This window comes from Thalassophryne amazonica, unplaced genomic scaffold (genome assembly GCF_902500255.1).
Source record: "Thalassophryne amazonica unplaced genomic scaffold, fThaAma1.1, whole genome shotgun sequence".
NCBI lineage: Eukaryota > Metazoa > Chordata > Actinopteri > Batrachoidiformes > Batrachoididae > Thalassophryne > Thalassophryne amazonica.
Genome location: NW_022986237.1, coordinates 421,471 through 492,309, shown reverse-complemented (window position 1 = coordinate 492,309; position 70,839 = coordinate 421,471). Strand labels below are relative to the sequence as shown.

Genomic DNA, 70,839 nt, shown 5'->3' with positions numbered 1-70,839 from the left:
GAGCCTGTTTGGTGGTCTCCGACGTAGGCGTGGGCCTGGTTGGTGGTCACTGACGTAGCCACGAGCCTGTTTGGTGGTCACTGACGTAGGCGTGGGCCTGGTTGGTGGTCTCCGACGTAGCCACGAGCCTGTTTGGTGGTCACTGACGTAGGCGTGGGCCTGGTTGGCAGTCTCCGACATAGCCGCGAGCCTGTTTGGTGGTCTCCGACGTAGGCGTGGGCCTGGTTGGTGGTCACTGACGTAGGCGTGGGCCTGGTTGGTGGTCACTGACATAGGCGTGGGCCTGGTTGGCAGTCTCCGACATAGCCGCGAGCCTGTTTGGTGGTCTCCGACGTAGGCGTGGGCCTGGTTGGTGGTCACTGACGTAGCCACGAGCCTGTTTGGTGGTCACTGACGTAGGTGTGGGCCTGGTTGGTGGTCTCCGACGTAGCCACGAGCCTGTTTGGTGGTCACTGACGTAGGCGTGGGCCTGGTTGGTGGTCACTGACGTAGGCGTGGGCCTGGTTGGCAGTCTCCGACATAGCCGCGAGCCTGTATGGTGATCTCCAACGTAGGCGTGGGCCTGGTTGGTGGTCACTGACGTAGCCACGAGCCTGTTTGGTGGCCACTGACGTAGGCGTGGGCCTGGTTGGTGGTCACTGACATAGGCGTGGGCCTGGTTGGTGGTCACTGACATAGGCGTGGGCCTGGTTGGCAGTCTCCGACATAGCCGCGAACCTGTTTGGTGGTCTCTGACGTAGGCGTGGGCCTGGTTGGCAGCCTCCAATGTAGCCGCAGGCTGTGACGAACTGGTTCCACTCAGAATACGGTGGAATTTCCCTACTGTGAGCTCAAATGCTATAACTTTCGACTCAAATGGTGCGACTGTCTGCATAAACGCTAACCATTTGCTCTGCTGCTCTCACTCACTCTCACTCGCTGCCTCCTCATGCACACCAGTAACCCCCTCATGCACATGTTAGTGTTGTGGACTTGCCTCAGGTCCTGCTGACCTCAGGATGTCCTGTCTGATGCACCAGTGACTAGAAGCCGTATCTGTTTGAGACCTACCTATTCTGGAATTGGACACACAGAGAGTCTAAATCTAAGCGGTGGGTCACCCCTCTGAGTCTGGTCTGCTTGAGGTTTCTTCCTCAGTATCATCAGAGGGGGGTTTTCCTTACCACTGTCACATGTGTTCTTGTTCAGGGGGTTGGTGAGGTTCAACCTGATTCATGCGAAGCGCCTCAAGGCAGCGTTGTGATTTGGTACTTTATAAATAAAATAAATTTAATTTAATTTAATTGAAATTGAATCAGTGATGAAAGGCAACATCCACCCTTTGACATGAATCCACATTATGTATCAATCGCCTCAAGTTCAAAGGCAGACTTAGGATTAAAGGAATCAGGATCAAAGCTCAGTGATCAAAGGCCAGATGTGCCCTTTGAGGTGGATCCACACTATGTAAAAAAACAGCTCTTTCTTGACCCAAAGTCTATGTCTCGTCTACGTGCATTGTCCTTCCAGGTCTGGCTGTGGCCTATGTGCATGATGACTCGGAGAACATGGAGGACAGTTTCACCCTTCAGATGACCGATGGCAAACACCAGCTCCGCCAACACGTGGCGGTGAAAGTTCTGCCCGTGAACGACGAGCAGCCTCGTGTCATCAGGTCAGAGGAACTCTGGAACATCAGCCGCTAACTCGGTTCCAGAGAGTCGTAAGTTGTTATCTCTATGCTTCAGGAACAACGGCGTGGAGGTAGAGCCAGGAGAAATCCGCCTGATCTCCAGCGCCGTGCTCTTTGCACAGGATGCCGATACGGCACCGGCAGAGCTCCTCTACGTGTTTGAGCACGTTCCCACCCAAGGTCTGCTGCAGGTCAAGGTCGGTACAAACTGAACCACATTAGCAACAGCGACTGCCCAAACCCATGCTAACGCTAAGTGTCCCATCTCAGGGAGGCCAGAACTGGGTCTCACTGACGGCGGAAGCAAACTGCTCCCAGGACATGGTGGACCTGAACCTGCTGCGCTATGTGCACACAGACGTGCACAGTATTAAGACACAGGATGTCTTTGTTTTCCACCTGCTGGACGGGAAAAACCGATCACCTGCGCAGCACTTCCACATCGCCATCAAAGAGCTGGACAGAGGTACAGAGTTCTGTCCTTACACCCGGTGCATGCTGGGACAGGCTGCAGCAGTGGGAGCTTTGACCCTTGCTGACCTGATTGTTTTCAGGGAGCATCGGCGTCTTCGTGAAGTCAGTGAAGGTGAGTCGCGGCGATCGAGTGATTCTCACCACAGAGGTGCTACTGGCCACAGATGGCACAGATGAGCCCGAGGACCTCCTCTACGTGGTCACCGACCCGCCTGCTCACGGACACCTGGAGTACATCCACCACCCCGGACAGCACATTTCCACCTTCAGCCAGATGGACATCGCCGCCAGCCTTGTGGGTTACGTGCACAGCAACCGAGCAGACGCACCGACAGACAGCTTTCAGTGAGTCCCAAAGGTTTTCCCGAAGTCTGCAGGGGGTTTGTTTTCACACATTTCATTGGCTATTCTTGTCATGGTTACGATGTGTCGCAGGTTTATCGTCAGTAACGGTCAGACGAGTCGAAATGGAAGCTTTGTGGTTGCCGTGGAAATGGTGGATCGTATGCTTCCATCTCTGTCCCACAACAAAGGCCTGACGCTCCCTCGGGGCTCATCCATGATCCTCGGCCCCAAGCACCTGGCCCTGTCCGATCCAGACACCCCGCCCACTGACCTGGTCTTTGTCCTGATCCAGCCACCGCAGTATGGCAGGCTGGTTGTGGGCGAGTCCACTCTGACCGCTGGCTCCAATTTCACCCAGAGAAACATCCAGGAACTGGAGGTAACGTATAACCACAACGGAGGCCCATCGCAGATCGACCGATTCACCTTTACGGCCTCTGACAGCACAAGGCGGGGTTTCCTGCTGGATGGGCGGTTACACACAGATCCCGCCTTCTTCATTATTCAGGCACGTGATCCATTTCATATGCTGACTTTCTGAACAAAGAATTCTATTTCGGTATCACACATGAAGGCGCTGTGTTGCCGTAGTGTTGCGGTTGTTCCCTACCGCCGGACGGGCCGGGCAGCACAAAGTGTGCATGAAAGTGAAAATGTCAGGAGACTCTTCCATTTCTGACCGCTACTCACCGGCTGTGTGTGATTTCAGGTCAAACCACTGGACAGGTCATCTCCTGTGGTGGTGAAGCTCCACCCCCTTTGGAGGGCGGAGCTTTTAGACGACGGCCGATACGCCATCTTCCTGTCATCTCATGAGCTGAAGGCTCAAGATGAACACAGCAGAGAAGAAGAGCTGATGTTCTACATCATTCGCCCGCCGTACTTTGGTTACCTGGAAAACACGAGCACAAGTAGGAAATCTGTGTGTCGGCCCGCCGTGATAATTACAATATCGCAACAGTGAAGCAGGTGATGTGAAGATAACACACTCTGCTAAATGTCTGCCTCTTTGCTTGTAGTGGAATTTGTGCCACAGTGTTTTTCTCAGATGGACCTGAACAGGAGAACCGTTGCGTACATCATCGATGTGACCACAGAGTCTCTAGGAGACAGCCTGGAGTTCAGAGTGTCCGATCCGTTAGGGAACACTGGGCCGGTCCACCTGTAAGCACTCTTAAAGCACCTCAGTCCACTTTGAGAAAACCCCGTTGGGCGCTGACCACTGTTGACCCGGTCCTTGCAGATTGGACCTGAGCTGGTCCCGGGTGGAGCTGTCCAGGTCCGAGTACTCGGTGTGCGAGCAGCAGGGAAGCATCTCTCTGGACATTGTTCGAAAGGGGAACATCGCCAAGTCCTCATACATCACGATAAAGGTCTGAATACTGTTTCATGGGTTTGGATCACAGTAGCTACACCTCATAGCCTTGTGCTGCTTCATGCTAGCATTTTAACGCACAGTTTCATAGCAAATTTCAAATTGTGTCAGTCTTTCCCCTGACGTCTGGGCGTGGTGTAATTTTCAGCATTTATATCAACTTTTGACTGTCTTTAAGGTGACGCAAGCAAATGATGTCCAAAATAATCTGTCCTTCTCACTTATTTACTAACCTAATCTGCCTGAAGCAACTGTGCTACTTAGCCTAGCCTATTAAATACAGTCACCCTTCACGCTAGCTGGGCTAGTTAGCATATAAGTACAGAAGTGTTCGTATATTTAAAGTCATAATTTGCGTGATTGTTCATCTTTGTTTACGTGTCTTTAGGTTAAGGAGGAGAGCGCAACGGCGGGAAGAGATTTCACCTTCAGTCCTTCTCCACTTATTCAGTTTGATCCAGGTATGCGCTCAGGAACCCAGGAGCCTTTGTCGGGACGACTCCAGTCACCTGGCCGCGGTTTTCAATCTGTGGTGTGCATTTTCAGGCGCACGGAAGCAGAGCTGGACAGTGGCGATAATTAAGGACCAGCTGGAGGAGGCGGACGAGGTCTTCGAGGTGATGCTGACCTCGCCTGATGGAACCGTCATCGGCAGAAACCAGAAAGCTTGGGTCATCATCCAGGACGCCGAACGAGGTTAGACCAGAATCCTGCAGAGTGTCAAATAAACTCCAACAGAGTGTTTTTTATAATCAATCAATCAATTTCAATCAATCAATTTTATTTATATAGCGCCAAATCACAACAAACAGTTGCCCCAAAGCGCTTTATATTGTAAGGCAAGGCCATACAATAATTACGTAAAACCCCAACGGTCAAAACGACCCCCTGTGAGCAAGCACTTGGCTACAGTGGGAAGGAAAAACTCCCTTTTAACAGGAAGAGACCTCCAGCAGAACCAGGCTCAGGGAGGGGCAGTCTTCTGCTGGGACTGGTTGGGGCTGAGGGAGAGAACCAGGAAAAAGACATGCTGTGGAGGGGAGCAGAGATCGATCACTAATGATTAAATGCAGAGTGGTGCATACAGAGCAAAAAGAGAAAGAAACAGTGCATCATGGGAACCCCCCAGCAGTCTACGTCTATAGCAGCATAACTAAGGGATGGTTCAGGGTCACCTGATCCAGCCCTAACTATAAGCTTTAGCAAAAAGGAAAGTTTTAAGCCTAATCTTAAAAGTAGAGAGGGTGTCTGTCTCCCTGATCTGAATTGGGAGCTGGTTCCACAGGAGAGGAGCCTGAAAGCTGAAGGCTCTGCCTCCCATTCTACTCTTACAAACCCTAGGAACTACAAGTAAGCCTGCAGTCTGAGAGCGAAGCGCTCTATTGGGGTGATATGGTACTACGAGGTCCCTAAGATAAGATGGGACCTGATTATTCAAAACCTTATAAGTAAGAAGAAGAATTTTAAATTCTATTCTAGAATTAACAGGAAGCCAATGAAGAGAGGCCAATATGGGTGAGATACTGGATAAGTAAGATACTAGATAAGAACTGTAGGAACACATTCTCATACTTAAGCGAGACTCCAGTTAGGGCACTATGTGTTTTTGCCACAAGGTGGTGCTAGACTGTGTGTTTAGTATAATAATTTTGATGAACCAAGTAACGAATCTAATTTTACTTAGTTTTTAAAAGGTCAAGGTCACATCCTTGCCTGAAGGTCGAGTGCTCAGTGCTGACAGTGAAGCGGTTCTGCCACAAGTGGGTGCACTTCTAATCAGGTCTGCATAACAAAAACAAGTAAAGGGACAGAGGTTCAGGTCTTCACTTTGTGACTCCACCCTCTGTGCTGCCTCCTGAAGGAAATCCCCTGGTGGGTGTGGCTAAATGGTGCACAGGCACTAACCCGGCCTGGACGGTCCTCACAGCGCTATCAGGGTCTGCAGCGTTCTGGATCAGGCAGAAACATTGACCTGTGTGTCTGTTACAAACTGTAAACTGCAGGGCCGTGCAGGCAGGACCAGGGCCAGAACCAGGGCCAGGGCCAGAACCAGGAAGCTCCTGCTCAGCATGGATTGATTCTTGTGGAAAAGCTGCCGCAGGGATCCGGATCCGTCATCTGGCGCCGCGGTGACGAACCTGGAAGCAAAAAGAAGCTCAGAGTTCTCGCTGGCCCAAATGCCGTCAGTATTCCAAATTCTGTGTCCCCCACCAGGGAATTCTGGGTCGTGATCGCTCCTCTTCTATGTTTTAGGTCACACCTGTCTCGATCCTGAGGAATGGGACGGACGTGGTTTACATGGTGAGCAACAGGCATCCATAACGGCTCCTTAGAACTCGTCTGAAAAAGCCGCTTGTTTGTTTGTTTATTGGTTTTTGTTTCAGTACCACAGCGTCACGCACATGCGGGTGGAAGACGACACGTCCCCATCCAGGAAAAGCAGGAAGGCCAAAGTCCACATGGTCAGCAGGGGGACAAAGCCAAAGTCAAAAGACCCGATTCAGAGCCGAGCAGAGCCGGACAGAGGACACGTGAGTCTCTGCTGGGAAGGGGCGGGGGGGCCTTTGTCAGTTCATTCCCAGCTGCTGGGCGGGGGTGCCCCCTACAGGTAGGGAGGTATAATGAGTGATGTTGTTGACAGGTGCCCTTTGGCCCGGCGGTGGCTAAGCGTTGTGGACCAGATCTGAAGGGTTTGCTCCATTTGAACCACATCGGCGGCGGGCTGCTTCAGTGTGACGGGTTCTCCTGGCAGCCCTGGTCACCCTCTCAGTGGGTGCGTGGCCACACCTCCTTTTCTGTGAATGTCAAACTTTGTTTTTGAGCTGACGTCGCCTTGTTGTCTCCTGACAGATGCTGGCTGCTCAAGTGTGTCCTCGTGGGTGGAGCTTCCACAGCGGACGCTGTCACGTGTTCAGTGCCGAGCACAGAGCCACGTGGATCGGCGCCAGCCGGGCTTGCAGAGAGCGGTATGCATCCTGAGCCCACAAGCCGCCGTCACAAACCTGAACCTTTAAATGGGAACTCTGTGGTTCTCTGCTTTCAGACATAATGCTGCGCTGACCGATGTGCTGTCCAAAGTCCACATGGACTGGCTCTGGGACTTCTCCGGAAGGAAACCCTTCTGGATTGGTGAGTTTCCCAATGTGGCATGGACGGGGACTCACTCACGGGGCTGGAGGGCTGGAGGTTATGTGTTACTCTTTGTGTTTGTTTGTTTGTCCATCTCAGTTTCCAAGGTTATACTTGTTGATTTCTGCAGTGATTGCCTCATTTTTCCTTTCATCTCTATAATTCTGTCTTTGTGATGTGACAAAGCTCTGTGTGGACTCTTTGTATTTGTTGCTGAAAACTGTCAGGTTACTAATTCCGGATTAGGATTATGGCCTGGTTGTTAATCAAGGATTAGGATAATGGTCAGGTTGTTAATCCAGTGGTAAGATTATAATCAAATTGTTAATACAGGGTTAGGATTACGGTCAGGTTGTTAATAAATTATTAGGATTATGGTCATATTGTTAATACAGGGTTAGGATTACGGTCAGGTTGTTAATACATTATTAGGATTATGGTCATATTGTTAATACAGGGTTAGGATTACGGTCAGGTTGTTAATACATTATTAGGATTATGGTCATATTGTTAATACAGGGTTAGGATTAAGGTCATATTGTTAATACAGGGTTAGGATTACGGTCAGGTTGTTAATACATTATTAGGTTTATGGTCAAATTATTAATACAGGGTTAGGATTACGGTCAGGTTGTTAATACATTATTAGGATTATGGTCATATTGTTAATACAGGGTTAGGATTAAGGTCATATTGTTAATACAGGGTTAGGATTACGGTCAGGTTGTTAATACATTATTAGGTTTATGGTCAAATTATTAATACAGGGTTAGGATTACGGTCAGGTTGTTAATACATTATTAGGATTATGGTCATATTGTTAATACAGGGTTAGGATTACGGTCAGGTTGTTAATACATTATTAGGATTATGGTCATATTGTTAATACAGGGTTAGGATTAAGGTCATATTGTTAATACAGGGTTAGAATTACGGTCAGGTTGTTAATACATTATTAGGTTTATGGTCATATTGTTAATACAGGGTTAGGATTAAGGTCATATTGTTAATTAGGGTTAGGATTACGGTCAGGTTGTTAATACATTATTAGGTTTATGGTCATATTGTTAATACAGGGTTAGGATTAAGGTCATATTGTTAATACAGGGTTAGGATTACGGTCAGGTTGTGAATACATTATTAGGTTTATGATCAAATTGTTAATACAGGGTTACGATTATGGTCAGGTTGTTAATACATTATTAGGATTATGGTCATATTGTTAATACAGGGTTAGGATTACGGTCAGGTTGTTAATACATTATTAGGATTATGGTCATATTGTTAATACAGGGTTAGGATTAAGGTCATATTGTTAATACAGGGTTAGGATTACGGTCAGGTTGTTAATACATTATTAGGATTATGGTCATATTGTTAATCCAGGGTTAGGATTAAGGTCAGGTTGTGAATCGAGTTTTAGGTTTATGGTCAAATTGTTAATACGGGGTTAGGGTTAAAGTTAAATTATTAATTTAGTATTAGGATTACGTGTTGTGTGTTGGGGGGTGTGGCTGGACATTTTGGTGTTCTTTTCTTTTCTTTGCTCTCCAGGTGGCATGAAAACTGATTTGTCTGTGGAGAAGGTGCTGGCTGAAGAGTTCTTCACCCTCATCAACATCATGTGTAGCACCTGTGACTGGTGCTCACATGCAACCTTAAAGACTTTCAGCTGAAGCAGATAATTGGATGGCGTTCTGCATTTAAGTCATGTGTGATTCAAGCAGAACTGCCGGAAACTCGACCTTGTGATGTCCGTTTGTGAGACGCTGAGGACCGCGCCTGGGTTTGACACATCGAGCCCGTGAAGCAAGGAAGGGTGAGGGACACATGCTGTCAGCACACATCAGAGGTGATTAAGTGTTTGACTAATTGTTGATAGTAACTTGGTATTTTGTTACGCAGTATATTTGAATTGTGATGAGAATGGTGCAGCTTGCTTCTCACTGCTGAGACGTGCGGACAAGTGATCCTCCACCTGTTGTGAGAAACTGCTCATTTGCATAAAGCTTAAAATACAGACCTGTATGTGTTGCTGATAGTGTGTGTCTTTTGAAGGATATTAGTTGTAACTGCTGACTTACCTCACCTCTTCTATCCTTCGCAGAGAGTCGGTTTGTCGTGTCCACCGGGGGGTGGTTGGCGGTAATAGTGGGTCCAGGAGCGCCGGGCTTCGATCCTTTTGGGCGCTGGAGAGCGTGCCAGCCTTCACTCCACCAGAAGGACGCTATTTCAGTTTTTACACTTTATTATGCACCAGCGGGTGATATAAATAAATTGTTTTTTGTTATTGGAACCGCTTTCTGGTTATTTTTAGCGCTGGGTTCCGTCTGACGCAGGTCCACTCCTCAACTCGCGTCGAAACATAACATTACGGTCAGGTTGTTAATGCATATTAGCATTATGGTCATTTTATTACTCCAGAGTAATATTTAGGCCGCAGCACAAAGAAGTGACAAAATCTGCAGGGGCAAAAAACAAACAGACGTGTGAAGGTTTGCTGGTTGAGTTGATGGTGAGTTCACTGACACTGGGAGATCTGAACTTTCCTGACAGAGACAGAAAACAGTGCTTCTGTCCGCTCTGGTTGTGGGAAACGGTCACTGATCTGCTTGCCACAGGCTTATGATGGGGTTCGTGAAACTTTGACTGAGTCATTGGATCATTTAGGACGAAGCACTGTTTTATTTGTCGTGACTCGTGACTGAATGCTTCTTTCTCTAAGGCCTGAATGACAGGGAGGGCCGAGGATGCTGGGAGTGGGTCGGCGGTGAGCCGCTCACTTACACCAACTGGAGGAAGACGTCACCCCGCTCCAAAGGGAAGATGAGCTGGAAGTGCGTCCTGGTGTGGAAAAGAGCAAAGTGGCAGATCAGAGACTGCAGGACGAGCAGAGCGCACCGCTACGTGTGTGCCACCAACATCCCGGAGTGAAGCTGTGAACAGTGCTTCATTTGATCCAAGGATTAAAGGCAAGGATCAAAGGACAAACCACAAGAGGGGCTTTGTTCACTCTAATGAAGCACTGTGTCGTTACCATGTCTGAAACCATAAGTGACACTTTGTGCGCTCTGATGAAGCACTGTGTCGTTACCATGTCTGAAACCACAAGTGACACTTTGTGCGCTCTGATGAAGCACTGTGTCGTTACCATGTCTGAAACCACAAGTGACACTTTGTGCGCTCTGATGAAGCACTGTGTCGTTACCATGTCTGAAACCACAAGTGACACTTTGTGCGCTCTGATGAAGCACTGTGTTGTTACCATGTCTGAAACCACAAGTGACACTTTGTGCGCTCTGATGAAGCACTGTGTCGTTACCATGTCTGAAACCATAAGTGACGCTTTGCTTGCTTTACTGAAGCATTGTGTTGTTATTGTTTAAAACCACAAGTGACACTCTGTTCATTCTAATGAAGCACCATGCTCACGTGCGTCAGCCTTTCAGTCAAATCACTGTTTTTCTTTAGTTAAAATACTTATTGTGTTTTCTCTAATGGGGCTGAGTTTCGGTGTTAGAGTGGTTTGTCCATTAACCCGATTGGCCGCTGGTTTGATCTCTGATCACTCCTGAATACTGAAACCTTCTTGAACCTTTTGGGGTTATCGGGCGCACTCCATCCTTTTTGCTTGTGTTTTCAGTTGGTCAGTTTCGATTCATTTCGAGGATTTGGTACTCAGTTTCTTTTTGTGTTATGCTTCTGCCACCTTCTGACTCCCACTGTAGTTTGTTTACCATCTATTCACTGCCTCCAGTTTTTACAATGTTCTGGTTTCTCTCCCTGTCTTTGCCATTGTTCTGGTTTGTCCCTGTGTCACACCTGTTTGTTTTTCAGTGTGGATCTGTCAGAGGTTCAGTTGGTACAGTGTTCTGGTTTCTCTCAGTGGGCAGTGTGGTTCTGTTTTTTCTTTGTGTCACAGCTGTATGGTTTCATCACCCAGCTGAGTCTCATTTGCTAATCACACACCTGTTTGTTTTTCAGTGTGGATCTGTCAGAGGTTCAGTTGGTACAGTGTTCTGGTTTCTCTCAGTGGGCAGTGTGGTTCTGTTTTTTCTTTGTGTCACAGCTGTATGGTTTCATCACCCAGCTGAGTCTCATTTGCTAATCACACACCTGTTTGTTTTTCAGTGTGGATCTGTCAGAGGTTCAGTTGGTACAGTGTTCTGGTTTCTCTCAGTGGGCAGTGTGGTTCTGTTTTTTCTTTGTGTCACAGCTGTATAGTTTCATCACCCAGCTGAGTCTCATTTGCTAATCACACACCTGTTTGTTTTTCAGTGTGGATCTGTCAGAGGTTCAGTTGGTACAGTGTTCTGGTTTCTCTCAGTGGGCAGTGTGGTTCTGTTTTTTCTTTGTGTCACAGCTGTATAGTTTCATCACCCAGCTGAGTCTCATTTGCTAATCACACACCTGTTTGTTTTTCAGTGTGGATCTGTCAGAGGTTCAGTTGGTACAGTGTTCTGGTTTCTCTCAGTGGGCAGTGTGGTTCTGTTTTTTCTTTGTGTCACAGCTGTATAGTTTCATCACCCAGCTGAGTCTCATTTGCTAATCACACACCTGTTTGTTTTTCAGTGTGGATCTGTCAGAGGTTCAGTTGGTACAGTGTTCTGGTTTCTCTCAGTGGGCAGTGTGGTTCTGTTTTTTCTTTGTGTCACAGCTGTATAGTTTCATCACCCAGCTGAGTCTCATTTGCTAATCACACACCTGTTTGTTTTTCAGTGTGGATCTGTCAGAGGTTCAGTTGGTACAGTGTTCTGGTTTCTCTCAGTGGGCAGTGTGGTTCTGTTTTTTCTTTGTGTCACAGCTGTATGGTTTCATCACTCACCTGTCTCTGTTTGCCTTCATCACCATTCTGCCTGTATTTGTTTAGTTTAGTTTTTTTATTTCATTGTATGAAAACATTTGTTGTTTTGTTGTTAAGTAATTTTGCACATTGGTTCAAATCCATAATACAGAATATAAAAATGATAATAAATGCAGCGACCATATTCTACTGGACAGAGGACGAACTGTTGTCTTTTTTGTTGGAATTTTACACTCACCATCTTGGAAACTAACTAAGATAGTACAACTAGATATCATAATCAGGATCTGGGTAAGGCCATGGTCAAGGTTCCGGTCGGGGTTATGGTAAGGGTCAAGGTTGGGGTTATGATCAGGGTTTGGGTCAGGGTCAATAAGGTAACATGCACTAAAGAAAAAAAAGCACCAAACCAGAATGCTTCCAGCAACTCCGCGCACGTGCACTGTTGCGCTGGATGAACCCTGTATTATAAGCCTCACTAATAAATGTTATTTTAGCGAAATCTTCCTGTTTGGTGTCACAAAGATCAAACACAAAGTAAACACACAGTTTGATGTGTACACATGGTGGGCGTGACCCTGCAGGACAAACCCCACCCCCTTCAAGTTGGGACTCTGCAGACAAGCTCAGTGTGAAGCTTTTATTTTGAAGTTGGGCGCTTGTTGTCATGGCGACCTGATTGAAAATCACACAGTGAGTGTTTGTTTGCCAGGAATGAGATTATCTGCATCATGTGACCATCAAAGCGCCTTCTGCTCTCAGCTTGGTGAGTCCACGTCTTTGTCCAACTTTGAACTTTTTTCTTCGCAGTGTCTTCACGTCATGTGACTCCGTCATGTGATCATCTGTGTTTGTCCCCAGAAGAGTGGGGAAAGGATCAAACCCTCCGAGTGCGGCTGAAGAGCTGCTCCTGCTTCTCCAGTCACTGTGGGGGAGTCCTGGTGGCTTCCCTCACTTCACTTCTCTCAGTGGGTTGTCTTTAATCTGACTGCACAGTTTGCTTTTCTGTTTCTTCTGTCCTCCTGTGCTACTGTCACAGCTAAGGACCAAGGACGCACCAGCAGAGAGACCTTAACATTGGGGACGTTTGGATGGACCGGCTGTCTTCCTGGATGTCTTCTCAGCTGGAAAAGTGATGACTGAGTTTAATTTTTTTCACTCTGAACCCTGATACACTTTTTAAAATGTAAACATATTTTCATGTTTGTTTGTTTGTTTTTGTGTTTATCGTAGCAGTTAGCGCGTATCTTCAGGTTAAAGGCACACCCACGGGAAGTGCTGCGATTATGTCACGGCACTGGACAGGCTGAGGTCACGAGGTCACGCTGCCATCATGGATCCAGAGGAAAGCGGCGCCTGCTGGCTCTCCTTTGCCCACCAGAACCTGTCAGAGATCCCGTCCGAGAGGATCCTGATGCACGGGCGCACACTGCAGCTGCTGGACCTGAGCCACAACCTGCTGGATGAGTATCCTTCAAACCTTGTGGACACGCAGACCGAGACCATGCCCTCCCAGCTGTTCTCCTTCATTCAGGTTTACTGGAACCCGGTTCTCCTTGGTTCACTGGAAAAGCTCAGCACTCTGGTTCTGGACTCCAACAGCTACACATCTCACGTGAAGTTTCCCTACATGCCAAGCATCACCGCTTTGTCCGTCAACAAGAACCGGATCACCAATCTGCCTGTTTTTGTGCAGGAGGTCCAACAGAGGTTCCCCAACATCAAGTGAGACATCACAAGAGTCTCATTCCGGATCCTGCACCTAAACAAGTCTCTGTGTTTGTGCACGTCCGGACCCTGCACCTAACAGAGTCTCTGTGTTTGTGCACGTCTGGACCCTGCACCTAACAGAGTCTCTGTGTTTGTGCACGTCCAGATCCTGCACCTAAACAAGTCTCTGTGTTTGTGCACGTCCAGATCCTGCACCTAACAGAGTCTGTGTGTTTGTGCACGTCCAGATCCTGCACCTAACAGAGTTTCTGTGTCTGTGCACGTCTGGACCCTGCACCTAACAGAGTCTCTGTGTTTGTGCACGTCCAGATCCTGCACCTAAACAAGTCTCTGTGTCTGTGCACGTCCGGACCCTGCACCTAACAGAGTCTCTGTGTTTGTGCACGTCCAGATCCTGCACCTAAACAAGTCTCTGTGTCTGTGCACGTCCGGACCCTGCACCTAACAGAGTTTCTGTGTTTGTGCACGTCCAGATCCTGCACCTAACAGAGTCTCTGTGTTTGTGCACGTCCAGATCCTGCACCTAACAGAGTCTCTGTGTTTGTGCACGTCCGGATCCTGCACCTAACAGAGTTTCTGTGTCTGTGCACGTCTGGACCCTGCACCTAACAGAGTTTCTGTGTTTGTGCACGTCCAGATCCTGCACCTAAACAAGTCTCTGTGTCTGTGCACGTCCGGACCCTGCACCTAACAGAGTCTCTGTGTTTGTGCACGTCTGGACCCTGCACCTAACCGAGTCTCTGTGTTTGTGCACGTCCGGACCCTGCACCTAACCGAGTCTCTGTGTTTGTGCATGTGCAGGATCCTGCACCTAACAGAGTTTCTGTGTTTGTGCACGTCCGGACCCTGCACCTAACCGAGTCTCTGTGTTTGTGCACGTCCGGACCCTGCACCTAAACAAGTCTCTGTGTCTGTGCACGTCTGGACCCTGCACCTAACGGAGTCTCTGTGTTTGTGCACGTCCAGATCCTGCACCTAAACAAGTCTCTGTGTCTGTGCACGTCCGGACCCTGCACCTAACAGAGTTTCTGTTTGTGCACGTCCGGATCCTGCACCTAACAGAGTCTCTGTGTTTGTGCACGTCCGGACCCTGCACCTAACCAAGTCTCTGTGTTTGTGCACGTCCGGACCCTGCACCTAACGGAGTCTCTGTGTTTGTGCACGTCCAGATCCTGCACCTAAACAAGTCTCTGTGTCTGTGCACGTCCGGACCCTGCACCTAACAGAGTTTCTGTTTGTGCACGTCCGGATCCTGCACCTAACAGAGTCTCTGTGTTTGTGCACGTCCGGACCCTGCACCTAACCAAGTCTCTGTGTCTGTGCACGTCCGGACCCTGCACCTAACAGAGTTTCTGTGTTTGTGCACGTCCGGACCCTGCACCTAACAGAGTTTCTGTGTTTGTGCACGTCCAGACCCTGCACCTAACAGAGTTTCTGTGTTTGTGCACGTCCGGACCCTGCACCTAACAGAGTTTCTGTGTTTGTCCACGTCCGGACCCTGCACCTAACAGAGTTTCTGTGTTTGTGCACGTCCGGACCCTGCACCTAACAGAGTTTCTGTGTTTGTGCACGTCCGGACCCTGCACCTAACCGAGTCTCTGTGTTTGTGCACGTCCGGACCCTGCACCTAAACAAGTCTCTGTGTCTGTGCACGTCCGGACCCTGCACCTAACGGAGTCTCTGTGTTTGTGCACGTCCAGATCCTGCACCTAAACAAGTCTCTGTGTCTGTGCACGTCCGGACCCTGCACCTAACAGAGTTTCTGTTTGTGCACGTCCGGATCCTGCACCTAACAGAGTCTCTGTGTTTGTGCACGTCCGGACCCTGCACCTAACCAAGTCTCTGTGTTTGTGCACGTCCGGACCCTGCACCTAACAGAGTTTCTGTGTTTGTGCACGTCCGGACCCTGCACCTAACAGAGTTTCTGTGTTTGTGCACGTCCGGACCCTGCACCTAACAGAGTTTCTGTGTTTGTGCACGTCCGGACCCTGCACCTAACAGAGTTTCTGTGTTTGTGCACGTCCGGACCCTGCACCTAACAGAGTTTCTGTGTTTGTCCACGTCCGGACCCTGCACCTAACAGAGTTTCTGTGTTTGTCCACGTCCGGACCCTGCACCTAACAGAGTTTCTGTGTTTGTGCACGTCCGGACCCTGCACCTAACCGAGTCTCTGTGTTTGTGCACGTCGGGACCCTGCACCTAACAGAGTTTCTGTGTTTGTGCACGTCCGGACACTGCACCTAACAGAGTTTCTGTGTTTGTGCACGTCCGGACCCTGCACCTAACAGAGTTTCTGTGTTTGTGCACGTCCGGACCCTGCACCTAACCGAGTCTCTGTGTTTGTGCACGTCCGGACCCTGCACCTAACAGAGTTTCTGTGTTTGTGCACGTCTGGACCCTGCACCTAACCGAGTCTCTGTGTTTGTGCACGTCCGGACACTGCACCTAACAGAGTTTCTGTGTTTGTGCACGTCCGGACCCTGCACCTAACAGAGTTTCTGTGTTTGTGCACGTCCGGACCCTGCACCTAAACGAATCTCCGTGTTTGTGCATGTGCAGGATCCTGCACCTAAACGAATCTCCGTGTTTGTGCATGTGCAGGATCCTGCACCTAAACGAATCTCTGTGTTTGTGCATGTGCAGGATCCTCAGCATGATGAACAATGAAGCAGCACCGAGTTATTTCAACGGGGGAACGCTGACTCAGCATAAAGACTACAGGTGAGCGACTTCAGACAACATTCCAAACTGCTCAGGGTACTTGAACCTGTCTACGTGTGCCTCCATCTCATGCTGAGACATTTTCATCTCATAGTCTCATAGTCTCTGCATTTGTTGTTAATGTTCTGTTTTGCCTTCCAGACAGTATGTCATCAGTCAAATCCCTGGCCTGCAGATCCTGGATGACACCGAGGTCCTGGAAGAGGAGTGGGTCAAAGCCAGAAAGACCTACCGGCTGCACCGACACAGTCGAAAGAAGACGGAGGCATCATCGGCAAAGAAAGGCACAAAGTCGAGTCATGTGGCAGTGAAGCACAATGCACCCAGATCCAGGGCTGAAGACTGAAGCGTTCTGATCTGGACCCTGGCCCATGTCTTCAGACTAATGTGTTCCACGGCTTTTACAGCTTTGCTGTTTGTGCAAGTTTTGTCGTTTTCTTGTTGATTCCAGCAGTGTTTGCCACAAGAATACCCATGTTGGTGCAGGACACGGCTGTGCCCGCTGCCACAAGGAGGCACCGTAGTGAAACGATAGCCCGTGGCAGACGTTCTGTCAATTTCACAAATGTTGCTCGTCTGAGGGTTATGTTTATTTTATTTCTTTGTGTGTGCAGTTGCCACCCGTCGACAGAATGTGAAGAGAAGATCTTAGGGCCCTGTCCCACTGGCGTTTAGGAGGATTTGCGTATGGATTGTGCACAAAATCGGCCCATATTCGCCAAACATCCGCAATATCCGTGTAACATGCCTGTATGAGTCGGCCGTCATCCGAACATGCCCGTGATCATCCGCAGAGGCACGCATATCTGCAGCCAGGATTTTTGAGCTGCTCAAAAATCCGGATGCGGATGACATCCGCCTTACATTCTCCATACATACTCAATTCATACACAATACATACTCACTCTATGCGCTGTATATCTGCCGTTAACCGCTGATATCCGCAACTGACGGGGATTTGCGGCTTGGCAGCGGACCGGGACAGTGTGTAAAACAGATATATATTGTGCCCATCATGTGCACATCACAAACTAAAATATGTTGTAGCGACTGCATACATACTGGCCACGAATAAAGCGTTTTTATTACACCTGCTTTGCAGCTGATTTGAGGACAATCTGTGAATGCATAACAAACATGTCACGTAAACCCAAAGTACTATATGTGACAGAAAGCGACATACCTGCCAGTCAGTGCCGGTCCGGCTGTGTAGATCCACAAAGACGTAGCTGCTGCAATCCAGGACTTTTATTTAACACCAACAAAAGGAAGAGTTGCTGTTTAGCCACAACTCACTCAAAAAAAAGAGAAGCAAAACAAAACAAAACACGTCTCACACCCGGAGCGGCTTCCCCCCTCCTGCTCCCCAAACTCATGAACAGTTAACCCTTGAATGACAACATGAACATTAACTCTGTGATCAACTTGTCCAAGTCCAGCAAATGCTCCAGAGGCTGTATTGTTGGTGTGAATAGTGATGCCGAAAGGAGTGAGTGCCCTTCTTTTATGACCGCAATGCAGATGCCGTGCACGCGCAACACGTGCGCGATGCATTCATAATACACCTGTAATACTGCCGCGATAATCTCAATGTGTCAGATCAGTTTCCTGAATACATGTGTTATATAACCGTGATTGTTCATCATATATTCGCTATATATTATTAATATATCCGCCCGCGATTTGTATACTCAATTCATGCGCAATTAATCCTCTCCCCAGTGAGACCGGGCCCTTAGGAAGTGTTAAATCTGAGCACAGCCAAATGTGCCCATTTCACCCTGTGATCTGGCCACGTATCGCCCCCTGGTGGTAGAAATGTAAAATGGCAGCTGTTTGTTACCTATTGTCCTTAGCTCATTGCTTCCTAAACTATTGCATTTATCATTGTTCACCTGCAGAACTCCCCACTCCCACGTGTGTGTTCATTTTTTTTTATTACATCTTCCACTAATTTGCACACTTTGGTAACTTTGGCTCTGTCTAAAACGCTTCATTCCTGACCTGCTGTGACATCACACTGCAATCAATGTTGAATAAATTTATTACAGTGAGAAGGACTGTTGATCTATTTTATTCTGTGTGCGGGCGCCCCCTACTGTTCACAAACACTTACTCCGGAAGATACTGGCTTTTCCCCTTTTTCTTTCTTTCTTTCTTTCTTTCTTTTTCTTTCTTTCTTTCTTTCTTTTTCTTTCTTTCGCCGTATCCTCTTTTAGACGTGAGGATGTTTCCTCCGCTCCTACAGGGGGCGGTAGCGAGCTCCAGGTAAAAGGTGCTGCGGTGACGTCACATCGTGCTGTTAGCCTGTTAGCTTGCCTCCGTTTCTGCTGCTCGCAGGTAAACTTCTTTGTTTTTAACCTTTACGGCAGCGTGACGTCAGCTAACTCACTCCGTGACGCGCGATTAAACGTCAGCAGTAGACTGCTTGGCCGCATGAATTAACTTTAATCATCATATTTATAAAGGTTTTCTCTTAATGCTGATTCACTCTGACGTTTTATGACGTCAGTGTTGTCATGCTGGCTGACGTCAGGAGGACAGTGAAGCTGTACATTTTGAAGTTATCATAATTTATAATATTGTTTGTAGCTTTTAAAACGTGTGAAGGATATTAATTTCTTAAAGTTTTTAAGTCAGCTTGTCTTCTCGGCATATGCTAACGGGACGACACATTATATTAAAAAACACAGTGCGTCTGAATATAACTATTTGGTGTCTTTTTTTTGAGTGTCCTGTTTCTTTAATTGGAGAGGAGCTGCTGGATGTCCCGCCCTGTGGGCGTGTCATCACGCTGGCTCCTTCAGCGCTCTGACCCATAATGCAGTGCAGTGTTTGCTGTGACATACTTTAGTCCGAGTTGTTTGTCTTTTCTGCGAGTATCTGAGCAAAAAGGCGGCAAACAGACGTTACGGAGTGTTTGTGGTTTGATTTTCAGTCGGTGTGGTGATGGCGAGCTGAACAAAGAAAATGTCGGTTTCTGTTTGACGGCTGATATTTATTACGTGTTATTACATGATGCAGAAGTCTTCAGCATCCTGACTCCGACGGCCCAGCTACCCTTATCAATAAAAACTTAAAAAACGCTCGTCTGCAGCAGAGAGCCGAGTTCCACGTGGATGGTTTTAGTTGGCACAGGGTCACGCGACCCGTGCGCCCCCTAACCTTTCTATAATATAGCTCAATGACTCTGTGTATGGCTCCCTGGGTGTTTGTGCAAGGTGATTATCTAGACCAGGTGGTGGACCAGGATGAAGTGCTGGTTCTTGTCAGTTATGCTTTCACCTGGATGCACCGTGGTGTTGTGCCACCGTGCCATGCCTTACTGTGATTTTTGGCTGTCTGCACATTTCCTGTTTAAAGTTTGGTCAGTTGGTTAAAATCTACTCTACTGCCCCCTGTGGGTCAAGTAAACAGGTGGGCCTTTGTCTTATCAGAGTTTTGTCTATTTTGCTGTCCAGCCTGAAGTTAGAACATGATCTCTTTCTTCTTTTAGATTTGGACTGAAGATCACAGCAGGATGGCTGCGACTGTGAATAATCCTTTCCAGAACCTCACTGAGCCTCTGGACCCAGAGAACCCAGCTCAGCAGTTCTACAGTCTTCTCAAGCTGGGGGATCCCAGATACGGTGAGCTCCGGGTTTTACCCAGTGTGAACGTGAAAGCTGATCTCTAACGGCTGCTTGTGTCATCAGACCATCTGCCATTCTCCATCCGGGTCCTGCTGGAGTCTGCTGTCAGGAACTGCGATGGGTTTCTGGTGAAACCCACCGACGTGGAAAACATTTTAAACTGGAAACAGACCCAGACTCAGACCGTGGAGGTACCGTTCAAGCCGGCCCGGATCATTCTTCAGGACTTCACGTATGTCAACTGGTTATTACACAGTTATTACATCATTCCAGATTTCATGCGTGTCTCCTGGTTATTACACAGTTATTACGTCCTTCGGGATTTCATGCATGATGCCTGGTTAGTACACAGTTATTACATCTTTTGAGACTTCATGTGTGTTGCCTGATTATTACGTAGTCATTACATCCTTCTGGACTTTAGCGTGTCACCTGGTTATTACACATTTATTACGTCCTTCGGGATTTCACGTGTCACCTGGTTATTGCACAGTTATTACGTCCTTCTGGACTTCACACCTGTCACCTTGTTATTATGCAGTTACTACGTCCTTCGAGACTTCACATGTGTCACCTGGTTATCACGCATTTATTACGTCCTTAGGACGTCACATGTGTCACCTGGTTGTTATGCAGTTATTATGTCCTTCAGGACTTCACACGTCACGTGGTTATTACGTTGTTTTATGTCCTTCTGGACTTCACGTCACCTGGTTTTTGCGCAGTTATTACATCCTTCGGGACTTCACACATCACCTGGGTATTACAGTTATTGCGTCCTTCAGGACTTCACGCATGTCGCCTGCTTATTACAGAGTTATTACGTCCTAAGGGACTTTGAGCATGTCGTCTGGTTATTACACAGTTATTACATCCTTCAAGACTTCATCTGTGTCACCTGATTATTACACAATCATTACGTAGTTCTGGACTTTAGCATGTCACCTGGTTATTGCACAGTTATTAAGTTCCTGTGGGATTTCACGTGTCACCTGGTTATTACGCAGTTATTATGTCCTTCGGACTTCACACGTGTCACCTGGTTATTGCGCAGTTATTAACTCCTTGGGGACTTCACACATGTCACCTGGTTGTTACGCAGTTATTACGTCCTTCAGGACTTCACACATGTCACCTGGTTATTGCACTGTTTTATGTCCTTTCTGGACTTTGGCGTGTCACCGGGTTATTACCCGGTTATTACACAGTTATTACATGCTTCAGGACTTCACACGTCACCTGGTGATTACACAGTTATTACGGCTTTCAGGAATTCACACGTCGCCTGGTTATTACGTCCTTTGGGAATTCATGCGCATCTCCTGGTTATTATGCAGTTATTACATCCTTCTGGAATTCATGTGTGTCACCTGGTTATTAGGCAGTTATTACATCCTTAGGGAATTCATGCGTGTCTGCTGGTTATTACACAGTTATTACATCCTTTGGGACTTCACACGTGTCACCTGGTTATTACACAGTTATTATGTCCTTCGGGACTTCGCACCTGTCACCTGGTTATTACACAGTTATTACATCCTTTAGGGACTTCACACATGTCGCCTGGTTATTACACAGTTATTACATTCTTGGGGACGTCACTCGTGTCACCTGGTTGTTACGCAGTTATTATGTCCTTCGGATCTTTAGCGTGTTGCCTGGTTATTACGCAGTTCATCAATTCATCAATCATCATCAATTTTATTTATATAGCGCCAAATCACAACAGACAGTTGCCCCAAGGCGCTTTATATTGTAAGGCAAGGCCATACAATAATTACGTAAAAACCCCAACGGTCAAAACGACCCCCTGTGAGCAAGCACTTGGCGACAGTGGGAAGGAAAAACTCCCTTTTAACAGGAAGAAATCTCCAGCAGAACCAGGCTCAGGGAGGGGCAGTCTTCTGCTGGGACTGGACGCAGTTACTACATCCTTCGGGCTTTCACATGTGTTGCCTGGTTATTACGCAGTTACTAAGTCCTACAGGCCTTCACATGCATTGCCTGGTTATTAGGCAGTTATTACATTCTTCAGTACTTCACGCAAAATGCCTGGTTATTGGACAGTTATTACGTCTTTCGGGTCTTTAGCGTGGCGCCTGGTTATTATGCAGTTACTATGTCCATTGGGTCATTAGTGCCTTGCCTGGTTATTGCACATTTATTACACAGCAGAGTGAACATGCTTTAAACTTGAGTTTGCATGATGATTAGTAGTGGTTGTGGCAAGGCATGCTGCTGTGCATGCTGTGACCTGGCTCTCTGAACTCTACATGCAGTGGCGTGCCGGCTGTGGTGGACTTTGCTGCCATGCGTGATGCTGTGATGAAGCTCGGCGGCGACCCAGAGAAGATCAACCCTGTTTGTCCTGCCGACCTCGTCATTGACCATTCCATCCAGGTGGACTTCAACAGAAAGTAAGACCAACTTCCTCCGCAGATCCTGACAGGACTGAGGTCTTCTCACGGTGTTGAGGGGCTGAGCAGGATTCTTTGAAGCCCGTTGTTATTTTTTTATCATTGATCAGTCTGTCTGTTTGTCTGTCTAAGGTCTGACAGTCTTCAGAAAAACCAGGACCTGGAATTTGAACGTAACAGAGAGCGCTTCCAGTTCTTAAAGGTATTACCGATGTCCGGCGTGCTGCTTGCTCTGCACTGGTTCCTTGAGCTCTTCTGTGTGTGGACATATCTGTGCTTCTGGCTTCCAGTGGGGCTCCAAGGCCTTCAGGAACATGAGAATCATTCCCCCTGGATCAGGGATAGTCCATCAGGTCAACTTGGAGTATCTCGCCCGGGTGGTCTTTAACGACAAAGGGTTCTATTACCCTGACAGCCTGGTCGGCACGGACTCCCACACCACCATGATCGATGGACTTGGCGTTCTGGGATGGGGTGAGCCATGCTAGCTCTTTAACTTGCCACATTGAAAGGCCTGTCTGCCACCTGCTGGGTGGTTAGCGGGTGCTGTGTTGATGATGGATTAGGAGCAGGTGTTGTGAACAGTCACAGAGATGTACAAACCCTGTGGGACCTTCAGGTGTGGGCGGCATCGAGGCGGAAGCAGTGATGCTGGGTCAGCCAATCAGCATGGTGCTGCCCGAGGTGGTGGGATACAAAGTCCACGGGACCCCGGACACACTGATCACCTCCACAGACATCGTCCTCACTGTCACCAAGGTAATGCTGGAACAAGTCTGTGAATATTGTCCATCAGACCTGAGCCTGTCTGACCTCTGACCTGTGCCTGGGCTTCAGCACCTGCGTCAGGTGGGCGTTGTGGGGAAGTTTGTGGAGTTCTTTGGGCCAGGTATGGCTCAGCTGTCCATTGCTGACCGAGCCACCATTGCCAACATGTGTCCAGAATACGGCGCCACAGCGGCATTCTTCCCTGTGGATGATGTCAGCGTCCAGTACCTGGAGCAGACCGGTGCGCGGCTTCATGCCAGTTTTGTACTTCCTTTTCGTGGACCTCATTTTGATATCACTGACATTTCTTTATTTATTTTAGGTCGAGAAGCAGAAAAGTTGGCCTACATTAGAAAGTACCTGAAGGCAGTGGCCATGTACCGAGACTACACCGACTCCTCTCAGGACCCGGACTTCACCCAGGTCCGTCTGAACAGTTTCAAAGGGTTTTGGATGTGCAGCATTTTAAAACGGGTCTCGATAGTCTGACCGTCTATGCTGTGGGCCTGTTTCAAAAATAAAGCGCTCCTGCTGCCTTCACATGAGCAGGCTTTTACTGTGAAAGACGTGCAGGAAGTTGAGGGTCAGTTCGTGGGTTAGTTCATTGTGATGATGGGGGACTGTGGGAGTTTGTCAGGAACTGAGCGTCCAGTTGGGCATCTTTATTTCCTCTCAGGTTGTTGAACTTGATCTGAGCACAGTGGTTCCGTGCTGCAGTGGGCCCAAAAGACCCCAAGACAGAATTCCGGTCTCGGACATGAAAAAGGACTTTGAGATGTGCTTGGGAGCAAAGGTAGGTCTGAGCTGGACTTGGTAGTTTCTAAGGAACTGTGGAAGAAGTTACCTCCTGATTTCTCACCCAGCACCTTTTAAATCAAAGCTCAAGACTTATTTATTTATACTGCCTTTTAACACCAGGTGGTTCTCTGGTGCATTTTCTTTTTAATTCTGTTGTACGTTTGTTTTATTTTAGTGAATTTTTGTTTCTTGATTTTACTGTGAAGCATTTTAGACACCGTCTGGCTGCTGTTAAGGGCAATATCAATAAATGTGGATTGATTGATTAATTGATAATGAAGGCAGCAACGGGAAACGCTCCGTGATCTTTGGTGAACTGTCTTCTGCGTGCGTGATGTTTCAGCAAGGCTTTAAGGGTTTCCAGGTGGCTCCTGAACGCCACGCCGCCGCCGTCCCCTTCCAGTTCAGCGGAACAGAGTATAGCTTGAGCCACGGCTCTGTGGTTATCGCTGCCATCACCAGCTGCACCAACACCAGCAATCCCTCTGTCATGCTCGGAGCCGGTGAGAAACCACATTAGAGCTCCTCCTTATGGCGGGTGAGGAGTGGCAGTGTGAGCTCACACGCAGTTAACGAACAGACCGCATCCTCTCACAGGACTCCTGGCGAAAAAGGCGGTAAAGCTCGGCCTGAATGTGAAGCCGTACATAAAGACCAGTTTGTCGCCGGGCAGCGGTGTAGTCACCTACTACTTGAAAGAGAGCGGCGTGATGGATGACCTGTCGCAGCTCGGGTAAGCAACACCAAAGTTGACAGCTCCATTTGTGGCCGGTTCCCCCGCCCTCAAAGCTCTCACTGCCATCTGAACCTTCAGCGGAGGGTTTGAGATCAGCACATGTTTATTTGTCCTGACACTTTGCAGTATTTAAACACCTCACAAAAACCACCTGCAGGCGGGTGTGTGTGTGTGTTAAGGTCATTGTCGTATGATGATAACTTTGTCTTTCCTGTCAGCTTTGAGGTTGTTGGCTATGGTTGCATGACCTGTATAGGAAACAGTGGACCCCTTCCTGAACCCGTGGTCCAGGCCATAACCCAGGTAACTGCAGGCTTCACTCACCTGATGATCAGCCACACTTTATTCCCACAGCGGCACCATATTTTCTGGACTATAAGTCGTACCCGAATATAAGTCCCACCTGTCAAAAAATGCAACGTGAAAAGGAAAAACAAAAGTTGCACTGCTGTATGGGTTTGCATTTAGTCTATGAGTCGCACGAGTATGTGAGTCGCATTGGTCTGTGAGTCGCATTTAGTCTATGAGTCCCATTAGTCTGTGAGTCAGATTAGACTGTGAGTCTCATTTAGTCTGTGAATCGCATTAGTCTGTGAGTCAGATTAGACCGTGAGTCTCATTTAGTCTGTGAATCGCATTAGTCTGTGAGTCACAATAGACTGTGAGTTACATTTGTTTGTGAGTCACATTAGACGGAGCTGCATTAGTCTGCAAGTCGCAGTAGTCTGTGAGTCACATTTGCCTGTGAGTCGCATTAGACTGAGTTGCATTAGTCTGTGAATTGCATTAGTCTGTGAGTCACATTAGAATGTGAGTCTCATTAGACTGAGTTGCATTTGCCTGTGAGTCGCATTAGACTGAGTTGCATTAGTCTGTGAATCGCATTAGACTGTGAGTCACATTTGCCTGTGAGTCGCATTAGACTTAGTTGCATTAGTCTGTGAGTCACATTAGACTGTGAGTCACATTTGCCTGTGAGTCGCATTAGACTGAGTTGCATTAGTCTGTGAATCGTAGTAGTCTGTGAGTCACATTAGTCTGTGAGTCAGATTAGACTGAGTCTCATTTAGTCTGTGAATCGCCTTAGTCTGAGTCACATTTGTGAGTCACATTAGACTGAGTTGCATTAGTCTGTGAGTCACATTAGACTGTGAGTCACATTTGTGAGTCGCTTTAGACTGAGTTGCATTAGTCTGTGAGTCACATTTGTCTGTGAGTCATATTAGACTGAGCTGCATTAGTCTGCGAGTCGCAGTAGTCTGTGAGTCACATTAGACTGAGTTGCATTAGTCTGCGAGTCGCAGTAGTCTGTGAGTCACATTAGACTGAGTCGCGGTAGTCTGAGTCGCATTAGTCTGTGAGTTGCATGAGTATGTGAGTCGCATTTAGTCTATGAGTCCCATTAGTCTATGAGTCAGATTAGACTGTGAGTCGCATTAGTCTGTGAGTCAGATTAGACCATGAGTCTCATTTAGTCTGTGAATCGCATTAGTCTGAGTCACATTTGCCTGTGAGTCGCATTAGTCTGTGAATCGTAGTAGTCTGTGAGTCACATTAGTCTGTGAGTCAGATTAGACTGAGTCTCATTTAGTCTGTGAATCGCCTTAGTCTGAGTCACATTTGTGAGTCACATTAGACTGAGTTGCATTAGTCTGTGAGTCACATTTGTGAGTCGCTTTAGACTGAGTTGCATTAGTCTGTGAATCGAATTAGTCTGTGAGTCACATTTGTCTGTGAGTCATATTAGACTGAGCTGCATTAGTCTGCGAGTCGCAGTAGTCTGAGTCACATTAGACTGAGTTGCATTAGTCTGTGAGTCGCAGTAGTCTGTGAGTCACATTAGACTGAGTCGCGGTAGTCTGAGTCGCATTAGTCTGTGAGTCGCATGAGTATGTGAGTCGCATTGGTCTGTGAGTCGCATTTAGTCTATGAGTCCCATTAGTCTATGAGTCAGATTAGACTGAGTCGCATTAGTCTGTGAGTCAGATTAGACCGTGAGTCTCATTTAGTCTGTGAATCGCATTAGTCTGTGAGTCACATTAGACTGAGTCACATTTGTCTGTGAGTTGCTTTAGACTGAGTAGCATTAGTCTGTGAATCGCATTAGTCTGTGAGTCACATTAGACTGTGAGTCTCATTAGACTGAGTTGCATTAGTCTGTGAGTCGCAGTCGTCTGTGAGTCACATTAGTCTGAGAGTCAGATTAGACTGTGAGTCTCATTTAGTCTGTGAATCGCCTTAGTCTGTGAGTCACATTAGACTGTGAGTCACATTTGTCTGAGTCACATTAGACTGAGTTGCATTAGTTGTGAGTCACATTAGACTGTGTCACGTTTGTCTGTGAGTCTCATTAGACTGAGTTGCATTAGTCTGTGAATCGTAGTAGTCTGTGAGTCACATTAGTCTGTGAGTCAGATTAGACTGAGTCTCATTTAGTCTGTGAATCACCTTAGTCTGAGTCACATTTGTGAGTCACATTAGACTGAGTTGCATTAGTTTGTGAGTCACATTAGACTGAGTCACATTTGTGAGTCGCTTTAGACTGAGTTGCATTAGTCTGTGAATCGCATTAGTCTGTGAGTCACATTTGTCTGTGAGTCATATTAGACTGAGCTGCATTAGTCTGCGAGTCACATTAGACTGAGTTGCATTAGTCTGCGAGTCGCAGTAGTCTGTGAGTCACATTAGACTGAGTCGCGGTAGTCTGAGTCGCATTAGTCTGTGAGTCGCATGAGTATGTGAGTCGCATTGGTCTGTGAGTCGCATTTAGTCTGTGAGTCCCATTAGTCTATGAGTCAGATTAGACTGTGAGTCGCATTAATCTGTGAGTCAGATTAGACCGTGAGTCTCATTTAGTCTGTGAATCGCATTAGTCTGTGAGTCACATTAGACTGAGTCGCAGTAGTCTGAGTCGCATTGGTCTGTGAGTCGCATTTAGTCCCTGAGTCCCATTAGTCTGTGAGTCAGATTAGACCGTGAGTCTCATTTAGTCTGTGAATCGCATTAGTCTGTGAGTCACATTAGACTGTGTGTCACATTTGTCTGTGAGTCGCATTGTACTGAGCTGCATTAGTCTGTGAATCACATTAGACTGTGAGTCACATTAGACTGAGTCACATTTGTCTGTGAATCGCATTAGTCTGAATCGCATTAGTCTGTGAGTCACATTAGACTGTGAGTCACATTTGCCTGTGAGTCGCATTAGACTGTGAGTCGCATGAGACTGTGAGTCGCATTTGCCTGTGAGTCGCATTAGACTGAGTTGCATTAGTCTGTGAGTCACATTAGACTGAGTTGCATTAGTCTGTGAGTCACATTAGACTGTGAGTCACATTTGCCTGTGAGTCGCATTAGACTGTGAATTGCAGTAGTCTGTGAGTCACATTAGTCTGTGAGTCAGATTAGACTGAGTCTCATTTAGTCTGTGAATCACCTTAGTCTGAGTCACATTTGTGAGTCACAGACTGAGTTGCATTAGTCTGTGAGTCACATTTGTCTTTGAGTCGCTTTAGACTGAGTTGCATTAGTCTGTAAATCGCATTAGTCTGTGAGTCACATTTGTCTGTGAGTCATATTAGACTGAGCTGCATTAGTCTGCGAATCGCAATAGTCTGAGTCACATTAGACTGAGTTGCATTAGTCTGCGAGTCGCAGTAGTCTGTGAGTCACATTAGACTGAGTCGCTGTAGTCTGAGTCGCATTACTCTGCGAGTCGCAGTAGTCTGTGAGTCGCAGTAGTCTGTGAGTCACATTAGACTGAATCGCAGTAGTCTGAGTCGCATTAGTCTGTGAGTCGTGTTGGTCTGTGAGTTGCAGTAGACTGTGAGTCAGATTAGACTGAGTCACTTTTGACTGAGTTGCATTAGTCTGAGTTGCATTAGTCTGTGAGTCGTGTTGGTCTGTGAGTTGCATTAGAGTGAGAGTCACATTAGACTGAGTCGGATATGTCTGTGAGTCGCATTAGTCTGAGAGCTGCATTAGACTGTGAGTCAGATTAGACTGAGTCGCATTAGTCTGAGTCGCATTAGTCTGTGAATCGCATTAGTCTGTGAGTCACATTTGTCTGTGAGTCATATTAGACTGAGCTGCATTAGTCTGCGAGTCACATTAGACTGAGTTGCATTAGTCTGCAAGTCGCAGTAGTCTGTGAGTCACATTAGACTGAGTCGCGGTAGTCTGAGTCGCATTAGTCTGTGAGTCGCATGAGTATGTGAGTCGCATTGGTCTGTGAGTCGCATTTAGTCTGAGTCCCATTAGTCTATGAGTCAGATTAGACTGTGAGTCGCATTAATCTGTGAGTCAGATTAGACCGTGAGTCTCATTTAGTCTGTGAATCGCATTAGTCTGTGAGTCACATTAGACTGAGTCGCAGTAGTCTGAGTCGCATTGGTCTGTGAGTCGCATTTAGTCCCTGAGTCCCATTAGTCTGTGAGTCAGATTAGACCGTGAGTCTCATTTAGTCTGTGAATCGCATTAGTCTGTGAGTCACATTAGACTGTGTGTCACATTTGTCTGTGAGTCGCATTGTACTGAGCTGCATTAGTCTGTGAATCACATTAGACTGTGAGTCACATTAGACTGAGTCACATTTGTCTGTGAATCGCATTAGTCTGAATCGCATTAGTCTGTGAGTCACATTAGACTGTGAGTCACATTTGCCTGTGAGTCGCATTAGACTGTGAGTCGCATGAGACTGTGAGTCGCATTTGCCTGTGAGTCGCATTAGACTGAGTTGCATTAGTCTGTGAGTCACATTAGACTGAGTTGCATTAGTCTGTGAGTCACATTAGACTGTGAGTCACATTTGCCTGTGAGTCGCATTAGACTGTGAATTGCAGTAGTCTGTGAGTCACATTAGTCTGTGAGTCAGATTAGACTGAGTCTCATTTAGTCTGTGAATCACCTTAGTCTGAGTCACATTTGTGAGTCACAGACTGAGTTGCATTAGTCTGTGAGTCACATTTGTCTTTGAGTCGCTTTAGACTGAGTTGCATTAGTCTGTAAATCGCATTAGTCTGTGAGTCACATTTGTCTGTGAGTCATATTAGACTGAGCTGCATTAGTCTGCGAATCGCAATAGTCTGAGTCACATTAGACTGAGTTGCATTAGTCTGCGAGTCGCAGTAGTCTGTGAGTCACATTAGACTGAGTCGCTGTAGTCTGAGTCGCATTACTCTGCGAGTCGCAGTAGTCTGTGAGTCGCAGTAGTCTGTGAGTCACATTAGACTGAATCGCAGTAGTCTGAGTCGCATTAGTCTGTGAGTCGTGTTGGTCTGTGAGTTGCAGTAGACTGTGAGTCAGATTAGACTGAGTCACTTTTGACTGAGTTGCAATTAGTCTGAGTTGCATTAGTCTGTGAGTCGTGTTGGTCTGTGAGTTGCATTAGAGTGAGAGTCACATTAGACTGAGTCGGATATGTCTGTGAGTCGCATTAGTCTGAGAGCTGCATTAGACTGTGAGTCAGATTAGTCTGTGAGTCGCATTTAGTCCCTGAGTCCCATTAGTCTGTGAGTCAGATTAGACCGTGAGTCTCATTTAGTCTGTGAATCGCATTAGTCTGTGAGTCACATTAGACTGTGTGTCACATTTGTCTGTGAGTCGCATTGTACTGAGCTGCATTAGTCTGTGAATCACATTAGACTGTGAGTCACATTAGACTGAGTCACATTTGTCTGTGAATCGCATTAGTCTGAATCGCATTAGTCTGTGAGTCACATTAGACTGTGAGTCACATTTGCCTGTGAGTCGCATTAGACTGTGAGTCGCATGAGACTGTGAGTCGCATTTGCCTGTGAGTCGCATTAGACTGAGTTGCATTAGTCTGTGAGTCACATTAGACTGAGTTGCATTAGTCTGTGAGTCACATTAGACTGTGAGTCACATTTGCCTGTGAGTCGCATTAGACTGTGAATTGCAGTAGTCTGTGAATCACCTTAGTCTGAGTCACATTTGTGAGTCACAGACTGAGTTGCATTAGTCTGTGAGTCACATTTGTCTTTGAGTCGCTTTAGACTGAGTTGCATTAGTCTGTAAATCGCATTAGTCTGTGAGTCACATTTGTCTGTGAGTCATATTAGACTGAGCTGCATTAGTCTGCGAATCGCAATAGTCTGAGTCACATTAGACTGAGTTGCATTAGTCTGCGAGTCGCAGTAGTCTGTGAGTCACATTAGACTGAGTCGCTGTAGTCTGAGTCGCATTACTCTGCGAGTCGCAGTAGTCTGTGAGTCGCAGTAGTCTGTGAGTCACATTAGACTGAATCGCAGTAGTCTGAGTCGCATTAGTCTGTGAGTCGTGTTGGTCTGTGAGTTGCAGTAGACTGTGAGTCAGATTAGACTGAGTCACTTTTGACTGAGTTGCAATTAGTCTGAGTTGCATTAGTCTGTGAGTCGTGTTGGTCTGTGAGTTGCATTAGAGTGAGAGTCACATTAGACTGAGTCGGATATGTCTGTGAGTCGCATTAGTCTGAGAGCTGCATTAGACTGTGAGTCAGATTAGTCTGTGAGTCGCATTTAGTCCCTGAGTCCCATTAGTCTGTGAGTCAGATTAGACCGTGAGTCTCATTTAGTCTGTGAATCGCATTAGTCTGTGAGTCACATTAGACTGTGTGTCACATTTGTCTGTGAGTCGCATTGTACTGAGCTGCATTAGTCTGTGAATCACATTAGACTGTGAGTCACATTAGACTGAGTCACATTTGTCTGTGAATCGCATTAGTCTGAATCGCATTAGTCTGTGAGTCACATTAGACTGTGAGTCACATTTGCCTGTGAGTCGCATTAGACTGTGAGTCGCATGAGACTGTGAGTCGCATTTGCCTGTGAGTCGCATTAGACTGAGTTGCATTAGTCTGTGAGTCACATTAGACTGAGTTGCATTAGTCTGTGAGTCACATTAGACTGTGAGTCACATTTGCCTGTGAGTCGCATTAGACTGTGAATTGCAGTAGTCTGTGAGTCACATTAGTCTGTGAGTCAGATTAGACTGAGTCTCATTTAGTCTGTGAATCACCTTAGTCTGAGTCACATTTGTGAGTCACAGACTGAGTTGCATTAGTCTGTGAGTCACATTTGTCTTTGAGTCGCTTTAGACTGAGTTGCATTAGTCTGTAAATCGCATTAGTCTGTGAGTCACATTTGTCTGTGAGTCATATTAGACTGAGCTGCATTAGTCTGCGAATCGCAATAGTCTGAGTCACATTAGACTGAGTTGCATTAGTCTGCGAGTCGCAGTAGTCTGTGAGTCACATTAGACTGAGTCGCTGTAGTCTGAGTCGCATTACTCTGCGAGTCGCAGTAGTCTGTGAGTCGCAGTAGTCTGTGAGTCACATTAGACTGAATCGCAGTAGTCTGAGTCGCATTAGTCTGTGAGTCGTGTTGGTCTGTGAGTTGCAGTAGACTGTGAGTCAGATTAGACTGAGTCACTTTTGACTGAGTTGCAATTAGTCTGAGTTGCATTAGTCTGTGAGTCGTGTTGGTCTGTGAGTTGCATTAGAGTGAGAGTCACATTAGACTGAGTCGGATATGTCTGTGAGTCGCATTAGTCTGAGAGCTGCATTAGACTGTGAGTCAGATTAGACTGTGAGTCGCATTAGACTGAGTTGCATTAGTCTGTGACTCGCATTAGACTGAGTCGCATTAGTCTGTGTGTCAGATTAGACTGAGTCGCATTAGTCTGTGAGTCACATGAGACTGAGTCAGATTATACTGTGAGTCGCATTAGTCTGTGAGTCACATTAGACCGTGAGTCAGATTACAGTGAGTCGCATTAGTCTGTGAGTTGCATTAGTCTGTGAGTCGCATTAGTCTGTGAGTCACTTTACACTATGAGTCAGATTACACTGAGTCGCATTAGTCTGTGAATCGCATGAGACTGAATCGCATTAGTCTGTGAGTTGCATGAGACTGAGTCGCATGAGACTGTGAGTCGCATGAGACTGAGTCGCATTAGTCTGTGAGTTGCATGAGACTGAGTCGCATTAGACTGTGAGTCGCATTAGACTGTGAGTCGCATGAGACTGTGAGTCGCATTAGTCTGAGTCGCATGAGACTGAGTCGCATTAGTCTGTGAGTCGCATGAGACTGAGTCGCATTAGACTGTGAGTCGCATGAGACTGTGAGTCGTGTTAGACTGTGAGTCATGTTAGACTGTGAGTCGCATGAGACTGTGAGTCGCATTAGTCTGTGAGTCACATGTGAGTCATGTTAGACTGTGAGTCGCATTAGTCTGTGAGTCGCATGAGACTGAGTCGCATGAGACTGAGTCGCATTAGTCTGAGTCGCATTAGACTGTGAGTCACGTTAGACTGAGTCACGTTAGACTGAGTCGCGTTAGACTGAGTCGCATTAGTCTGTGAGTCGCATTAGACTGAGTCGCGTTAGACTGAGTCGCGTTAGACTGAGTTGCATTAGTCTGTGAGTTGCATTAATCTGAGTCGCGTTAGACTGAGTCGCATTAGTCTGTGAGATGCGTTAGACTGAGTCACATTAGTCTGTGAGTCGCGTTAGACTGACTCGCATTAGACTGTGAGTCACATTAGTCTGCAAGTCGCATTAGTCTGTGAGTCGCATTAGACTGAGACGCATTAGACTGAGTAGCATTAGTCTGAGTCGCATTAGTCTGAGTCGCATTAGACTGTGAGTCGCATTAGTCTGAGTCACGTTAGACTGAGTCACATTAGTCTGAGTCGCGTTAGACTGAGTCGCATTAGTCCTTGAGTCGCGTTAGACTGAGTTGCATTAGTCTGTGAGTCTCATTAGTCTATGAGTTGCATTAGTCCTTGAGTTGCGTTAGACTGAGTTGCATTAGTCTGTGAGTCGTGTTAGACTGAGTCGCATTAGTCTGTGAGTTGTGTAAGACTGTGAGTCGCATTAGTCTGAGTCGCGTTAGACTGAGTCGCATTAGTCTGTGAGTCTCATTAGTCTGTGAGTTGCATTAGTCTGAGAGTCGCGTTACACTGAGTCGCATTAGTCTGTGAGTCGCGTTACACTGAGTTGCATTAGTCTGTGAGTCGCATTAGTCTGTGAGTTGCGTAGAACTGAGTCGCATTAGTCTGCGAGTCCTGTTACACTGAGTCGCATTAGTCTGTGAGTCGCGTTACACTGTGAGCTGCAGTAGAGTGTAAATTGCACCAGTGTATAAGTCGCACCTGTTTAAAAGAATGCATAGTGAAGAAGGTTTAAAAAAAAATCTATAAATCGCAGGAGCTCTCAAACTGGTTCAAAACAGTGGCAGCTTGTCCTCCGGTAAGTACGGTGGTTTTTGTGGATCTGGAGTCATTGAGTCTCTATTTGTGAAGGGGTTACTGTACAATGTACACATCCCATTTAGGTGGGTTGATGTTTTTTCGGGATCGGACTGTCGAGACGTGCACCTCGTCTGCTGGTTCTATGGGCCAGATAACCAGTCAGTGCTCTGAAGTCTTTCTCTGGGCTTGTTTCAGGGAGACCTGGTTGCAGCAGGCGTCCTGTCTGGGAACAGGAACTTTGAAGGCAGAGTCCACCCGAACACCAGAGCCAACTACCTGGCTTCTCCGCCGCTGGTCATTGCCTACGCAATCGCAGGAACAGTGAGGATCGACTTCCAGACCGAGCCCATCGGTGAGGATGGATTTTGTTTTTTTATCACAAGAGGAATTAAACAGAAAATGAAGCGGACACATGGCACGTTTATCCATGATCCAAACTGTGCTGAGTGGAAGAAAGTGTGTCTTTCGTCACAATGTCCACAGATACACAGCTGGAATGGGAAGACCCAGGCCTGGTTCCTGCTGGCCCTGTTCAGTCAAATCATAAGTTAAATAGAACCATGTCAGTAGCGTGTTTCAGGATATATCCCAGGAGAGTCAGAAAGCTTCAGCAGACCAGAGTCAGAGGGGCGACCCACAGCTTAGACCAAACTAATGGTAACAGAAATCAAATAAACACAATACAAGCAGACAATCATCAGACATTCAAAGCAGGAAGAGTTGATGATGGTGTCGTCCAACAGCAGTTGTCCAGAAAACCTTTCAAGTAGTGGAGATCTTCCTCCTCCATTTTCAGTCAAGCTGCATCCTCAGAGGCCCAGTGGAAGGGTCCTTGTATCCATCGCATCCATCCACGAAAGAGTCCGACAGCCGATCCTCCACCAGAGAGAGAGAGAGAGCAGAATCAATCAGTCGGAACCACCAGGTCTCAGAACTCTGTCTCAGCGGTAAAACAACAGGATCACAGCCAGGATGCTGATGTTGACACCGGCACCAAGCTTCACCAACAGAGCCAGAATTTAGATATGAGGAGACCGAGTCCTGCTCCATTATTAGTAACAACATTAAGATGGAGCTCAGTACAACACTAATATGTTAGTCATGCAAACGGGAGAACAGGTGAGTCTTTAATCGGGACTCAAATGTCTCCAGAGACTGTTTAACCTCAGCAGACAGACAGGACAGGAGCACAGGAACAGAACGCTCTGTGACCTGCTGACTTCTTTTTAACACACACAGTAATCCTGCATCCTGAGAACACAGAGCATGGGCCGGTACGTAAGGTTTAACCATGTCAGCCAGAGAGGGAGGGGCTAGTCCATGAAGGATTTAAAATCTGACCTCACAGGGATGAGAGGCTAAAATCGGGTTATGTGGTCAGACTTTCTGCTCCTAGTCAGAACTCAGAACTCAGCAGAATTTTAAACCAATTGGAAACCTCTGATGCTGGACTGCTGTAAGACAGAGAACAGGACATTACAATAATCCAGTCTAGAAGAGACAAAGGCATGGACCAGTGTCTCTGCATCAGCCATAGACAGGACGGGATGAATCCCTGGAAATTACAGCGGTGATAGAAAGTCTTACCCCCAATCTCAATTCTCTTTTGTACCCCTTCCCCTACGCCTACCCCTTTAAAACAAGGGGTGAGCTGAAGGGGTATGCCTCTAGTGAATTCAGACACCCCTCCGCCTTAGGAGAAAAAAACTGCCCATATCAAACTGCCGTCACTGATTGTTACCATGGCAACCGAAATGCAACTTGTTGCAGTAGCCTGTTTACTCTTTTTATTTTCTCGCCTTTCTGTGTAAATGCAAAGAAATAGAAGTCGCAGATTTCTTCGATGCATCGCAATCATGTCATGTTAATTTAATTAATTTGTAATTCATAATAATAATAATAGTATTAATTAATTAGTAATTGATTAATGTTAATACTACTAATAAAAATAATCAATAATAGTAATTAATATTGTTTGATTAATCATTAATTGATTGGTTAGTAATTAATTAATTAGTAATTAAAATAATTTATAATAATGATTTATTAATTTATATAGCGCCAAATCACGACTAATCGCCTCAGGGCGCTTCACAAACATCATTTAAAAGCAGAATAAAATGAAATAAGATTAAAACACACACACACAAAAAAATTTAAAACATAAATAAGTAAAAGAAGTAAAATAATAAAAAGAATAAAAAGACACAATCATATAAAATACTAATGATAAAACAGGAAAACAGTTTATTTAAAATAAATAAACACTTGAAATATATCAGTCTGTGTGCAATGAATGTATACATTATACATGTTTCACTTTTTGAATGGAATGACTGAAATAAATCCACTTTTTCATGATATTCTAATTATATGTCCAGCACCTGTATGTACACTCAAGAAAAATATAAACGCAACATTTTTGGTTTTGCTCCCATTTTGTATGAGATGAACTCAAAGATCTAAAACTTTTTCCACATACACAATATCACCATTTCCCTCAAATATTGTTCACAAACCAGTCTAAATCTGTGATAGTGAGCACTTCTCCTTTGCTGAGATAATCCATCCCACCTCACAGGTGTGCCATATCAAGATGCTGATTAGACACCATGATTAGTGCACAGGTGTGCCTTAGACTGCCCACAATAAAAGGCCACTCTGAAAGGTGCAGTTTTATTACACAGCACAATGCCACAGATGTCGCAAGATTTGAGGGAGCGTGCAATTGGCATGCTGACAGCAGGAATGTCAACCAGAGCTGTTGCTCGTGTATTGAATGTTCATTTCTCTACCATAAGCCGTCTCCAAAGGCGTTTCAGAGAATTTGGCAGTACATCCAACCAGCCTCACAACCGCAGACCACGTGTAACCACACCAGCCCAGGACCTCCACATCCAGCATGTTCACCTCCAAGATCGTCTGAGACCAGCCACTCGGACAGCTGCTGAAACAATCGGTTTGCATAACCAAAGAATTTCTGCGCAAACTCTCAGAAACCATCTCAGGGAAGCTCATCTGCATGCTCGTCGTCCTCATCGGGGTCTCGACCTGACTCCAGTTAGTCTTCGTAACCGACTTGAGTGGGCAAATGCTCACATTCGCTGGCGTTTGGCACGTTGGAGAGGTGTTCTCTTCACGAATGATGCGAAGGAGATGTGTTGCACTGCATGAGGCAAATGGTGGTCACACCAGATACTGACTGGTATCCCCCCCCCCAATAAAACAAAACTGCACCTTTCAGAGTGGCCTTTTATTGTGGGCAGTCTAAGGCACACCTGTGCACTAATCATGGTGTCTAATCAGCATCTTGATATGGCACACCTGTGAGGTGGGATGGATTATCTCAGCAAAGGAGAAGTGCTCACTATCACAGATTTAGACTGGTTTGTGAACAATATTTGAGGGAAATGGTGATATTGTGTATGTGGAAAAAGTTTTAGATCTTTGAGTTCATCTCATACAAAATGGGAGCAAAACCAAAAGTGTTGTGTTTATATTTTTGTTGTGTATATGTTTTGGGCTGCATCTAGTTCTGTGAACCTGATATTTCTTTTTCAAATTCTCCCATTTTTTGCATCCAGCTCTATTTCCTTTAGAAATGTCCTTGACAGATAATATCAGTCTGTCAGGACGTCAGGTTATGTATTACACATGTACATGTGCATCTGTATATATTTTACAACTTATTCCCATTGATGAAACTTCTCATTTTCTGCCTGAAAGTTTATTAGGAGTCGAGTGTGTTCAGGGCTCCTGTTTGTTTGCTAAATACACACACGTCTTACAGACCTTGAAATCCAACAGCAGGGGGCGCTATTATCCAAAGATTTATGACCATACAAATTAACCTGCTTATCCTTTATCATGATTTTCTCCGTTGTGAGATATAAAAGTGTCTTATCGTAGCGTTTGTGTGTATGTGCATTATAACGCCTCAGCACATGAGCGAAGTTACGATATTCTTCAGAACGACAATATACACAACATGCATCCAGCAGCAGACACGTTACTGTCATAGACAACTGTCTGTAAAGTTTTTTGGCAAGTTCTTTCTGCGCCATGTTTGTTTTTTCGGAGACAGCGGTAAGCTCCTCCTACCCCTCCAAACGGAGTGTGCATCCAGATTCACTCCAAACGAAGAGGTTTGAAGCCCTCCGCCTCGCTCCAAAAAGAGAAATGGGACACCCCTCTGTCTCTTGTGCCCATGCAAAACGAAGGGGAAGGGGTAAGGGGTAGGATTGAGATTCAGCCTTAGTTGATGGGGAGGTGATGGTCTAGTGGATAAGCAGTGGGCTTGAGACCAGAGGACCACTGGTTTAAACCCCCATTTGTCCAGAAAATCATTAAGGACCCTTGGGCAAGGTCCTTAATCCCCAGGTTTCTCCCTGTGTTTAGTGGGCACCTTGCATGGTAGCATCCTGACATCGGTGTGTGTATGTGAATGGGTGAATGTGAGGCACTGCTGTAAAGCCCTTTGAGAATGACCATGATCTCAGTCTTCTCTGTAGTACATCTGCCAGACATCTTTATAAAAGCACTGGACTTCCCCCGGACCATCTTTAAGCTGGAATTTGTAAGGTGAAAAAATCTCTCACCACCTTCCACAAAGTGGCATGAATTGACAGTCCTAAGCCTGGACCATATCAAAGTTACATCAGGCTGGTTTGCTAACTAGCCTGGTACCAGGAGATGCCAACCCCCAGATACTCTTTAATGAATTTATGGCATCCCACATCTCCAGAAGGGACCCTCAAAGCGTTCTTGTTCTTGTCTTATCCCTGAAATAACCCACTGAATTCAGCCATACGATGGCCAAAAGACCAGAGGTCAAAGTTGTTCCTGAAACTGCCTGTACAACCACCAACCTAGGGATGGAACCAGAGTGCCCACTTTAGGAAAGACATGGACCTCTCAGTACATGAATATTCTTTGAATGAAGAAAAGAGAAAAACTTAAATTTAACCCGAGATAAAATTTCTGTTCCAATTCTGTGAGACCAGTGACCTGAGTCAGTGATATCAGTGATCACTTGCCAGTTTTCTCAGTCTTTGCATTGGAGGGTTGTTGTATGTATTGAAGCAATATCAAATTCATGAGTAGAAAAGTAACACCTGAAACAATTGATAATTTAAGGGAGGATTTATCAAGTCAGAATTGGTCAGATGTTTTTGTTGATGATGTTGACAGGTCATATGATGCTTTCATTTCCATTTTTTCCAGTTTGTATAATAAACACTGTCCATTTGTTGACAAAATATATAGAAATCAATATAGCAACAAACCACGGATAACTAAGGGACTTCAGAGGGCATGTAAAAAGAAAAACGTACTATATAAACAATTCATAAAACTACGAACTAAGGAAGCTGAAAGTAAGTATAAAACATATAAGAATAAGTTAATCAATATCATGAGACTCAGTAAAAAAACATATTATAATGAGTTACTTGTCAAAAATAGAAATAACATCAAAAACACATGGAACATATTAAATGAAATAGTAAAAAAGAATAGAGTAACTAGAGATTATCCTTCATTTTTTCAGAGTAACAACTACATCACGATTGATAACGACGAGTCTATTGCTGAACACTTTAATGAATACTTCGTTAATGTGGGTAAAAATCTTGCCAGTAAGATTGACTCATCAACATCATGTCTAAGTATCATAAAGAAGCAAATATAATTTGATTTATATGGAATGTTCAATTTATAAGTGGGACTTATTGTATATTTGAATGTGTGGGTATGTATATGCGTATGTAGATATATAGATATGGGTAGGTGTATATGTATATGTGACTGTGTATATCTATGTATATATTTATGTTTGTAAAGTATATACGTATGTATATAGGTATATGTGGCACAGCCCAAGCAGAGGGTCACCCCCAAGAGCCTGGTCTGCTTGAGGTTTCTTCCTTATAAGGAGTTTTTCCTCACCACAGTTGCCTAGTGCTTGCTCTGGGGGTTGGTAAGGTTAGTCCTTACTGGCGTAAAGTGCCTTGATTCGACTTTCTTATGATCTGGTACTATATAAATATAATTATAAGTGAATAGTATATTGATGTGTATGTCTGTGTGTCGACATGTAGTGAATTTATATTTATGTAAATATGACTGATTAGAATTGTTGGACTTGTACTAGCAGGGGTGGGCGCTAATAAGCTTTGCTTCAGCCCACACCCTTTCGGACTCACTAGTTTTGTCTGTGTTTGTTTGTGGAATTGTTCATTTTTTTTCTATTTGAATATTTTGTGTGCCGAATTAAAAAACTTTGTCACTTTGAAAAAAAAAAAAAAAAAAAGAGTCCTGCTCAGGTCTTTGCTTTTTGCTCTTATGTGTGACCTGACATTGAATCTCTTGTGTCCAGCTGTCAGCACTGAAGGAAAAGAAGTTTTCCTGAGGGACATCTGGCCCACACGGGAGGAGATCCAGGCTGTGGAGAGGACCTTCGTTATTCCGTCACTGTTCAAAGAAGTCTACGAGAAGATTGAGGTAGCAGAATACACTGTCTGAGGGCAGCAGCAGCAGCACTTCATGCATATGAAGAAACTCTCGTTTTGTTGTCACACATGTCGTCTGTTTAGGACGTGTTCTGCTGGTTATACTCATGGGGAGTTTGCAGAAAGAAAGATTTGATGAAGTGGAATCTTTCTAGCAATGGCTCCTTCTTACCGCTGTCAGTTTAAAGCGTTTCAAAAATGGCCACACCTCGCCAGTGCCTGGTGTGTAAAATAACGTGGGTGTGGTCCCCAGGTTTTGTCAGGGCACATTGGTGGTGTTTAGTGAAGCTGTTGTTTTGTGCGAGTGTTCTTCCTGTCAGACGCACGTTAATGATGTCTTGTGTTTGTTTAGAATGTGAACACCAGATGGAATGCTCTGGTTGCTCCTTCGGATACACTCTACAGCTGGGACCCTGAGTCAACTTACATCAAGTCACCACCTTTCTTTGATGGCTTGGTAAAGTGACACCTGCAGCTCTTGACAGATACAAATACCATCACAACCACCATGACACCAAATACCATCACGACCACCATAACTACAGATACCATCGCGACCACCGTAACTACAAATACCATCACGACCACCGTGACTACAAATACCATCGCGACCACCGTAACTACAGATACCATCACGACCACCATAACTACAAATACCATCACGACCACAATGACTACAAATACCATCGCGACCACAGTAACTACAAATACCATCACGACCACAGTAACTACAAATACCATCGCGACCACAGTAACTACAAATACCATCACGACCACCGTAACTACAGATACCATCGCGACCACCGTAACTACAGATACCATCGCGACCACCGTAACTACAAATACCATCACGACCACCATGACACCAAATACCATCACGACCACCATAACTACAGATACCATCGCGACCACCGTAACTACAAATACCATCGCAACCACCATGACACCAAATACCATCACGACCACCATAACTACAGATACCATCACGACCACCGTAACTACAGATACCATCACGACCACCATAACTACAGATACCATCGCGACCACCGTAACTACAAATACCATCACGACCACCGTGACTACAAATACCATCGCGACCACCGTAACTACAGATACCATCGCGACCACCGTAACTACAGATACCATCACGACCACCATAACTACAAATACCATCACGACCACCATGACTACAAATACCATCACGACCACAGTAACTACAAATACCATCGCGACCACAGTAACTACAAATACCATCACGACCACCGTAACTACAGATACCATCGCGACCACCGTAACTACAGATACCATCGCGACCACCGTAACTACAAATACCATCACGACCACCATGACACCAAATACCATCACGACCACCATAACTACAGATACCATCGCGACCACCGTAACTACAAATACCATCGCAACCACCATGACACCAAATACCATCACGACCACCATAACTACAGATACCATCGCGACCACCGTAACTACAAATACCATCACGACCACCGTGACTACAAATACCATCGCGACCACCGTAACTACAGATACCATCACGACCACCATAACTACAAATACCATCACGACCACAATGACTACAAATACCATCGCGACCACAGTAACTACAAATACCATCACGACCACAGTAACTACAAATACCATCGCGACCACAGTAACTACAAATACCATCACGACCACCGTAACTACAGATACCATCGCGACCACCGTAACTACAGATACCATCGCGACCACCGTAACTACAAATACCATCACGACCACCATGACACCAAATACCATCACGACCACCATAACTACAGATACCATCGCGACCACCGTAACTACAAATACCATCGCAACCACCATGACACCAAATACCATCACGACCACCATAACTACAGATACCATCACGACCACCGTAACTACAGATACCATCACGACCACCATAACTACAGATACCATCGCGACCACCGTAACTACAAATACCATCACGACCACCGTGACTACAAATACCATCGCGACCACCGTAACTACAGATACCATCGCGACCACCGTAACTACAGATACCATCACGACCACCATAACTACAAATACCATCACGACCACCATGACTACAAATACCATCACGACCACAGTAACTACAAATACCATCGCGACCACAGTAACTACAAATACCATCACGACCACCGTAACTACAGATACCATCGCGACCACCGTAACTACAGATACCATCGCGACCACCGTAACTACAAATACCATCACGACCACCGTGACACCAAATACCATCACGACCACCATAACTACAGATACCATCGCGACCACCGTAACTACAAATACCATCGCAACCACCATGACACCAAATACCATCACGACCACCATAACTACAGATACCATCGCGACCACCGTAACTACAGATACCATCACGACCACCGTAACTACAGATACCATCACGACCACCATGACACCAAATACCATCACGACCACCGTAACTACAAATACCATCACGACCACCGTGACTACAAATACCATCGCGACCACCGTAACTACAGATACCATCGCGACCACAGTAACTACAGATACCATCACGACCACCATAACTACAAATACCATCACGACCACCATGACTACAAATACCATCACGACCACAGTAACTACAAATACCATCGCGACCACAGTAACTACAAATACCATCACGACCACCGTAACTACAAATACCATCGCGACCACCGTAACTACAGATACCATCGCGACCACCGTAACTACAGATACCATCGCGACCACCGTAACTACAAATACCATCACGACCACCATGACACCAAATACCATCACGACCACCATAACTACAGATACCATCGCGACCACCGTAACTACAAATACCATCACAACCACCATGACACCAAATACCATCACGACCACCATAACTACAGATACCATCGCGACCACCGTAACTACAGATACCATCACGACCACCATAACTACAAATACCATCACGACCACCATGACTACAAATACCATCACGACCACAGTAACTACAAATACCATCGCGACCACCGTAACTACAGATACCATCGCGACCACCGTAACTACAGATACCATCGCGACCACCGTAACTACAAATACCATCACGACCACCATGACACCAAATACCATCACGACCACCGTAACTACAGATACCATCGCGACCACCGTAACTACAAATACCATCACAACCACCATGACACCAAATACCATCACGACCACCATAACTACAGATACCATCGCGACCACCGTAACTACAGATACCATCACGACCACCGTAACTACAGATACCATCACGACCACCATGACACCAAATACCATCACGACCACCGTAACTACAAATACCATCACGACCACCGTAACTACAGATACCATCGCGACCACCATAACTACAAATACCATCACGACCACCGTGACTACAAATACCATCGCGACCACCGTAACTACAGATACCATCGCGACCACCGTAACTACAGATACCATCACGACCACCGTAACTACAGATACCATCGCGACCACCATAACTACAAATACCATCACGACCACAGTAACTACAAATACCATCGCGACCACAGTAACTACAAATACCATCACGACCACCATGACTACAAATACCATCGCGACCACCGTAACTACAGATACCATTGCGACCACCGTAACTACAAATACCATCGCGACCACCGTGACTACAAATACCATCGCGACCACCGTGACTACAAATACCATCGCGACCACCGTGACTACAAATACCATCGCGACCACCGTAACTACAAATACCATCGCGACCACCGTGACTACAAATACCATCGCGACCACCGTGACTACAAATATCATCGCGACCACCGTAACTACAAATATCATCACGACCACCGTAACACTACAAATACCGCCGTAACACTACAAATACCGCCACGTCCGCCGTAACACTACAAATACCGCCACGGCCGCCGTAACACTACAGATACCGCCACGGCCGCTGTAACACTACAGATACCGCCACGGCCGCCGTAACACTACAAATCAACGTGTCGTTTTTGCAGTTATGCTGTTGCTTTGAAGCGCCTTGAGGCAACTTGGTTGTGATTTGGTGCTATATAAATGAAAATAAATTGAAATTGAAATTGCTCATTGTTGTGCTACCTGTGCGTATCTGCTTATCTGGAGCAATTGATGTCAATCACCTGTGCCGTGAACGCCAGCGGGACCGTTTGCTGCTGGTGTACCAGGTGTTAACGTCGGTATTTGCTTGCCAAGTGGTCATTCTGAAAGCTTTCATCACAACCTTTTTGGATATTACACAATTTATTCTTCTGTGCTACAACACGGACGGGCCGCAGTGGGTAAAACTACCGACGGACAGCGGCGAGCTGCTTCATCACGCGCATTACCTGGCTTCCTGCTTGTGTTGCTCCTGCTCTCTGGAGATGTACATCTAAATCCTGGTCCTGGAGTTGGCACACCGCAGGCGCAGGACACCAGCGCGGAGCTCCACCTGAGTCATTCCCCTGAGCAGGTGAGCGATCGGACTCCTTTTTGTGTGGCTCCACTGTTATCAGTCCTAACCTGATCAACGCGGGGAGTAATTATTTTGATAACACACTGCAGCCACTTGTTGGGAATCTAAGCGAACCCGTGGACGATATAAATAACTCATCTAGTGCTTCAGCGTGTCGGCAAACCGCTGTGAGGAAACAGAGGCTGTACAAAACTTTTCAAACTGTCAATCACACGAAGGTCCTTTGGGACCCGAAGTTAAAACCAAAGGGACTTTTTGGTGGACATTTAAACATCAGGAGTATTGTTGCAAAGAGTGATCAGTTAATCTGTTTATTGTTGGACTCTAATCTGGACTTTCTCTGTATTTCTGAGACGTGGCTACAGTCCTCCACTCCCTCTCATGTATTCATGGTGGACGGGACAGACCTGTGGGTCGGCAGGACAGGTGTTAATATATGTCAGAAATGACATTAAATGTGAACATGTGGTTTTTAAAGCTGCTGATACTCTGGAATATGTCAGATTGAAAATTATTCTATGCCAGCAAATGTCTTTTACTATTACTGGAGTGTACACCCCCCCCCCCCCCCCCCCCCCCCCCCCCGCCGGCACATAAATATATTTTAGATCAGCTCATAAATCTATCACACAACTTGACCTAATCTTATAGTTCTAACCTGGTTACTGGGTTATCTGATCATAATCTGACCTTGGTGGCCAGGAGGCTTACTAAAAACAGCTTTCAATTTCTTTCAAAAACTCAAATTTCTTCTGCAAACCCACAAGTAGGCACGCTGTGTTGGACAGTGACATCACTGATCTGAGCTGGGATGAGGAGAATGTTTTACTGTTAAAATCCAGAAAAAAATGAAAAAGAAAACAAAATCTACCATGGTTAAATGACAATGTGTGGAAACTCATGAAGGAAAGAGATGCTGCACTAAAAAAGCCATTAAATCTAAAGTGAGCACAGACCTGCTGATTTTTAAAGGCCCAAGGAATGAGGTTATTTATGAACTGATGGAGGCTAAATCTCAATTTGATCTTAATATTCTACATAATGTCAGAGGTAATAGCAAACTAATGTGACAGGGCATCAATAATGTGATGAGGAATGAGCCACTTGTCTCAGAAGATATTCAGTTGAAAACTGAATATGACAGATGACAAATGATGGCTAAAATTTTTAATCATGATTTTATTGATTCAGTTAATGATCTTGGGAGAAACTTCACTGAAAGGGAATTGGATTTTGTATCCATTACTTCTCCTTTGTTTTGGCCCAAACAGATGTCACAGAAGTGAATAAAATGATCAGCTCTTTAAAGAACTCCAAATGTAGGGACGTTTTTCAGCTCGATACCATGTTTATTAAGAAACGCCAAACCACGTTAGTGCCACCAATCACTCAATCAATTTATCAATAAAACATAAAGTGCTTGGAAGCCATTGTCACTTCTTTCTTTAAGTCTGGTGACCGTCATGAAGCCAGTAATTTCAGACCAGTAAGTACACTTCCAGTGCTTTTGAAAGTTGCTGAGAAGGTTGTAATTAAACAACTGACTACGTATCTATCAGTTTTGTTTACATCCATTGCAGTTTTGCTTTAGGCCCAATCACTCCACTGAAACAGCTGTTTTACATCCGATCGAGCAGATAAAATTTCAACTAGACAAGGGGAGTTGGGGTAGCTGGTGCCATATTTTTAGATTTGAGAAAAGCATTTGATACAGTAAATCATAATGTTCTTATCTCAAAACTTTCAAATTTTAATATTTCATCAGAAATGCTGCAGTGATGGCTTCTTATTTATCTATAGGATGCAACATGTTAAAGTTAAGGATGTTTTCTCTGATAACATTAAGTGTACAATGGGTGTGCCACAAGGTTCTGTTTTGGGCCCCCTCCTATTTAGTCTTTATGTGAATGATCTGACACAGGTGTGTCAGGGCATGGATCTGCAAATGTATGCCGATGATACTGTTTTATACACGTGTGCAAAAACTGCTGACCTAGCAGCTAGGAAGCCGACAGCTGCTCTGGAAAGGATCACAGAGTGGCTTGACCAGTCATGTCTCAGCCTTAACATAAGACAAGCGGTATGTTCTTTTCTAAAACCAACCACTGTGTGAGCAATGAAATCATCATAAAAGTTGAGAGGATTGACATTGTGAGGGAGTTTAAATATCTTGGAGTAGTAATTGATTCAAATCTTAATTTTAAGTCACATGTGGAAAAAAAATGGCCAAAACCATCAGATATAATGTGATAGATTTTACACATATTAGAGGCTGTCTCTCAATGGATGCTGCAAAGACCTTCATGCACGCTATGATCCTTTCTCATTTGTCACATTGTATCACATGTTGGGGGAAACAGCCATGAAACCACTGGAATATCTAAATATATATAAATACAGCCACGGCCTCCGTAACACTACAAATACCGCCACGGCCTCTGTAACACTACAAATACCGCCACGACCTACATAGAACTACAAATACAGCCATGACCTCCGTAACACTACAAATACCGCCACGACCTCCGTAACACTACAAATACAGCCACGGCCTCTGTAACACTACAAATACCACCACGGCCTCTGTAACACTACAAATACCGCCACGACCTCCGTAACACTACAAATACAGCCACGGCCTCTGTAACACTACAAATACCGCCACGACCTCCGTAACACTACAAATACCGCCATGACCTCTGTAACACTACAAATATTGCCACGGCCTCTGTAACACTACAAATACCGCCATGACCTCGGTAGAACTACAAATACCGCCATGACCTCCGTAGAACTACAAATACCACCACGGCCTCCGTAACACTACAAATACCGCCATGACCTCCGTAGAACTACAAATACCGCCATGACCTCCGTAGAACTACAAATACAGCCACGGCCTCTGTAACACTACAAATACTGCCACGACCTCCGTAGAACTACAAATACCGCCATGACCTCCGTAGAATTACAAATACCACCACGGCCTCCGTAACACTACAAATACCGCCATGACCTCCGTAGAACTACAACTACCACCACGGCTGCCATAACACTACAAATACCATCATGGCCACCATAAGTCCAAACCTTTAACCAGGACTAAATCAGGGATGACCAGATGTCAGTTAGGATTAAACAGAATGACCTGGCTTGTTGCAATCCAGCATATGCGGTGATGTCACTGCAGGAAGATGTGGTCTCTGAAAGTCTGTCACTTTCTGAGTGGCTGAGGTGGACGTGTTTGACCTGGTGGTCTTTTGCATGTCTCTGGTCTTGTGGTTGGTCAGAGGAACGAGGTGCAACCGCCTTCCTCCGTTAAAGACGCCTACGTGTTGCTGAACCTCGGAGACTCCGTCACTACGGACCACATTTCTCCTGCAGGCAACATCGCCAGGAACAGTCCCGCCGCACGATACCTGACCGACAGAGGGTGAGTGTCCCCTGTCCTCCTCAGTCCACCTCACAACTCTTATCTTCATCATTGTCATTATTATTATTATTATTATTATTATTATTATTATTATTATTATTATTATTATTATTATTATTATTATCACTGTCTTCATTATTATTGTTAGTCTTGTAAATGTCATCATTGTCATTGTTATTGTTGGTATTATTATTATTGTTATTATTATTAGGCCTCTACTGGTGGTTGGCTCTCACTGCGGTATTGTATCACTTCCTGTTCCGGAGCACAGCGGTGTTTTTCTGTATCTGTTAGCTGTTTAATCTGCGCAGTTAGATTGATCTAGTTATCTAGATTACGATTTGTTTCCCAGTGTAATCTTTACGTGCCTTAACTAAAGCACTCCTTCTGCTGAATCACCTCTAAATTATTTACACATTATTCACTTTGCGTGTTTTTAGGAATCCGCTAGCTTAGCGTAGCTACTAGCTCTTAGCCGGTTTAGCATGGCAGCTTCTCCTGTCTCTCCCGCACTTTTCTGCTCTGGGTGTGAAATGTTTAGTTATTCCTCGGCCTCCTTTAGCAGTAACGGTACTTGTAATAAGTGTAGCTTATTCGTAGCTTTGGAGGCCAGGCTGGGCGAATTGGAGACTCGGCTCCGCACCGTTGAAAATTGTACAGCTAGCCAGGCCCCTGTAGTCGGTGCGGACCAAGGTAGCTTAGCCGCCGTTAGTTACCCTCTGGCAGATCCCGAGCAGCCGGGAAAGCAGGCTGACTGGGTGACTGTGAGGAGGAAGCGTAGCCCTAAACAGAAGCCCCGTGTACACCGCCAACCCGTTCACATCTCTAACCGTTTTTCCCCACTCGACGACACACCCGCCGAGGATCAAACTCTGGTTATTGGCGACTCTGTTTTGCGAAATGTGAAGTTAGCGACACCAGCAACCATAGTCAATTGTCTTCCGGGGGCCAGAGCAGGCGACATTGAAGGAAATTTGAAACTGCTGGCTAAGGCTAAGCGTAAATTTGGTAAGATTGTAATTCACGTCGGCAGTAATGACACCCGGTTACGCCAATCGGAGGTCACTAAAATTAACATTAAATCGGTGTGTAACTTTGCAAAAACAATGTCGGACTCTGTAGTTTTCTCTGGGCCCCTCCCCAATCAGACCGGGAGTGACATGTTTAGTCGCATGTTCTCCTTGAATTGCTGGCTGTCTGAGTGGTGTCCAAAAAATGAGGTGGGCTTCATAGATAATTGGCAAAGCTTCTGGGGAAAACCTGGTCTTGTTAGGAGAGACGGCATCCATCCCACTTTGGATGGAGCAGCTCTCATTTCTAGAAATCTGGCCAATTTTCTTAAATCCTCCAAACCGTGACTATCCAGGGTTGGGACCAGGAAGCAGAGTTGTAGTCTTACACACCTCTCTGCAGCTTCTCTCCCCCTGCCATCCCCTCATTACCCCATCCCCGTAGAGACGGTGCCTGCTCCCAGACTACCAATAACCAGCAAAAATCTATTTAAGCATAAAAATTCAAAAAGAAAAAATAATATAGCACCTTCAACTGCACCACAGACTAAAACAGTTAAATGTGGTCTATTAAACATTAGGTCTCTCTCTTCTAAGTCCCTGTTGGTAAATGATATAATAATTGATCAACATATTGATTTATTCTGCCTTACAGAAACCTGGTTACAGCAGGATGAATATGTTAGTTTAAATGAGTCAACACCCCCGAGTCACACTAACTGTCAGAATGCTCGTAGCACGGGCCGGGGCGGAGGATTAGCAGCAATCTTCCATTCCAGCTTATTAATTAATCAAAAACCCAGACAGAGCTTTAATTCATTTGAAAGCTTGACTCTTAGTCTTGTCCATCCAAATTGGAAGTCCCAAAAACCAGTTTTATTTGTTATTATCTATCGTCCACCTGGTCGTTACTGTGAGTTTCTCTGTGAATTTTCAGACCTTTTGTCTGACTTAGTGCTTAGCTCAGATAAGATAATTATAGTGGGCGATATTAACATCCACACAGATGCTGAGAATGACAGCCTCAACACTGCATTTAATCTATTATTAGACTCTATTGGCTTTGCTCAAAAAGTAAATGAGTCCACCCACCACTTTAATCATATCTTAGATCTTGTTCTGACTTATGGTATGGAAATTGAAGACTTAACAGTATTCCCTGAAAACTCCCTTCTGTCTGATCATTTCTTAATAACATTTACATTTACTCTGATGGACTACCCAGCAGTGGGGAATAAGTTTCATTACACTAGAAGTCTTTCAGAAAGCGCTGTAACTAGGTTTAAGGATATGATTCCTTCTTTATGTTCTCTAATGCCATATACCAACACAGTGCAGAGTAGCTACCTAAACTCTGTAAGTGAGATAGAGTATCTCGTCAATAGTTTTACATCCTCATTGAAGACAACTTTGGATGATGTAGCTCCTCTAAAAAAGAGAGCTTTAAATCAGAAGTGCCTGACTCCGTGGTATAACTCACAAACTCGTAGCTTAAAGCAGATAACCCGTAAGTTGGAGAGGAAATGGCGTCTCACTAATTTAGAAGATCTTCACTTAGCCTGGAAAAAGAGTCTGTTGCTCTATAAAAAAGCCCTCCGTAAAGCTAGGACATCTTTCTGCTCATCACTAATTGAAGAAAATAAGAACAACCCCAGGTTTCTTTTCAGCACTGTAGCCAGGCTGACAAAGAGTCAGAGCTCTATTGAGCTGAGTATTCCATTAACTTTAACTAGTAATGACTTCATGACTTTCTTTGCTAACAAAATTTTAACTATTAGAGAAAAAATTACTCATAACCATCCCAAAGACGTATCGTTATCTTTGGCTGCTCTCAGTGATGCCGGTATTTGGTTAGACTCTTTCTCTCCGATTGTTCTGTCTGAGTTATTTTCATTAGTTACTTCATCCAAACCATCAACATGTTTATTAGACCCCATTCCTACCAGGCTGCTCAAGGAAGCCCTACCATTATTTAATGCTTCGATCTTAAATATGATCAATCTATCTTTGTTAGTTGGCTATGTACCACAGGCCTTTAAGGTGGCAGTAATTAAACCATTACTTAAAAAGCCATCACTTGACCCAGCTATCTTAGCTAATTATAGGCCAATCTCCAACCTTCCTTTTCTCTCAAAAATTCTTGAAAGGGTAGTTGTAAAACAGCTAACTGATCATCTGCAGAGGAATGGTCTATTTGAAGAGTTTCAGTCAGGTTTTAGAATTCATCATAGTACAGAAACAGCATTAGTGAAGGTTACAAATGAACTTCTTATGGCCTCGGACAGTGGACTCATCTCTGTGCTTGTTCTGTTAGACCTCAGTGCTGCTTTTGATACTGTTGACCATAAAATTTTATTACAGAGATTAGAGCATGCCATAGGTATTAAAGGCACTGCGCTGCGGTGGTTTGAATCATATTTGTCTAATAGATTACAATTTGTTCATGTAAATGGGGAATCTTCTTCACAGACTAAAGTTAATTATGGAGTTCCACAAGGTTCTGTGCTAGGACCAATTTTATTCACTTTATACATGCTTCCCTTAGGCAGTATTATTAGACGGTATTGCTTAAATTTTCATTGTTACGCAGATGATACCCAGCTTTATCTATCCATGAAGCCAGAGGACACACACCAATTAGCTAAACTGCAGGATTGTCTTACAGACATAAAGACATGGATGACCTCTAATTTCCTGCTTTTAAACTCAGATAAAACTGAAGTTATTGTACTTGGCCCCACAAATCTTAGAAACATGGTGTCTAACCAGATCCTTACTGTGGATGGCATTACCCTGACCTCTAGTAATACTGTGAGAAATCTTGGAGTCATTTTTGATCAGGATATGTCATTCAAAGCGCATATTAAACAAATATGTAGGACTGCTTTTTTGCATTTACGCAATATCTCTAAAATCAGAAAGGTCTTGTCTCAGAGTGATGCTGAAAAACTAATTCATGCATTTATTTCCTCTAGGCTGGACTATTGTAATTCATTATTATCAGGTTGTCCTAAAAGTTCCCTAAAAAGCCTTCAGTTAATTCAAAATGCTGCAGCTAGAGTACTGACGGGGACTAGAAGGAGAGAGCATATCTCACCCATATTGGCCTCTCTTCATTGGCTTCCTGTTAATTCTAGAATAGAATTTAAAATTCTTCTTCTTACTTATAAGGTTTTGAATAATCAGGTCCCATCTTATCTTAGGGACCTCGTAGTACCATATCACCCCAATAGAGCGCTTCGCTCTCAGACTGCAGGCTTACTTGTAGTTCCTAGGGTTTGTAAGAGTAGAATGGGAGGCAGAGCCTTCAGCTTTCAGGCTCCTCTCCTGTGGAACCAGCTCCCAATTCAGATCAGGGAGACAGACACCCTCTCTATTTTAAGATTAGGCTTAAAACTTTCCTTTTTGCTAAAGCTTATAGTTAGGGCTGGATCAGGTGACCCTGAACCATCCCTTAGTTATGCTGCTATAGACGTAGACTGCTGGGGGGTTCCCATGATGCACTGTTTCTTTCTCTTTTTGCTCTGTATGCACCACTCTGCATTTAATCATTAGTGATCGATCTCTGCTCCCCTCCACAGCATGTCTTTTTCCTGGTTCTCTCCCTCAGCCCCAACCAGTCCCAGCAGAAGACTGCCCCTCCCTGAGCCTGGTTCTGCTGGAGGTTTCTTCCTGTTAAAAGGGAGTTTTTCCTTCCCACTGTAGCCAAGTGCTTGCTCACAGGGGGTCGTTTTGACCGTTGGGGTTTTACATAATTATTGTATGGCCTTGCCTTGCAATGTGAAGCGCCTTGGGGCAACTGTTTGTTGTGATTTGGCGCTATATAAAAAAATTGATTGATTGATTATAATTACCCCCCGCGATGTGAAATACGGGCGGATATAGAGATCAGCATGTCCGTCTGTCTGTCTGTTTTTGTTTGTTAGTGTGACATCTCAAGATCCAGTAGACCAGTTTCATTAATATTTAGCCTAAGGGTGAACTTGTGTGATCCCCAACACCAGTCAGTTATGGATTAGTGGGGACATGTCACCTCCTGATGATTCTTATTATTATTGTTATTATTGTTTTTATTATTATCATTATCGTCATCTATATTATAATAGTCAAGTGGCCTCTGTGTGTGTGTGTGTGTGCGTGGCTTCATCACAGAGAAAACGGGGAGAGCTGACCTTTGCTGTTTGGTATGTTTATGTATTTTGGGTCAAGGATGAACGCTGCAAAAATGGAAAGGTGATAGGACAAACATTTTTGTAGAAATTTGCAATTTTAGCTAACCAGTAAACAGTGGATGTTGTGCTGCAATGCACTATGGGAGTTTGTGTTTTTGGGTTTTAAATGTTATTGTAGTTCATGTTAGTTTAACAGTGTTGTTAGTGTTATTGGTTTATTGTGTTTTTGTAATTCAATTGATTTAGTCACTTTAGTTAAGTGTCATGTTGCTGTTACCATGAGTGAATTAAGTGTCATGTTGCTGGTACAAGGAGTGAAATGTGTAGCAGTTTTAATGTCTTTCGACATCGGTCTCGGTGTCTAAAAATAGATGCACCTGCTTGCAGCAGAAAGCGGAAAAGACAAGAACTTCTCCGTAAGTGTGTTTAACTTCAGTCACGGACAAACAGAGCACAGCTATCATTTTCCATTTGGTATGTGTATGTATTTTGGGTCAAGGATGAACGGTGCCAAAACAGAATATTGATAGGACTCATATTTTTGGAGAAACTACAGGTATTAGCTGACAACATTAAACAGTGAACATTGCTAACTACATTCTGGACTAATACACCGTTCCAGCAGGGGGCAGTAAATCGTGTGTGTGATTTTATTTAGTAAGTTCAAAGTAAGTATGTAATATAATTGTAAATACATAAAAAATATGTGTATGACACAAGAAAGTGAAAACACTTATTTCCATTGTGGCCCATTTAAAAATCAAATTACAAAATAGAAGTAATAATAAAATAATAATGATGATAATGATAATAATAGTAATAGTGTGTATGTGATAACAAGAACCTAACTAATTCATAAATACATCAAGACAGTAAATTAACATTAAAATTTGACATAATTAACAGGAAATAAAAGGGTTGAGTTCTTCTTCTAAAAACTGTTGTGGTCTAAGGTGTTTGTCTTTAAAACACTGGACTCACACACCTTTCAGACTCATTACAGAAACTTTGCATAATTTATTACGACCCTTGAAAAATGTCAGCTACCTATTTTAGAAACACGACCCACTCTAGAGCCCGTGGATCCCCAGAGGACAACACGCTAGTTAATTGTTATTGTTGTTATTAGTCAGAGCATAAACTCACCCTACAGGCAGGTCGTCTGTCTGTCTTTGTTTGTGTGACTGTCTGTCTGTCTGTGTTTCTTACGGTCTCCCTGTCTTTCTTCTTGTGTGTCTGTCTGTCTCTCTGCCTTTTTGTCTTTGTGTTTGTCTGTCTTTGTTTGTGTGTCTGTCTGTCTCTGCCTTTTTGTCTTTGTGTTTGTCTGTCTTTGTTTGTGTGTCTGTCTGTCTCTGCCTTTTTGTCTTTGTGTTTGTCTGTCTTTGTTTGTGTGCCTGTCTGTCTGTCTTTATGTCTGTGTTTCTTATGGTCTACCCATCTTTTTTGTCTGTGTCTTTATGTCTGTGTTTCTTATGGTCTACCCATCTTTTTTGTCTGTGTCTTTATGTCTGTGTTTCTTATGGTCTACCCATCTTTCTTTGTTTGTGTGACTGTCTGTCTGTCTGTCTTTGTTTGTGTGACTGTCTGTCTGTCTGTCTGTCTCTCTGTCTGTGTTTGTCTTTATGTCTGTGTTTCTTATGGTCTTCCTGTCTTTCTTTTTGTCTGTCCGTCTGCCTGTCTGTCTCTCTGCCCTTTTATCTGTCTGTCTGTCTGTCTTTGTTTCTGTGACTGTCTGTCTGTCTGTCTCTTTGTCTGTTTCTTATGGTGTACCTGTCTTTCTTTTTGTGTGTCTGTCTCTCTGCATGTTCGTCTGCCTGTCTGTCTCTGTGCCTGTTTGTGTCTGTCTGTCTGTCTTTCTTTGTGTGGCTGTCTGTCTGTCTCTCTGTCTGTGTGTGTGTCCCCAAATTAGCCCATTGGTCTCGTTCTCTACGTGTAGTTTGTAAACGTTGATCGTCTTTATTTTGGGCTGCATAGTTGGCCATCTTACTCTGATTGGCCGTGGTGGATCAGTGACCAGAGCACTGACCTGTGCAGAAGGTTGCTGGATCACGTCCCAGCTGGTTGCGGTCGACAGGCCGTCAGCACCAGTGGCGGCTGACACGTGAAGGTGTCTGTGTGTTGACAGTTTGACGCCGCGGGACTTCAACTCGTACGGCTCCCGTCGGGGTAACGACGCCGTCATGGCCAGAGGGACCTTCGCCAACATTCGCCTCTTCAACAAGTTCCTCAACAAGCAGGCGCCACAGACCATCCACCTGCCCACCGGCCAAACGGTCAGCCTCCCCAACACGCCCCCTTTCCCATCATGCACTTTGCCTCTGGGACTGACAGACGGTGATTGTAGCATTTTGTGTCTTTGTTAGCTGGACGTGTTTGACGCGGCAGACAGATACCGGCAGAGTGGCGCCCCACTGCTGGTTCTGGCGGGGAAAGAGTATGGCTCGGGCAGCTCCAGAGACTGGGCGGCTAAAGGTCCTTTCCTGCTGGTGAGACTGGGTCTGCTGTCAGGCAGGTCGTCCTCCTGACCTCGGGTGTGAGGGGACGTTTGGACGTTGGACTGTCTCACTGACAAGAGTGTTGTATTTGTGCAGGGTATTAAAGCCGTGCTAGCCGAGAGCTACGAGCGGATCCACCGCAGTAACCTAGTGGGGATGGGCGTGATCCCTCTGGAGTACCTGCCAGGGGACAGCGCCGACAGCCTGGGTCTGACGGGCCGCGAGCGCTACACCGTGGTTATCCCCGAGCGGCTCACGCCCAGGATGATCGTCCACATAAAGGTACAAGACACATCAGCGGGGCCACGCCCTCTCTGAAGCCACTCCAGTCCCTCACGCTTTGTCTTTTAATCCTTCGCAGCTCGACTCGGGGAAAACCTTCCAGGTCCGGATGAGGTTCGACACAGATGTGGAGCTGGCATACTTCCACCACGGCGGCATCCTCAACTACATGATTCGCAAGATGTTTGAGGAATAAAGCTACAAGACTGGTACGGACACACGGACCCGCGTCCGCTCAGACAGACGCCTGCAGAGAGCCGTTCCCAGAGTGGACGTCCCCCTGCTTTGTGATGTCATAAAGGACCTCAGACTCTGGTGCTAATGGATCAATAAATTAAGATCAGACTTGAATGACTCGAGTGGAAGTCATGGCTTTTACTTGTTTTGGGAGATCCTGCGATTTATATACCTAAAAATCACAAGTTCATGAATCATGATGATGATGACGACTGTGATGACTATGATGATGACTATGATGATGATGATGATGACGACTATGATGACTGTGATGATTATGATGATGACGATGATGATGATTATGATGATGACTGATGATGATGATGATGACGACTATGATGACTATGACTGTGATGACGACTATGATGACGACAGTGATGATGACTGTGATGACGACTATGATGATGACTGTGATGACGACTATGATGATGACTGTGATGATGATGACGACTATGATGACTGTGATGATGACTGATGATGATGACTGTGATGACTGTGATGATGATGACGATGATGACTGTAATGATGACGATGATGACTGATGATGATGATGATGACGATGATGACGATGATGACTGTGATGATGACGACTATGATGACTGTGATGATGACTGTGATGATGACGACTATGATGACTATGATGACTGTGATGATGATGACGACGAGTGATGACTATGATGACTGTGATGACGACTGATGACTATGATGACTGTGATGATGACTGATGATGATGATGACGACTGATGACTATGATGACTGTGATGATGATGATGACGACTGATGACTATGATGATGACTGTGATGATGACTATGATGATGACTGTGATGATGACTATGATGATGACTGATGATTAGGATGACTATGATGATGACTGTGATGATGACGGTGATGACGACTGATGATGACGATGACGACTGTGATGACGACTGTGATGATGACGATGACGACTATGATGATGACTGTGATGATGATGATGACGACTATGATGATGACTGTGATGATGATGATGATTTCCAAGGAACCAAAGAATTCAACCAAATAAACTGCAGTAATTAAAATATAAAAATCACAGATTAAAGACCCAATTAAAAAAAAATCAAACAGACTTGTTTTTATTCCAACGCTGTGGAATAACTTGGTGTATTCTGTCTGTCCCACGTTTATTTTGTCCATCCTTGGGATTCCCTTTGTTAGGTCACACAGCACAGGCTGTGGTGCCACACTGACTTCCTGTCCGTTGTTAAACTTGGGGACCCACTGTCTTACAAAGTGAGTTCCTCAAACGGAAAAAGTTGCGACTGCAGAATGTCATCCAAATTCTTCTGCTTTTATATATAAAAGCAGAAAAATTGAACAGAAGATCTCTTTGTCCTACTGGACAGTCTTTCACTTTAGCTCCTCCTCTTGTTCTTCCTGTGCACTGAGAGGAGAAATAAGCATTTCTTCTTAAATTCAGCAAATGTGTTTCTTGTGATTTACAGAAACATGGATTCTATCGGAGATGATTTTGTCCCGTTCGGTGGGATTGTTTAAACATCCACAGGCGATGTCTTACAATCCTGCCTGCTCATTGGTTCTTACAAACACGTTTTTCCTTCAGTTCCCGCCCTCAGAACAGATTAACATAAAGTGAACATGTCATAAAGAACAGGTCTTCCATTTCACAGGGTCTTTATGTGAGGGGAAAGTGCCACTAGGTGGCGCCCCTGACTAGTAATAGAAAATAAAAGCAGAAGCTGAGGTTTGCATGGGTCCATTGTTTACTCTCATGTTTTAGGAGAGGTCAGGGGTCAGTCTGTGGCATGGCCTTTGAATACGGCAGCACAGATAAGACAGACAGACATAACAACCCATAATTCAACTCCATAACAAGGTAAAAGTGACTTGGAGAGTAAAGTCTGAAGGTGAGGCTCCTCAGGGCTCTGTTCTGGATCCTGTTATGCTCCACTGTTTTTAACACGGTTTTACTTAAGCAGCTGTCTTAATGAGGCCTTAACATCACCACAGAACACAATCACATCTTGCACCATATTTGTCATGAAATCTACTTCAGTGTGATGTGGATCCACAAGCATTTAGTTTTTTCTCCTCAAAGTGGACTGTAAAAGATGGAAACTCGAGTCCACCAGATGTGAAGTTCAAGTAAAGACAAATATTCAGAGCTCACGAATCAGGGACTTCAAGGAAGCATCCTGTTTCTCACCTTCAGTTGGATTTTTGTCAACTGTTCATTCTTCCAAACAAAGGCAGCGGAGCCGGAGTGGGGACCCTCCCTGCTTCCTATGGAGAGGACCTGGCCTTTGGTTTCAGACTCTGAGGCACCAGGGTCGGCGGGGTTGTTGCTCTGCAGGTTCTGCTTTTGGTTGGAGCTCCTATTTAGATGCATGACGATGATTTAAAAGTGTGAAGCTGACAGGTGACCTACGGGTCGATATGTGCACAAGCCCCCCCAACACACACACCGTCTCCAAACACACGTCTCAAAGTCTGAAAGCAGGAAATCTTAAAAAGGAGGATGTTGGTCTTCACCAGGGACGTGGTCAGGAGCTGCAGTAGTGTGAAGAGCACTCAATAAATAATATGAGTCAGTGGTGTGTTAGCGGTGTGTGAGTCAGCAGTGTTAGTGGTGTGTGAGTCAGCGGTGTGTGAGTCAGCGGTGTGTTAGCGGTGTGTGAGTCAGTGGTGTGTGAATCAACGGTGTGTTAGCGGTGTGTGAGTCAGCGGTGTGTTAGCGGTGTATGAATCAGCGGTGTGTTAGTGGTGTGTGAGTCAGCGGTGTGCATCAGTGGTGTGTTAACGGTGTGTGAGTCAGCGGTGTGTGAGTCAGCGGTGTGAATCAGCGGTGTGTTAACAGTGTGTGAATCAGCGGTGTGTGAGTCAGCGGTGTGTGAGTCAGTGGTGTGTTAGCGGTGTGTGAGTCAGCGGTGTGTGAGTCAGTGGTGTGTTAACAGTGTGAGTCAGCGGTGTGTGAGTCAGAGGTGTGTTAACAGTGTGTGAGTCAGCGGTGTGAATCAGCGGTGTGTTAACAGTGTGTGAGTCAGCGGTGTATGAGTCAGTGGTGTGTTAGCGGTGTGTGAGTCAGTGGTGTGTTAGAGGTGTGTGAGTCAGTGGTGTGTTAGAGGTGTGTGAGTCAGCGGTGTGTTAACAGTGTGTGAGTCAGCGGTGTGTGAGTCAGCGGTGTGTTAACAGTGTGTGAGTCAGCGGTGTGTTAACTGTGTGAGTCAGCGGTGTGTTAACGGTGTGTGAGTCAGCGGTGTGTTAACAGTGTGAGTCAGCGGTGTGTGAATCAGTGGTGTGTTAACAGTGTGTGAGTCAGCGGTGTGTGAGTCAGTGATGTGTGAGTCAGCGGTGTGTTAACAGTGTGTGAGTCAGCGGTGTGTTAACAGTGTGTGAGTCAGCGGTGTGTGAGTCAGCGGTGTGTTAGCAATGTGTGAGTCAGCGGTGTGTTAACAGTGTGTGAGTCAGCGGTGTGAATCAGTGGTGTGTTAACAGTGTGTGAGTCAGCGGTGTGTGAGTCAGTGGTGTGTTAGCGGTGTGTGAGTCAGCGGTGTGAATCAGTGGTGTGTTAACAGTGTGTGAGTCAGCGGTGTGAATCAGTGGTGTGTTAACAGTGTGTGAGTAAGCGGTGTGTGAGTCAGTGGTGTGTTAACGGTGTGTGAGTCAGCAGTGTGAATCAGTGGTGTGTTAGCAGTGTGTGAGTCAGTGGTGTGTTAACGGTGTGTGAGTCAGTGGTGTGTGAGTCAGCGGTGTGTGAGTCAGTGGTGTGTTAGCAGTGTGTGAGTCAGTGGTGTGTGAGTCAGTGATGTGTTAGCGGTGTGTGAGTCAGTGGTGTGTGAGTCAGCGGTGTGTGAGTCAGCGGTGTGTTAACAGTGTGTGAGTCAGCGGTGTGTTAGCAGTGTGTGAGTCAGTGGTGTGTGAGTCAGTGGTGTGTTAACAGTGTGTGAGTCAGCGGTGTGAATCAGTGGTGTGTTAACAGTGTGTGAGTCAGCGGTGTGTTAGCGGCGTGTGAGTCAGCGGTGGGAATCAGTGGTGTGTTAACAGTGTGTGAGTCAGTGGTGTGTTAACGGTGTGTGAGTCAGCGGTGTGTGAGTCAGTGATGTGTTAGCGGTGTGTGAGTCAGCGGTATGTGAGTCAGCGGTGTGTGAGTCAGCGGTGTGTGAGTCAGTGGTGTGTGAGTCAGCGATGTGTTAACGGTGTGTGAGTCAGCGGTGTGTGAGTCAGCGATGTGTTAACGGTGTGTGAGTCAGCGGTGTATTAACGGTGCGTGAGTCAGCGGTGTGTTAACAGTGTGTGAGTCAGCGGTGTGTGAGTCAGCGGTGTGTGTCAGCGGTGTGTTAACAGTGTGTGAGTCAGCGGTGTGTGAGTCAGCGGTGTGTTAATAGTGTGTGAGTCAGCGGTGTGTGAGTCAGTGGTGTGTTAACAGTGTGTGAGTCAGCGGTGGGTGAGTCAGTGGTGTGTTAACAGTGTGTGAGTCAGCGGTGTGTTAATAGTGTGTGAGTCAGCAGTGTTAGTGGTGTGTGAGTCTGTGGTGTGTTAACAGTATGTGAGCGCCTTGGGGCAACTGTTTGTTGTGATTTGGCGCTATATAAATAAAATTGATTGATTGATTGATTAACAGTGTGTGAGTCAGCTGTGTGTGAGTCAGTGGTGTGTTAACAGTGTGTGAGTCAGCGGTGTGTGAGTCAGTGGTGTGTGAGTCAGCGGTGTGTGAGTCAGTGGTGTGTTAAAAGTGTGTGAGTCAGTGGTGTGTTAAAAGTGTGTGAGTCAGTGGTGTGTTAACAGTGTGTGAGTCAGCGGTGTGTTAACAGTGTGTGAGTCAGCGGTGTGTTAGCGGTGTGTGAGTCTGCAGTGTTAGTGGTGTGTGAGTCTGTGGTGTGTTAACAGTGTGTGAGCGCCTTGGGGCAACTGTTTGTTGTGATTTGGCGCTATATAAATAAAATTGATTGATTGATTGATTAACAGTGTGTGAGTCAGTGGTGTGTGAGTCAGTGGTGTGTTAACAGTGTGTGAGTCAGCGGTGTGTGAGTCAGCGGTGTGTGAGTCAGTGGTGTGTTAACAGTGTGTGAGTCAGTGGAGTGTGAGTCAGTGGTGTGTTAACAGTGTTTGAGTCAGCGGTGTGTTAGTGGTGTGTGAGTCAGTGGTGTGTTAACAGTGTGTGAGTCAGTGGAGTGTGAGTCAGTGGTGTGTTAGTGTTTGAGTCAGCGGTGTGTTAGTGGTGTGTGAGTCAGTGGTGTGTTAACAGTGTGTGAGTCAGCGGTGTGTTAGCACTGTGTGAGTCAGCGGTGTGTTAACTGTGTGAGTCAGCGGTGTGTGAGTCAGTGGTGTGTTAACGGTGTATGAGTCAGCGGTGTGTTAACAGTGTGTGAGTCAGCGGTGTGTTAACAGTGTGTGAGTCAGCGGTGTGTGAGTCAGTGGTGTGTTAACAGTGTGTGAGTCAGTGGTGTGTTAACAGTGTGTGAGTCAGTGGTGTGTTAGTGGTGTGTGAGTTGGCGGTATGTTAACAGTGTGTGAGTCAGCGGTGTGTGAGTCAGTGGTGTGTTAACAGTGTGTGAGTCAGTGGTGTGTTAGCGGTGTGTGAATCAGTGGTGTGTTAGCGGTATGTGAGTCAGTGGTGTGTTAGCGGTGTGTGAGTCAGCAGTGTGTGAGTCGGCGGTGTGTTAACAGTGTTTGAGTCAGCGGTGTGTTAGCGGTGTGTGAGTCAGCAGTGTGTTAGCGGTGTGTGAGTCAGCAGTGTGTGAGTCAGCGGTGTGTTAGTGGTGTGTGAGTCAGCGGTGTGTTAACAGTGTTTGAGTCAGCGGTGTGTTAGCGGTGTGTGAGTCAGCGGTGTGTTAGTGGTGTGTGAGTCAGCGGTGTGTTAACAGTGTTTGAGTCAGCAGTGTGTTAGCGGTGTGTGAGTCAGCGGTGTGTTAACAGTGTTTGAGTCAGCGGTGTGTTAGCGGTGTGTGAGTCAGCAGTGTGTTAGCGGTGTGTGAGTCAGCAGTGTGTGAGTCAGCGGTGTGTTAGTGGTGTGTGAGTTGGTATGTTAACGGTGTGTGAGTCAGCGGTGTGTGAGTCAGTGATGTGTTAGCGGTGTGTGTGTTAGCAGTGTGTGAGTCAGCAGTGTGTGAGTCAGCGGTGTGTTAGTGGTGTGTGAGTTGGCGGTATGTTAACGGTGTGTGAGTCAGCGGTGTGTGAGTCAGTGATGTGTTAACGGTGTGTGAGTCAGCGGAGTGTGAGTCAGCGGTGTGTGAGTCAGTGGTGTATTAGCGGTGTGTGAGGCAGCGGTGTGCTAGCGGTGTGTGTTAGCAGACGGTGCCTGCTCCCAGACCACCAATAACCAGTAAAAATCTATTTAAGCATAAAAATTCAAAAAGAAAAAAATAATATAGCACCTTCAACTGCACCACAGACTAAAACAGTTAAATGTGGTCTATTAAACATTAGGGCTCTCTCTTCTAAGTCCCTGTTGGTAAATGATATAATAATTGATCAACATATTGATTTATTCTGCCTAACAGAAACCTGGTTACAGCAGGATGAATATGTTAGTTTAAATGAGTCAACACCCCCGAGTCACACTAACTGTCAGAATGCTCGTAGCACGGGCCGGGGCGGTGGATTAACAGCAATCTTCCATTCCAGCTTATTAATTAATCAAAAACCCAGACAGAGCTTTAATTCATTTGAAAGCTTGACTCTTAGTCTTGTCCATCCAAATTGGAAGTCCCAAAAACCAGTTTTATTTGTTATTATCTATCGTCCTCCTGGTCGTTACTGTGAGTTTCTCTGTGAATTTTCAGACCTTTTGTCTGACTTAGTGCTTAGCTCAGATAAGATAATTATTGTGGGCGATTTTAACATCCACACAGATGCTGAGAATGACAGCCTCAACACTGCATTTAATCTATTATTAGACTCTATTGGCTTTGCTCAAAAAGTAAATGAGTCCACCCACCACTTTAATCATATCTTAGATCTTGTTCTGACTTATGGTATGGAAATAGAAGACTTAACAGTATTCCCTGAAAACTCCCTTCTGTCTGATCATTTCTTAATAACATTTACATTTACTCTGATGGACTACCCAGCAGTGGGGAATAAGTTTCATTACACTAGAAGTCTTTCAGAAAGCGCTGTAACTAGGTTTAAGGATATGATTCCTTCTTTATGTTCTCTAATGCCATATACCAACACAGTGCAGAGTAGCTACCTAAACTCTGTAAGTGAGATAGAGTATCTCGTCAATAGTTTTACATCCTCATTGAAGACAACTTTGGATGCTGTAGCTCCTCTGAAAAAGAGAGCTTTAAATCAGAAGTGCCTGACTCCATGGTATAACTCACAAACTCGCAGCTTAAAGCAGATAACCCGTAAGTTGGAGAGGAAATGGCGTCTCACTAATTTAGAAGATCTTCATTTAGCCTGGAAAAAGAGTCTGTTGCTCTATAAGAAAGCCCTCCGTAAAGCTAGGACATCTTTCTACTCATCACTAATTGAAGAAAATAAGAACAACCCCAGGTTTCTTTTCAGCACTGTAGCCAGGCTGACAAAGAGTCAGAGCTCTATTGAGCTGAGTATTCCATTAACTTTAACTAGTAATGACTTCATGACTTTCTTTGCTAACAAAATTTTAACTATTAGAGAAAAAATTACTCATAACCATCCCAAAGACGTATCGTTCTCTTTGGCTGCTTTCAGTGATGCCGGTATTTGGTTAGACTCTTTCGCTCCGATTGTTCTGTCTGAGTTATTTTCATTAGTTACTTCATCCAAACCATCAACATGTCTATTAGACCCCATTCCTACCAGGCTGCTCAAGGAAGCCCTACCATTATTTAATGCTTCGATCTTAAATATGATCAATCTATCTTTATTAGTTGGCTATGTACCACAGGCTTTTAAGGTGGCAGTAATTAAACCATTACTTAAAAAGCCATCACTTGACCCAGCTATCTTAGCTAATTATAGGCCAATCTCCAACCTTCCTTTTCTCTCAAAAATTCTTGAATGGGGAATCTTCTTCACAGACTAAGGTTAATTATGGAGTTCCACAAGGTTCTGTGCTAGGACCAATTTTATTCACTTTATACATGCTTCCCTTAGGCAGTATTATTAGACGGTATTGCTTAAATTTTCATTGTTACGCAGATGATACCCAGCTTTATCTATCCATGAAGCCAGAGGACACACACCAATTAGCTAAACTGCAGGATTGTCTTACAGACATAAAGACATGGATGACCTCTAATTTCCTGCTTTTAAACTCAGATAAAACTGAAGTTATTGTACTTGGCCCCACAAATCTTAGAAACATGGTGTCTAACCAGATCCTTACTCTGGATGGCATTACCCTGACCTCTAGTAATACTGTGAGAAATCTTGGAGTCATTTTTGATCAGGATATGTCATTCAAAGCGCATATTAAACAAATATGTAGGACTGCTTTTTTGCATTTACGCAATATCTCTAAAATCAGAAAGGTCTTGTCTCAGAGTGATGCTGAAAAACTAATTCATGCATTTATTTCCTCTAGGCTGGACTATTGTAATTCATTATTATCAGGTTGTCCTAAAAGTTCCCTAAAAAGCCTTCAGTTAATTCAAAATGCTGCAGCTAGAGTACTGACGGGGACTAGAAGGAGAGAGCATATCTCACCCATATTGGCCTCTCTTCATTGGCTTCCTGTTAATTCTAGAATAGAATTTAAAATTCTTCTTCTTACTTATAAGGTTTTGAATAATCAGGTCCCATCTTATCTTAGGGACCTCGTAGTACCATATCACCCCAATAGAGCGCTTCGCTCTCAGACTGCAGGCTTACTTGTAGTTCCTAGGGTTTGTAAGAGTAGAATGGGAGGCAGAGCCTTCAGCTTTCAGGCTCCTCTCCTGTGGAACCAGCTCCCAATTCAGATCAGGGAGACAGACACCCTCTCTACTTTAAGATTAGGCTTAAAACTTTCCTTTTTGCTAAAGCTTATAGTTAGGGCTGGATCAGGTGACCCTGAACCATCCCTTAGTTATGCTGCTATAGACGTAGACTGCTGGGGGGTTCCCATGATGCACTGTTTCTTTCTCTTTTTGCTCTGTATGCACCACTCTGCATTTAATCATTAGTGATTGATCTCTGCTCCCCTCCACAGCATGTCTTTTTCCTGGTTCTCTCCCTCAGCCCCAACCAGTCCCAGCAGAAGACTGCCCCTCCCTGAGCCTGGTTCTGCTGGAGGTTTCTTCCTGTTAAAAGGGAGTTTTTCCTTCCCACTGTAGCCAAGTGCTTGCTCACAGGGGGTCGTTTTGACCGTTGGGGTTTTACATAATTATTGTATGGCCTTGCCTTACAATATAAAGCGCCTTGGGGCAACTGTTTGTTGTGATTTGGCGCTATATAAAAAAAAGTGATTGATTGATTGATTGATTGAGGCAGCGGTGTGTTAGCGTTGTATGTCTTTGTGTGTGTGCGTGTCTGTCTGTGTGTCTGACTGTTTGTGTGTCTGTTTCTGTCTGTCTGGATTTGTGTGTGTTTGACTGTAAATTGAACCAGCTGGAAGCTGATTTGAATTATTCAAAGTTTCTTCTTTGTTTTCCAGCTGGTCGTCTCTGTCAGATGCTCACATTTCTTCTGGTCTGTGAATGCACCACGGCAGACTTTGACCTTTGGCCTGACATGAGGTTCAGATTTGTACTTTATCTGAGGTCAGAGTTCAACCAGAAGCTGCTGATAATATTTTAGATCATAAAGTGTTTGAGGTCAGTAACAAATAATCCACACGGTGAAAACTTTATTTCCATCATCTGAAAATAAAAGTAAATAAATTCTTACTTGAGCACATATATAGCTGTGTCAGCATGCTGCTACGCGTTAGGACGCTGTTCCACTGCAGGCATCCTAAATCGAATCATGTTTCATTCAAGCTCCATTTCCACGGCAGGCTTTCACACTCAAAGTGCTTCGTTTGATCTACTTTTAATTCTCTCTGCGCCTGAGCACAAACACACCGACACTAACAGGAACCAGGACCAGCCAGAGGGTCACACAGACAGGAACTAAACCTGCAGAGGGTTCCAGGAATATTGGCGCAAGTCTCAATGGAGCGCGTACTTGTGCCGAGACTCTAGAACTCTGTTCATCAGACTTTTTGTGCAGCACGTCAGCATGTGTAATAAAAGTCAGCATGAATGGCTTATTAATGTGTAATAACAGTGTTAAGGTGGCTAGATGGACTTCCTTTAAGCCTGACAGGTAGACTTCCTGTCCTGAGAGGTGGACTTCCTGTAATCCTGCGTTGCAGTGCTCAATGACACTTTTTGGGGTGCTCCTTTGCCAGCTTGTCCTGCTGAGGTCTGTAGATCTGGTTGGCCCGCCAGGAGAACCACGCAATGATGGAAACGATGGTGGTCTGCAGGAGGAACATCACCCCGTAGGTGGACGCTGCGGTGGGTCCTGGGAGGTGAGCGGGGCTCAGCGGACGTGCTGGGCAGAGCAGGATGGCCCTGACCTCAGCCTGGATCATGTGCAGCTCGTCGAGAATGGACAGGAAGGTGCAGCAGTGGAACCACTGGTGACTGTGGCCCCAGATGTCAAAGCGTCCTGGCGCCAGGCGCTCAGGAACCTTTGTGATGTTGAGTGCTGACAGCAGCAGCCAGAGGCAGTGGCGGTAGAACAAGTCGGGCATGGAGGTGGAGACGGCGAAGGAGGAGGACGGGGACGAGTAAGGTGACTCGGTGAGAAGGCGATAGAAGACGGGCGTGGACGAGACGAGGAACGGTAGCAGGAAGACCAGTGTGCGGATGAGGTAACGGTGCTGCCGCCACGTCTGCCGCGTGTTGCAGCATGACAGCACGCAAATAATCGCTACCGTGCATGAGCATGGAATGTAGAAGGTCTGGAAGAACATGGCCAGTTTTGGGGTTGCATAGTGCGGCGGGAGAGGTCCGGCAGGCCTCGGGTCCCGACTGGTCAGGGAGCCGTTGTGGACCCCGGGGGGCTGGGTCAGGACCGGCTGAGGGTGGATGTAGTGGTAATAAGCCAGCGAGGAGCCCACGGTGTAGGTGCTGATGGTGCCGTAGTCCACAAAGAAGCAGACCTCCCGGGCCACCAGGGACATGGAGTTGAGCAGGTGTGCGATGCTGCGCGCCATCAGCAGGCAGAAGACGCCCACGAAGTAGGTCCAGAGCGGGTAGAAGAAGGGCTGGTGGCCGTGCGGGGCGCCGTCCCAGCCAAACACCTCCACGAAGTAATAGGAGAAGACAAAGACCGGCAGGAAGTGGGTCCAGAAGTTCCCAGTCTCGTTGGTGGGCCTGAAGGCCGACAGCAGGCAGTCCAGCAGGCTGTAGTTGGGGAAGCGGTACCCGCTCAGGATGAAGTTCTCGATGACACGCGGGGGCACGTCGGTGTGCCTCAGCAGGGGTAAGGAGGTCTGACCGCACCTCAGCAGCATGGCTTCGATTACCAATCACCAACAATCAAATTTATTGATCACTGACAACCAGTCTGATGCAGCAGAAGCCACACATCCGATAAGCGCACTCAGGTCTGGCAGCGCACCCTGCCGGGTCCATGGGTCGTGGTTCTGGAACCAGCCAGCAAGTTCGGGACCACTAACAGGAAGTTATGCATCCGGTTCACGGAGCCGCGCTGCGCTCGGTGCGTCACGGCGTCCGTGAGGAGCAGAGTCCGGTTCCGTCATCCCGACTCCGGTCCCACCGGTCCTGCAGCGAGTGAGTCCCGAGTCCCGCGAGGCTGCAGCCGGCTGCAGAGTGGGACCGACACTGCAGCCGCGCGCTTCCGCCCGAGACCTTCAAAACAAGACCATCATAAAGCCAACAAAGTTTGTAAAAGCCACACAGCGTCTGAAACAAAGTTTCATCAATTACAAATTTAAATCGAACAGTTCTTCATAACTTCACAGGGACAAAGGTTTTTTTAACATATATATTTGAATATTTGCTGCCGCTTTTATTTTGCAGGCCACGCTAAGTGACGTGTCATGTAAAATGTGACTAGAACCGCGTCAGAGACCTGAGGGGAAGCTTTTATTTTGAAGGCGGATGTGGTGTCCTTTGTTCTGTGTTGTTGCTGTGTGGCGTCATCACACAGACGAAGAACAGATGGAGGCTGAAGTCAAGTTCAACAAAAAAAACCGCTGATCCAAATCCTCTGATGCCAACTGACACTTCCAGTTTGCTAATCAGCGACTTCAAAGAGGGAGTTTATAATAATAATTATTATTATTATGTTGTTATAATTATGTTATTATTATTGTTGTGCTGCACACACACACACGGACTGCATTAGTCTTGTGCCTATTCATTTCCAACAGAGGGCGCTCTGCCGTTATATTTGTGGTCTACGATGCTCCCAGAAACGGTGTCAATGTGGACAAACCATATTTCACTGAAAAACGACAGAAGTAGTAAGACGTGCTGTTACGGTCTTGATGGCCGAGATGGAAACGGGTGTTAACACAAGAAACAAAAACGTCCCACCAGATGGAGCAACACAGGCGTTACAGGACTCAAAGTGTGATGGTGTTAACAGGACTCAAAGTGTGAAGGAGTTACAGGACTCAAATCAAATCAATTTTATTTATATAGCACCAAATCACAACAAACAGTTGCCCCAAAGCGCTTTATATTGTAAGGCAAAGCCATACAATAATTACAGAAAAACCCCAACGGTCAAAACGACCCCCTGTGAGCAAGCACTTGGCGACAGTGGGAAGGATAAACTCCCTTTTAACAGGAAGAAGCCTCCAGCAGAACCAGGGTCAGGGAGGGGCAGTCTTCTGCTGGGACTGGTTGGGGCTGAGGGAGAGAACCAGGAAAAAGACATGCTGTGGAGGGGAGCAGAGATCAATCACTAATGATTAAATGCAGAGTGGTGCATACATAGCAAAAAGAGAAAGAAACAGTGCATCATGGGAACCCCCCAGCAGTCTACGTCTATAGCAGCATAACTAAGGGATGGTTCAGGGTCACCTGATCCAGCCCTAACTATAAGCTTTAGCAAAAAGGAAAGTTTTAAGCCTAATCTTAAAAGTAGAGAGGGTGTCTGTCTCCCTGATCTGAATTGGGAGCTGGTTCCACAGGAGAGGAGCCTGAAAGCTGAAGGCTCTGCCTCCCATTCTACTCTTACAAACCCTAGGAACTACAAGTAAGCCTGCAGTAAGCACTCTATTGGGGTGATATGGTACTATGAGGTCCCTAAGATAAGATGGGACCTGATTATTCAAAACCTTATTGTTGTGTGGGCCACTGAAGAGGAGGTACTGCTGGCCCACCACCACAAGATGGCGCCCTGCTTGAAGTGCGGGCTTCAAGCACGAGAGGGCGTCGGAGCAACCGGGAGTGACAGCTGTCACTCATCATCTGTACCAGCTGTCACTCATCCACTACTCATCACCATCACCATAAAGGCCGGACTGCAACTCCACCTCCCCGCCGAGAAATCAGCTACCCTAAAGGTAATTCTCTGCTGTATCTAAGACGAACAATAGTCTGATCTCATTTGCAGCCGTTTTCCTGTGACAGTGTCCTTGTCTACTGTATTGGCGTTTGGTGTGGATTGCGACGGCTTCGCCTCACACCCCAACCAGATAAGTGGTTTCACAGGAGCTGTACGAGTGTGTTATTGGAGGTGGAGGTTCTCCCTCCTTCCGGAACACAGACTGAGGGATTACTGAGTGTGCAAACTCATGCTCACCTGCACTGTTTCTGTTCTCTCTGCCAGCAGTACCAGGTCTGACAGCTGGAGATGGTGGCCACCTGGGGACCCAGGACTTGGCGGCTCCGGTGTTCTTCAGATCCGTTGGTGGTGGAAGCCGTGTGGGATCCGGCTCGTTTGTGGACGGATGTCTCCTATCCTCGAGCCTGCCCACACGTCACTCAACGTATAATTGACTATTTTTCCAAACCTGTTTGTCTGTATTCCGTTGTGCACATCATAACATTAAATTGTTACTGTTTTGGCTTATCCATTGCCCGTTCATTTATGCCGCCTGTTGTGGGTCCGTGTTCCTACACTTTCACAACATATCGACATATCCTGATCAAAAATGACTCCAAGATTTCTCACAGTATTACTAGAGGTCAGGGTAATGCCATCCAGAGTAAGGATCTGGTTAGACACCATGTTTCTAAGATTTGTGGGGCCAAGTACAATAACTTCAGTTTTATCTCAATTCAATCAATCAATTTTTTTTTTTTTATATAGCGCCAAATCACAACAATCAGTTGCCCCAAGGCGCTTCATATGATGATGACGACTATGATGACTGTGATGATTATGATGATGATGATGATGTGATTATGATGATGACTGATGATGATGATGATGACGACTATGATGA

At 45.6% G+C, this 70,839-nt stretch overlaps 4 protein-coding genes across 6 annotated transcripts in view; 3 read left to right on the top strand and 1 right to left on the bottom strand.

Annotated features, from left to right (window-relative positions):
• The window catches only part of frem1a (Fras1 related extracellular matrix 1a), a 41,993-nt gene extending 31,890 nt beyond the window's left edge, over positions 1-10,103 (top strand). For 2 of the 3 annotated variants that reach the window (XM_034165248.1, XM_034165247.1), the window contains exons 20-36: positions 1,510-1,654; positions 1,728-1,869; positions 1,943-2,138; positions 2,227-2,491; positions 2,582-2,999; positions 3,201-3,402; positions 3,511-3,655; positions 3,735-3,864; positions 4,255-4,327; positions 4,413-4,562; positions 5,870-6,048; positions 6,120-6,167; positions 6,251-6,397; positions 6,508-6,639; positions 6,717-6,832; positions 6,910-6,995; positions 9,721-10,103. In XM_034165248.1, coding sequence (XP_034021139.1) covers positions 1,510-1,654; positions 1,728-1,869; positions 1,943-2,138; positions 2,227-2,491; positions 2,582-2,999; positions 3,201-3,402; positions 3,511-3,655; positions 3,735-3,864; positions 4,255-4,327; positions 4,413-4,562; positions 5,870-6,048; positions 6,120-6,167; positions 6,251-6,397; positions 6,508-6,639; positions 6,717-6,832; positions 6,910-6,995; positions 9,721-9,929 — 2,783 coding nt within the window. In that variant the 3' untranslated portion in view covers positions 9,930-10,103. Of the gene's footprint in view, positions 1-1,509; positions 1,655-1,727; positions 1,870-1,942; positions 2,139-2,226; positions 2,492-2,581; positions 3,000-3,200; positions 3,403-3,510; positions 3,656-3,734; positions 3,865-4,254; positions 4,328-4,412; positions 4,563-5,869; positions 6,049-6,119; positions 6,168-6,250; positions 6,398-6,507; positions 6,640-6,716; positions 6,833-6,909; positions 6,996-9,720 lie in introns of those variants that run through there. The other variant, XR_004559230.1, reaches the window with a different exon arrangement.
• A 2,775-nt stretch (positions 10,104-12,878) lies between these two features.
• LOC117505695 (leucine-rich melanocyte differentiation-associated protein) lies at positions 12,879-16,985 on the top strand. The gene is made up of 4 exons (XM_034165249.1): positions 12,879-12,931; positions 13,033-13,524; positions 16,174-16,251; positions 16,393-16,985. Exons 2-4 carry the CDS (start codon positions 13,133-13,135, stop codon positions 16,595-16,597), a joined length of 675 nt encoding a protein of 224 aa, XP_034021140.1. The 5' UTR covers positions 12,879-12,931; positions 13,033-13,132; the 3' UTR covers positions 16,598-16,985.
• A 1,549-nt stretch (positions 16,986-18,534) lies between these two features.
• On the top strand, positions 18,535-56,821 carry aco1 (aconitase 1, soluble). Its single transcript, XM_034165246.1, has 21 exons — positions 18,535-18,591; positions 19,748-19,880; positions 19,947-20,115; positions 22,163-22,300; positions 22,433-22,502; positions 22,591-22,774; positions 22,920-23,059; positions 23,138-23,309; positions 23,391-23,491; positions 23,745-23,861; positions 24,210-24,369; positions 24,464-24,599; positions 24,821-24,905; positions 34,045-34,201; positions 40,226-40,350; positions 40,711-40,815; positions 48,177-48,319; positions 55,627-55,774; positions 55,865-55,987; positions 56,093-56,278; positions 56,358-56,821. The coding sequence occupies exons 2-21, from the start codon at positions 19,772-19,774 to the stop codon at positions 56,472-56,474; spliced, it is 2,685 nt and encodes an 894-aa protein (XP_034021137.1). The 5' UTR covers positions 18,535-18,591; positions 19,748-19,771; the 3' UTR covers positions 56,475-56,821.
• Positions 56,822-66,731: 9,910 nt separating this feature from the next.
• LOC117505713 (membrane progesterone receptor epsilon-like) lies at positions 66,732-68,243 on the bottom strand. Its single transcript, XM_034165268.1, has one exon. The coding sequence runs from the start codon at positions 67,927-67,929 to the stop codon at positions 66,784-66,786; it is 1,146 nt and encodes a 381-aa protein (XP_034021159.1). The 5' UTR covers positions 67,930-68,243; the 3' UTR covers positions 66,732-66,783.
• Positions 68,244-70,839: the final 2,596 nt, after the last annotated feature.

Coding starts and splice junctions, on each gene's coding strand:
- LOC117505695 (XM_034165249.1), top strand. CDS start 13,133: ATGGATCCAGAGGAAAGCGGCGCCTGCTGGCTCTCCTTTGCCCACCAG. Junction 13,525..16,173: donor CAGAGGTTCCCCAACATCAA/GTGAGACATCAC, acceptor GTGCATGTGCAG/GATCCTCAGCATGATGAACA. Junction 16,252..16,392: donor ACTCAGCATAAAGACTACAG/GTGAGCGACTTC, acceptor TTTGCCTTCCAG/ACAGTATGTCATCAGTCAAA.
- aco1 (XM_034165246.1), top strand. CDS start 19,772: ATGGCTGCGACTGTGAATAATCCTTTCCAGAACCTCACTGAGCCTCTG. Junction 24,600..24,820: donor GATGACCTGTCGCAGCTCGG/GTAAGCAACACC, acceptor CTTTCCTGTCAG/CTTTGAGGTTGTTGGCTATG. Junction 55,775..55,864: donor ACCTGCCCACCGGCCAAACG/GTCAGCCTCCCC, acceptor TGTCTTTGTTAG/CTGGACGTGTTTGACGCGGC.
- LOC117505713 (XM_034165268.1), bottom strand. CDS start 67,929: ATGCTGCTGAGGTGCGGTCAGACCTCCTTACCCCTGCTGAGGCACACC.